We start from the raw sequence: 72,089 nt of genomic DNA, 5'->3' as shown, positions 1-72,089 counted from the left end.
TATCACCTCTTCATCTCATGCTTTTGATTTTAATAATTCTTCTGTTTGTGAATCTGACTTGCCCTTTGTTAGTGAAGAATTTCTCCACTATGTTTTTGCTTTGGGAGCATTGCAGCAGGTTACATCACTTAGTAATGAAGTGGGGAAGCTAGAGCCGGTGGTACCAAAGAGTGAAACTGAAAATGATAAAGAAAAGATGCAGAAAAATACTCCGGAGTTGAAGCAATTACCTGAGCATCTTCGCTATGCATTCTTGGGTGATAGTGATACATTTCCAGTGATTGTTGCTACATCACTCACACCCGAAGAAGAGGAAAAGTTGCTGCGTGTATTGAGGGAGCATAGAACAGCCTTGGGATGGACTATTTCTGACATAAAAGGAATAAGTCCCTCCATTTGCATGCACAAGATTTTAATGGAGGAGCTTTACAAGCCAACAATTGAGCACCAAAGAAGATTAAATCCAGCAATGAAGGAAGTAGTGAGAGCTGAAATTTTGAAACTCCTTAATGCTGGAATTTTATATGTTATTTCAGATAGTTCATGGGTAAGTCCAGTGCAAGTTGTAACAAAGAAGGGTGGAATGACGGTAGTGAAAAATGAAAATAATGAGTTCATTCCTACAAAAACGGTCACGAGATGGCGTGTATGCATGGATTACCGCAAGTTGAATAAAGCAACAAGGAAGGATCATTTTCCACTTCCATTCATTGATCAGATGTTGAATCGATTGGCTGGGTACTCCTACTATTGCTTTTTGGATGGTTATTCGGGGTATAATCAGATTGTTATAGCTCCTGAAGATCAAGAGAAGACTACATTCACATGCCCCTATGGGACGTTTGCTTTTAGGAGGATGCCCTTTGGATTGTGCAACGCCCCTACAACATTTCAACGTTGCATGATGGCTATCTTTTCTGACATGGTGGAAGATATAATGGAAGTATTCATGGATGACTTTTCAGTTTTTGGTACATCTTTTGATCATTGTTTGCATAACTTAGCTCTTGTTTTGCAGAGATGTGAAGATAAAAATCTAGTCCTAAACTGAGAGAAGTGTCATTTCATGGTTCAAGAAGGGATCGTGCTGGGCCATAGAGTGTCATCCAAAGGAATTGAGGTGGATCGAGCCAAAATTGCAACCATAGAGAAACTACCACCTCCAAAGAATGTGAAGGGAATCAGAAGTTTTCTGGGACATGCGGGATTTTATAGAAGATTTATCAAGGATTTTTCTAAACTCTCTAAACCTTTATGTAATCTTCTTGAGAAAAATTCAGCATTTGACTTTGATGTTATTTGTTTGCAGGCCTTTAATGCACTCAAGGAGAAGCTAATTTCAGCACCAATTGTGATTGTGCCTGATTGGAGTCAACCTTTTGAAGTTATGTGCGATGCAAGTGACTTTGCAATTGGAGCAGTGTTGGGGCAAAGGCGAGACAAGCTGTTTAGAGCCATCTATTATGCAAGCCGGACATTGAATGAAGCTCAGTTGAATTATACGACAACTGAGAAGGAGATGCTTGCTGTGGTGTTTGCTTGTGACAAATTTTGACCTTACCTCATTGGGACAAAGGTGATAGTGTTCACTGATCATGCAGCACTTCGCTATTTGTTTGGCAAGAAGGATGCTAAGCCAAGGCTAATTCGTTGGATCCTCCTTCTTCAAGAATTTGATTTGGAGATTCGAGACAAGAAAGGAAGTGAAAATTTAGTGGCTGACCATCTCTCTTGGTTAGAGCAAGAGGAAGAAAGACCAGATTCAGTGGTCCAATAGGCATTCCCTGATGAACAGTTGTTTGCATGTGAGATCAAGCTTCCGTGGTATGCTGATATTGTTAATTATCTAGCTTGTAAAGTTTTACCACCTGATCTTACTTACCATCAACATAAGAAATTTTTGCATGATGTGAATCATTATCTTTGGGATGAGCCTTTGTTGTTCAAAAGATGCCCTAATCAAATCATTAGAAGATGTGTGCCGGAAGAAGAGATTCAAGACATCCTCCATCATTGCCATTCCTCATCATATGGAGGACACTTTGGAGCCACCCGTACAGCAGCTAAGGTACTTCAAAGTGGGTTCTTTTGGCCTTCCATTTTTCGTGATAGTTACACTTTGGTGAAAACTTGTGACCGGTGCCAACGTATGGGAAATATTTCAAGGCGTCATGAGTTACCATTGAAAGGTATCTTAGAAGTTGAGTTGTTTGATGTTTGGGGAATAGATTTTATGGGGCCTTTTCCTCCTTCTTTTGGTTTTGCTTATATCTTGCTAGCAGTTGACTGTGTCAAAATGGGTGGAAGCAATTGCTACAACAACAAATGATGCAAAGGTAGTGCTCAAATTTCTGCACAAGAGCATATTCATAAGATTTGGCACTCCACGAGCTATTATTAGTGATGAAGGGACTCACTTTTGCAACAAGTTATTTGAGAATCTTTTGTCTAAATATGGTGTGAAGCACAAGATAGCACTTGCTTACCATCCTCAAACTAATGGTCAAGCTGAAATTTCAAATAGAGAGATCAAGAACATCCTTGAGAAGACGGTCAAAATCAATAGAAAGGATTGGGCGAAGAAGCTTGATGATGCTTTGTGGGCATACCATACAGCCTTTAAAACACCTATCGGGATGTCTCCATACCGATTAGTGTTTGGAAAGGCATGTCATCTTCCTGTAGAGTTGGAACATAGAGCTTATTGGGCTGTAAAAAAGTTTAATTTTGATTTGAATGCAGCAGGTGAAAAGCGACTTCTTCAATTGAATGAGATGGAAGAGTTCCGGAATGATGCATATGAGAATGCAAAGATCTATAAAGAAAGGACGAAGAAGTGGCATGACAAACAGATTCTTAGGCGAGAGTTTGCTCCAGGACAACAAGTTTTACTCTTCAATTCACGACTCAAGCTCTTCCCAGGAAAGTTAAAATCAAGATAGACGGGTCCTTATACAATTCATGAGGTTTTTTCTTTTGGAGCAGTAGATTTGAAGGACAAGACTGGGAATATTTTCAGAGTTAATGGTCAGAGATTGAAGCACTACTATGGAGAGCAAATGGAGAGGAACTATGCATTTATTCCTCTTGGAGATCCTAATTGATGATCATTGAAAAGTCTGGCTGTAGACTTTAAAACAAGCGCTTATGGGAGGCAACCCATAGATCTATCTTTCTTTCTTTCATTTATTTTATTATCTTTATTTATTTAAGTTTTAATAAATTGGTTTTTGATGCAGGTTTATTTAGCAAGAATAAAGAGCTGAAAAATTCTAATCTACGGAAGAATCATGATGCAACCAGGGAAGTTCCTTTTATTTCTTCAATCCTTTTTACTTTTGCATTACAATGAGGACATTATTTAGTTTAAGTTTGGGGGTGTAAACTCCTATAATCATTTGATCCTCTTGTTTTCTAAGTCTTGGGTTGTTGATGGGTTGTTTGATTCTCTTACCAAGCATGCATTGGAGTAAGATTGAATTCTCTATGACTCTGAAATTTGTGATTGAAGATGGTTTTGAGAAAAATTTTCAAAAACTTCTTTTATGTCAAGTGAAGTTTTGTGGGTACTTTGGTTTAAATCTTTGACCTTGAACACAATTGAGCACATAGTCGTTTTTCTCTTATTCCATTTTGCTTATGAAGAGAAGAAGTTGAATTAATTGAAAGAGGGAGGTTCGATTTTGCTCTGCTCTAGAATCCGTTGATGGGTCCTTGAGGCGAAATCCTAGTTAAGACCAAATATCAGAGAAATGATCTAGGCATTTCTTTGGCATAACTAAAAAACTTTCCTAGCCGTCCTAAATGTCATGCCATCATTACATGGTGTGTTTCCATAGTCAACCCCCTTGAGCCTTCATGAGCCTTTATTGATTCTTTGAACTACATAAACCATGCCCGCTCTAAGCCTGAAAAACAATGAATCTACCGTTGATAGTTTGAGAAAATACTTTGGTGGAGAGTTACATTTAAAAGAGAAAATTGGTTTCATGATGAACCGTATTATGTTTGCTCTGTTTGATCAAAGAAAAAGAAGAAGAAGAAAGGAAGTGACTGTTTAAAAAAAAAAAAAAAGAAAGAAAAGAAAAGAAAAAGAAGTCGCCAAGCGGAATGTGAATTACCTCAAATTTTGTCAAGGGAATTGTTAGTATTGCATCAGTGATTACAGCAATAATAATGCCACAAGTATGAGCATATTGCCAAGAAAGAGTTCTGATTTGAATCATGTGAGTTTCTCTTTTAATGTTCTTTTCACTAAGTATTTTCCCAGTTTGATTTAATTTTCCATATCCAGTTCTTTCTTAACTCTCACCCTGTGGCCTATCATTACAACCTTAATAAAGACCTTTTGATCTTTGATTTTGGTGTTGACTACATTAGTGGAGAGGATTTATGAAAATTGGACTTATGGGGTTAAGTTTTAAGAGAATTCTTTTGATTTTGGTTGTTCTACTTTTATCTGAGTTTGCAGGTGGTTTGAGGTTAAATTGACTATATCACACACACACTTAAGGTCTTAGCTTTAGGTTGAAGTAAACGCCTAACTCTTGCTTGACAAATTGCAAAATTTTTTATTGATTTTCCTGCCATCTTTAATGTTAAAAGAGTAAGATACTAGAGATGAAATCTAAATTCATAAAAGCTTGGTGAGTGATGATACTTCTCTTTCGGGTCGAGTCGATATTCCCTAAACTATCATTTATTTTTCTTTTTGTTTGAGGACAAACAAAGTTGTAAGTTTGGGGGTATTTGATGACTTGCAAAAATTTCATATTGCAGATTTTACAAGTTCGCTCGAGTGGAGGCTTTTGGCCGCTCGAGCGAATTCAAGCAGATTCAAACGCTCGACTGCCGCTCGACAGGGAGCTCGAGCGGGTTGCTGAAAAACAAAGATCGCTCAAGCGGAGACATTGGCAGCTCGAGCGAAATCAGGCAGAGTCGAACGCTCGACGTGCGCTCGATAGGATGCTCGAGCGAAATCAGACAGAGTCGGACGCTCGACGCGCGCTCGACACCCCGCTCAAGCGAACATTGTATTTTGACAGATTTTAGGTTTTCCGCCGTGAGACCATATAAAAGCAATTTTTCACTCTAGGGCCGCGAGTTTTTGACTGGAGAACACTCTTTGGGACAGAAAAACACAGCTAGAAGGATTCAATTCATTTGTTTTGGAGACGGAATTCCAATTATTGCACGTAAGTTGGAATCATACACGAGCACGGACGAGAGAAAAGCGTTGAATCGTTCCCTTGAGCTTTTGACGACGAGTTGAGGCTACAAGTAGGATTTTTCAGTGTTTATTTTCTTCTTCCCATCTTCTCAGAACAATTATGGTGAATTCGTTTATGTTGAATTCCATTTCTAGCATGAGCTAAATTTTCTTCATTCTAGGAAAATGATGTAACCTATTTCCGAACTATGCTTGATTGTCTATACTAATTTAATGCAATTCTCTCTTTGTTTATCTGATTTATTCTGAATTTATTGCTTCTAATTAACTGGCCATTGATTAGATGATAAGTAATCTTGTGATTTGCTATCGAAAGAGGGAATCATAGGGTAGATCTTGGATATTTCAGCATAGGTAAGTATAGAGATCGAAAAACTTGTATGAACCTATGTAGTCATTAAATATTTGATCTTATTGCGTTCTTGGTTATTGAATTTGCATATTCTTGTGTGAATTGCTAACCAAGAGTCAATTCTAATTGACTATCGAAAGAGGCTTTTGGATAAATTAGAGATTTGCTAATAGACAAAAGAGGTTTAAGTTAAATTAGCTGGATGAGAAAAGCATAGTGAAGAATTAGGTGAAATCGATTTCCTAGAAGTTTTCTTCTCTATTGAATTTGATCTTTGAAAGTCAGTTTTATTTTCTTTGCTTATTTCTCTTTGAGTTGATCTAGTTTTATTTGCAACTACAAAAACCTTAGCGATTCCTCTAGATAAAATTGAGATTAGTATAATTTTGGTATTTGGCAAGAGTAAGGTACTAATCCCTGAGGACGATACTCTTCTTATTACTTTACTATAAAACTACGATACTGTGCACTTGCAGTTTTTGCATCGGTCAGTTAGAGATTTAGAAAGAACGTTTGAAGTATGTAGTTGCACTGGGGCGCAACAAGTACTTTATGCCAGTTATCTGTTGCAAGACACGGCTTCTGAATGGTGGGATACAAAAAGAGTAATGTTGGAGTCAGAATTGGGGTCTTTTGCCGCTGTGTCCTGGCAGCGCTTTAAGAAAGAATTTAATGACCAATTCTTTCCCGATTCCGTGAGGTGGCAAAAAGTAAGAGAGTTCACAAGTTTGGTCCAAGGGAGTATGACCGTGGAACAGTACGCTCGAAGATTTATAGAGCTTGGGCGATTTGCTCCCCACCTTATCGCCACAGAGGAGATGCAGGTCAAGCGTTTTCAGGAAGGTTTGCAACCAGATATACGCAAAATGGTAGTTTGCTACCGGATTACAACTTTTCAGGAATTAGTTGATTTGGCCACTCTAGCAGAGCGTGAGGTTAGTTTGAATGTGGGCTCCCCTCTAGGTCAGAAGAGGCTGAACATTGATGGTTAAGGAAGCAGTTCTGGATCACCACAAAAGTTTATGCAGAGGACAGGTATCCGATCGTTGGCAACCCCTGGTGTGCGTATGGGAGGCCGAGTTCCAGTTTGTGGCAAATGTAATAGAGCTCATGGAGGCGAGTGTCGTCTGGGTAGTAACCAATGTTTTGAATGCGGTCAGACGGGGCATTTTGCTCGTAAGTGCCCTAGTCGAGTTCAAGAAAGTCGTGGAGCTTGTCGCAGTGGTAGAACTAACCAGAGGCAATTAGCTCGGGCTCGAATGTACGCAGTGACTCTTGGTACCGTTGGAGGCGAGGTTACGAAGACTTAGAATGCTGGAGTCATGGCAAGTATGGGTCTAATCTAATCTTTCGTGATGAACGCTTTGTGTGGTTTGTTTTTTTATATTATCGAGGCTTGGAGAGAATGGCATGATCTGGGTGATCTTTAAGAAAAGTAGAATAATTGAGTTCTTTGGTTCTATGGAGTTTATGAAATGGTCTATAACGTAGTAGGTTGTAAGTTCAACAAATTTCAAGGATAGATTTTATGAGGTTTCAGCAAAGTTTTAAGATTTTGCAGATTTTAGGAAATGATTGGTTATTATTTAAGATTTTAGATTTTGAAAGTTTTGGGAGTCGATTGTTTTATTATTATATATAAGTTCATTGACCTGACGGATTTTGGGGGAAGGAGTTTTGCATAATTTAAGGTTGTAGGGTCACAAATTTGAAGGACTGATTTTTAATGAGATTGAAGTTTTTAGTTTCGCATGATTGGTGTGCTAGTATGATTTATTTTGGAGATTGATTAGGCTGTAACATTAAAATGAGGTTACCATTGGGATGATGGCTTGAAACAACTGTTGTGTTTATCTTGAGAATTAATTCCGACTTGAAGTCATAAGAATTTAAATTTGTGAGGCTATACTTTTCTTTGGAGATCAAGTATCCAGTTGGGAGAATTAGGGATATTGTTAAATTAACTTGAAAAGAGATTGTTAGGTCACCATGTGTGTTGTATGAAAAAAAAAAAAAAAAAAAATCTTGGAAGTTGAAACTTATGCATCAACGGTGGGTAGCATAATCATATGTATGAAGTAATAAAGCATTAGGATCCATGAGTGCTGTTTAATAGTTTTTGATGGATTGAAGATTTAAACAGTATGGCCTGTCTTGAGAGTTATTTGTGAAGTGCTATCGAAGGAATTAGTTGTACTAAAACTAGAGTTTTTGAGAGTATAAGTAGGTGGGTGAGTCACCAAGAGCGTTTCGATTATGTCTAGGTGAAGTCAATGGTAGTTTATAGTGAGTTATTTATTGCAAGATTAGATGTTATTCAAAATATAGGTAATGAGCTTGAAGTGTGGGATATCAGATAGAGGTTATAGGCGATCTCGTTGGTTGGCCAAAAAGGACTTGGGCCTTTTGGATATATTCCTTATCTTTAGAAGAGACAGGTGTATTTTGGGATGATGTTATGTGTTTTCAATTTGGGGCCTGGAGGTTGATTAGTACTGATTTCTGTCATCAATCAATTGATGTATTTTTACGAAATGTTGATTTTTGATTAGGGCAGCAATGGCCAACTGAGGAATGAGTGGAGATTTGTGATTTTTGGAGGTATATTATTTTCTATGGAAATGTGGTAAAGGTTTTCTTGTGATTAGGTGTGGATTGAGCTTGTACTTGATGATGTTAATTTATGAGGATATAACATTTATGTATTTTGACGAGCTATCAGAGTACGCGCGAAAGCATGATTTTTGGAGATACTTAGAAATTCAAATTTTGTATTGATTTTGAGAAATTAGTAGTGATTCAAAATTTTAATGGGAGATTAATCTTTTGGTCGTGCAAATTTTGTTTATTGATGGTTAACTTTGGAAGTGGCTATTAGGTTACCAAATTAGAATAGAATGAAAGTTTGGAAAGTAAAGCAGAGACGTCGTTGATATTAGCAATTTATGGTGTGAATATTATAACTATTGGAATTTGTTGGGAGTTGTCGATGATATGTATCTCTCAATTATGTTCGGAGTTGTATCCTATATCTTATTTTTGGCGCTGATGTTTGACCTCATAATTTCAAGGACGAAATTTCTTTTTAAGGGGGAGGATATGACATCCCGTTTTTACATGTATTTTCACTGAAGGAGTATTTTAATTTAATTAATATATTGGTTCTTTTATTTTAAATTATTGTATTTTAATTGGTTTTATTTTAGTTTGATGTGGTATTTAATTTATTTTAGTTGTTTTATGGTTTTTAAAATTGTTTTCATCGAATCAGTTTTTGGACTCCGGAGGTGAGGACTGAACCTCATTTTCTTTTTCCATCTTTTCTTTTCTCTTTTACTTTTTCCCTTTTTCCTTTTTTCTTTTTCCTTTTCTTCTTTTCTTCTTTTTTTCTTTTCTTCTTCTTCTTTTTCCTTTTTCTCCCGCGCGAGCTGCTCTCTCTCTCTTTCTCTCTGCCGCTGGTTGCTTGTGCTACCCAGACCCGCCGCTCGCCAACAACGTGGCCGGCACCACCCACCCAGAAAAATCCCCCTCCGGCCGGCGTACCATCCCACCAAAAACTAGCCCCTTCCGTGCCGCCGTTAGCCCCTACAGCTCATCTAAGTCGCACGGCTTTAGGCCATTTCCGGCGCCGTCGCTCCACCTCCGGCCACCACCTCTTCACCACTTCATCCCCTACCTTTTGCCGTCCTAACCCACCCATTTCCGGCCCCGATCCGTTGCTGGAGCAACTCCCACAAGCTCAACTCCGATCTCCCCCTTTTTGCACTTCCACCGTCATTTCCACCTTCACCCACGGCCAAAACTCACTTCTTTTAGCTTCATAAACATCTCTAGGACATTCTCTATCAATTTCGTGTCTTGGTTTGTCCCCGTTCGAAACTAGGTAATTTACAACCCACGGCCACAGTGTAAAATACACTGTTACGTTGCTTTTTCTCCGCCGTTTAGAACGTCATAATCCTTCGAAAAATACCTTATAGAACTGTAAGTATTTTTCAAACTTTATTTTAGATTTAAATATATTTTTTCTCTTACAATAAATTATTTGACTGGTTGGTTGATTCCGGACTGAGTCCAAGGAGTTCGAGGGTCGGATGGATTGAGGACGGAGTTGCTTGGTTTTGTTGTTTTTGTGATTGGTTGGATGTTTTGTATCTTGAGGTGTGCATTGCATGTATGTACATGTGTTGGAACTTGAAAACTATGCTTTCAAGCGAGAAATGTTTTTGGTATATGTGAACGATTGGATTGACTGGTTTGAGTCAGAGGCACGTGTAGAGATGGTGGTAAACAGGGACGGTGGTAGAATCTCGCCTACGGTGCACGCAGCGTAGGGATGGTGGTAAGCAGGAACGGTGGTAGAATCCCGCCTGTGATTCCCACATACGATGCACGCGTAGGGACGGTGGTGAGCAGGGATGGTGGTAGAGTCCCGCCTGCGATTCCCGCCTACAGTGCTCTAATGGTTTGGTTTTTGGGCCATTATCGGGGATAATGGTGAGGTTATGTTTAAAAAATATGTTTTGGGTCAAAATGAAATTTTGGCGTGCGTGGAAAAATATGGTTTTATGGGATATGTGCATTTGCATTCTTTCATGCATATTGTTTGGGTTTAATATGTTTTTATATTGTAGCGTTTGGATCTTTACTTACCTGCGGCACCATTTTGGTACCGTAGATTTTAATGCAGAGGTCAAGGAGGAGGAGGAGGCTGAGCCAGAGGAGGCGGCTCTGCCGGAGTATTGATTTGGAGTTTATGCTTTGTAGTTTGGTTTGAAACTATATTTGTAGCTTCTAATATTTTATTATGTATGTTTTGAACGGGTTTGTATTAAATATAGAAAAATTGTGGTACTTAGTTATATGACTTTATTTATCCACTGTGTGTTTTCTTTTGCACACTTGTTGCATGTACACACACTTGGCACTTGGCGATAAGGTGGTGACCCGTGTTGTCATCATCCCGACGTCTCGATTTTTCCGTTTCCGTAAGTGGAATTTGAGGGCGTCACAGGAATGCTACTAGTACTTGCACCGGCAGTCGATGCATATGATAGGTACACTTTGTCGATGTACCTATCATTTTTCAAGTTGTAACGATTAGATATAATTATTAGATGAAAAAGTAGAAATTTTAAAATTACAAAATATTTTTGTTTGAGCGATGTTTGGAAAGAAAATTCTAAGAAATTTGGAGATGAGATATGTTTTCTAAACAAGCTAGCCCTAAGTCCTAAAGATGCATTTTATCGTGGTTTCCACACTCCTTGAGTTTCCAATTATGTGTTTTCACATTAGAGAGGAATTAAGTTGTCATTTGGATTTGTTGAATGAGAGGAATTAAGAAGACTTATGCGTGTCATCCAACCTAAGTGGATAGGAATCTCATCTTGTATAACAATCGTGAATATTGCCTTAAAATGAATACATCTACATCTATGCAAAATGTAACCTACATTTGTCTCTCTGCATATTTAATTGGCAGTAATCAGAAACTATACAAAAGTATCCTAAACTTTTATTTAGTTGAAAATCATAAAGGCTAGACAGCCTGTTTGGTTACACAATTTAGATAAGATGAGATGAGATGTTTTATTAAATTATATATGTAAAATTATAAATATAAATAACATTTTTCATTTTAGTAAATTAGTTTGACAAATTTTTACTCTAAATGCAAAAGTCATCTCAACTGATTTCATCTAATCATTTTACTTTTTCAAATTTTTACAAAAAATATAATAAATAATTCAATTTTTTAAAATTTAAAAATAAAAATAATATTATAAAATAATATTTTATTTAACTTTTAACTTTTATCTCAACTCATAATCCAAACCTCATTGCCTAAAAATTGTCGATAAAACTATGCGGGGATCATAACTTCTATTATTCGTAACCATAGATGCAATTAAATTTAACTCTAAATTTCAAATAAAAATTTAATTAAATTTAACTCGAAAAAAGAAGAAGAAGAAGAAGAAGATCATCGAAGATCGAAGGACTTGTGAATGGACTATAAACAATTTTATCATGGCTCGTGAGGTTCAAATTCATATTCAAGATAAAGGAACAACATAGAATGAATGAGAGCTTAGGTTTTAATTAATTAAATCTGTCACGATGATTGGCTCGTGAGACTCACGTGTTAGTAATTTTTTTTTTTTGAAGTAAACAAATATGTATTCATCAATGAACGTTATCAGAATTACATCTTTTATCCCTCTCTATGCTCTCAGCTATACATGATGGTGACTCTTCCATCCATATAATCTCTGTATCTATGTGTAAGGCTTCCTTAGCTAACCTGTGTGCCACACCATTTGAGCTTCTTTGTGCATACTGAATCTTCCATCCCTTCTGATACTTAAGCGTTTCCTTCACATCCATCACAATGCTGCCATATAAAGGATAGTCTGAGTTTTCCCCATTAACAGCTTTGATTATTACCTGAGCATCACCCTCAAATAAGACTCGGCAGAAGCCAAGATCTCTGCATAATTCCAAAGCTTTCCAGAGTGCTAAACATTCGGCCATGGCTGGAAGTTGAACATGTAGTCTCTGATCACAACAGGCAGTGAGAACCTCTCCCATTTCATCCCTTATTACTATCCCTAGACCAGCTATCCCTCTTTTTTGATCAAGGGCTGCATCCCAATTGACTTTCACACTCCCTGCTGTGGGCTTCTTCCATCCTTCTAGTGTTATGAGCCTTCTGTTGGAATTTGTATGTACTGTTGTTAATTTGGCCCTCTGGAATTCTCTGAGCTGCTCCCTCGCTGAGTTGATAAGTTGCCTAGGTGGAATAAATTTGTTGTCAAACACCAGTTGATTCCTCCTTAGCCAAATGCTTCTCATAACCATAGCTACTTCTTCCATTTCTTCTTTGGACAGAATCTGATCCATCTTCTCTATCAATTCCAGAAAGTTATCTTCAGATATCCTCCACTTCTGAATTCTAACACTGGATTCAATCCAAACATCAGATGATGCCACACACTGCCATAGGACATGCATAACTGACTCCTTGTGTAATTTGCAAATTGGGCATAGATCATTACCCGTTACTTTTTTTGCCATCAAATTGCTCTTAGTAGCTATGTAATTATTTCCAGCTTTCCATAGAAAGAGTTTTACTTTTTCTGGAACATTCAGCTTCCAAATGTTATCCCATCTCGCATCTCTGTTAAGTTCTGTTGAAGACTCCCCTTTATTCCTCCTCCTTCTTTCCATCTCTAAATAATAAGCACTTCTCACAAAGAAGAGCCCTTTTCGTGAAGGACCCCATACCATTTTATCATCACCACCTGTCTTGCTCACTGGAAGACTGAGAATCTGCTCCACTTCAGCTTCCACAAAAATCTCACGGATTAGAGCCTCATTCCAGTTCCTCTCCTCTTCTATAATCAGTTCTTTCACCAATGCCTCTCTGTGTAGCCTCGAGACTAGAGACTGGACACTGAAACTAGAAGGGACAGATAGCCATTTATCCTTCCATATCTTTATGTTTTTCCCATTCCCAACTCTCCATCTCATCCCTTCCTTGATTAACTCAGACGCCTGCTTTATACTTTTCCAGATATGAGAGGGTCTTTTTCCCAATTTTGCTTCCAAAAAAGATGACTTTCTGAAATACTTTTCCTTAAAAATCTGGGCCACCAGACTTGTGGAATTTGAAAGAATTCTCCATCCTTGTTTAGCAAGTAAGGCCAAATTGAAAAACTCCACATTTCTGAATCCAAGACCCCCTTTTCCTTTTTGCTGTCCCAATCTGTCCCAGCTACCCCAATGCAAACCTTTATTAGTTTTCTGATTGCCCCACCAGAATTTAGCCATCAAACCATTAAGTTCATGACATAGCTTTTTTGGGAACAAGAATACACTCATGGTGTATGTGGGAACTGCTTGAAGAACTGCTTTAATGAGAACTTCCTTTCCTGCTGCTGAAAGGAAAGAGTTTTTCCAATTGGTTACTTTTTTCCACACTCTTTCCTTGATGCCCCTGAAAGTAAGGTACTTGGATCTTCCAACTACTGAAGGTAGCCCCAAATATTTTTCATAAGACCCTACCATAATTGATCCCCCAGCAGTTTGTATGCGGGATTGCTCAATTAACTGTGTGTTTGAGCTGAAAAAGATGGCAGATTTTTCTTTATTAAGAACCTGACCTGAGCCCCTTTCATATACCTGGAGAAGATCTTGAATCTTGTGCCACTCCTCCACTGTTGCCCTTCCAAATAGAACACAATCATCTGCAAACAAAAGATGATTGATTCTAACTCCTCCCCTTACCACATTCACCCCCCTTGTTACCCCTTTCAAATCTGAATAATTCAAAAGAGTTGAGAGTCCTTCAGCACACAGCAAGAAGAGATAAGGAGATAAAGGGTCTCCTTGTCTCAATCCTCTGGAAGGATAAAAGACAGGTCCTGGTTGTCCATTAACTAATACTGAGTAGGACACTGATTTCACACAGCCCATGATAAGCTGGATCCAATTAGCACCAAAACCCAGTTTTTTCATGACTGCTTCCAGGAAACCCCACTCCACTCGATCGTAAGCTTTTGACATATCTAGCTTGATGGCCATAGCTCCCATTCTTCCCTTCTTTCTAGCTTTCATAGAATGCAAAAGCTCATATGCTATCATTACATTATCAGTTATCAATCTCCCTGGTATAAAAGCACTTTGATTTTGAGAGATTATTACATTCAGAAACTTTTTCATCCTATTGGCTAAGACTTTAGACATGATCTTATAAACCACATTACAGAGGCTGATTGGCCTATAATCACTAACTTTTACAGGACACTTAACCTTAGGAATGAGTGCTATAAAAGTATGATTAATAGAAGGGGCAAGAGAATTATCATTCAGCCAGGAAAGGATGATTCTGCTGACCTCATCTCCAATGATAGACCAATGCTCTTGATAGAAGCAAGCTCCAAAGCCATCTGGTCCCGGGGACTTTAAAGGTGCCATCTGATGAAGAGCCTCCTCAATCTCCACTCTTGTAAAGACCTTTGACAGTCCCTCATTCATGTGGTTGGTGACTTTAGGTTCCATCTGAGCAATACAATTCTCAAAGTCTTCTGAACTCGGGTTTGAGGTGGTGAATAGCTTCCCAAAATAGTCATTGAATGCCATCTCAATTTCTTCTTGTCTGGACCAACATCTTCCATCTTCATCTCTCACTTCTAAAATTTTGTTCTTACTTCTTCTTTGAGTAGCACAACTATGAAAGAACTTAGTGTTTTTATCCCCTAGCTGGTACCAGTTTTGCTTGGCTCGCTGTCTCCACTTCAAATCCTTTTGTTCTAGCATTTTTTCTAATTCCCTTTGCAGTGTCTTGATTGCTTGCTGGCTCTCTTCACACTCATCTCCTTGCAACCTTTTCAACTCTGATGTTTTCTCTCTTATTTCCTTCTCGGAGTTAAGCCCTTTATGTCTGCTCCACCTTAATAAAGCAGACTTGCTCCTTTCCATATATGAGTGCAGATTGTGAGTGCCTTCTTTTTTCCACACTTGCTTTAGTACCTCAGAGCATTCTTCCTCCATAGCCCAGCTGGCTTCATATCGAAACACCCTTCTCTTCCACTCCCCCTCTCTTCTTTCTTGATTTATAATCCATAGTAATGGCCTGTGATCTGAACATCTGCCCACCATCACCTCTGTCCAGCTCTCCTTAAACCAGTTTTTCCATTTTGCATTAACCAAAGTTCTATCTAATCTTTCTTTGGTAAAAGTATCATCCTCATGTTTATTGCTCCAGGTAAACTTATCTCCTCTCCAACCCAAGTCAAACAATCCACAGTCTCCTAGCACATTTCTGAACATTGCCATTTGACTCTCCTTCCTTGGCCTACCACCCATTTTCTCATCGTGTGCAACTATTTCATTAAAATCACCAATAACTCCCCAACCTGTGTTCATGTCTGGTTTGAGTGATGAAAAGAACCTCCAAGAGGCCCCTCTTTTGCTAACCTCAGGTTCTCCATAATACCCTGTGAGTAACCACTTTTCATGTCTGTTTCCATTCTTAATCCAAAGACTAATATGTCTTTGTGAGTAGTTGGCCACCTCAGCAGTAATAGTATGGTCCCATAGCATGATCAGACCCCCCTTCCTTCCCACAGGTTCCACTACCATAAACCCATCACATCTCAGCCTTCTTTTTATTACTTCAGCCTTTCTACTAATCATCTTAGTTTCCATTAAGAAAACTACATTGGGTCTCTTCTCCTCCACCATCTGGTAGAGGTCTTGAACTGTCCAAGGGTTCCCAAGCCCTTGACAGTTCCAACTTAGTGTTTTCATTGGGATAGGTGGGGCTGCTTAACAGCCTCCACCTCTTCTTTTCTTGTTTCTTCCATCTCCTCCCCTTCTGCCCTTGTCTCATTTTTTCTCTGTTTTTTCCTATTATTCCCCTTCTCATATTTACATTTCCTTTTTCTCTCATGTATACTATCTGTATTACTGACATCATTTTCTGTTACCTTCCCCCTTACTTTCCTTCTCCACCTTCCACTTCCTTCTTCATCTGCCTCAACAGAATTAGCCTTAAGAACCTCCTCCTCTATTCTATGTTCTGCCAGAACTAGCATTTCAGCCTCTTTAACTATCACTTCTGTTAGTCCTTCTTCGTGGCCCTCACTTCCTATTATAGATTCAGATTCATTTGTTTTCTCTTCTCCTGTCAGTGGCTTATCAGTTGATTCTCCCCTTTCCTCCCTCTCCTTGTTATTGTTACTGCCTGAGTCTATCCCCTTCAGGCTGTCCTCCTTCCTTGAATAGCCTTTGAAATATTTTGCCCCACCTGCCCTCATATCAGCTCTCAACCAGACCCCAAACTGAGCATCCTTAACACCTACTTTTTCCTCACATTTACCCTCCTTATGAACAATACGCCCACATTCAAAGCAGAGGTGAGGAAGTTTTTCATACCTGAGGGGAATCCAGTATTTGATACCTTTGACTGAAATGGTCCTGCCTCTTGCTAAAGGTTTTGACAGATCCATTAGTAATAGGACCCTCAGGTAACTGCCCCATCCACTCCCATCGACCTGTGTTTCTACCTCTATAACATCACCAATAGTATTACCAATTCTTCTTCCTTCTTCTTCATTCATGCATACTAATGGCAGCTCTTGCATTTGGACCCACATTCTTTCTTTCGAGAAATCCATTTTCTGAGGTGGAATGAATCCATTAAATGGCATTATAACAAACATGTGGCTGTCAAACAGCCAAGGTCTGCCATCCATTACTCTCATCTTATCAGCTTCATTAGCAAACTGGATGGCAAAGATGTTTGCTCCCACTTCTTGAAATTTTGCTCTTCGACTGATACGCCAGACTTTTCCCATTGTATTTTCTACTACCATGGCACTCAATTTTCGCTCCATCCATATTTTACCAACAACACTGCATTCAACTTTGCTCTGCAGTTCCTCCGAAGCTTCATCTCCAATCACGATATCACTGGCCTCATCCTCTGTTAGTCTAAGTTTCCCCCACCTTTCCTCTATTTCATTCATTCTCTACACCTCAAACCGCCGTGACTCCTCCTGTTTTTCCTGGAAAAAAAAACTCTTCCCCCTCCCTGCAACCGTATTTTGTGTATCAGGCCACCCCTCTCCACTCACACTTCCCACCCCACTACTCGATTCTGTTAGAATCTTGAGTGGACCCCACACACCACCCCTTTTTCCTTAGAGAGAAAAAGAGAGGAGACTTAGAACCTAGCAGCCCTACGTGTTAGTAATTAATGCCGTTGGGTGGGACATATATCGGAGACCTAAGTGCCAAATGTCGAGTGGTGCGTGAATATAATGGCGCGGCACGTGTACTGTAAGATGAAGGTAGTCAAAAGGTAGTAAAGAAGCCTAATTCTGTCTGCAAATGCATAAATTTATAATTAAAAATTTTATTTACAGTAATTTTTACACACTCTTTTACATATTCTAGTAATATAATTAATTATATATTAAAAAAATTAATCCAGTCAATCATATTAATAAAGTGCATAAAAAATACGTAAAAATAATTGTATATAATATTACTCATTTATAAATAGACTAGATTGGAAGATAGAATTATCTCTGACCCAAAATTTGGACATTGATATGGTATTTTTTGTGTGTATTTATGATAATAAATAATAAATAAATTAAAATTAATAAAAAGAGACAAAATTTTACGTAATTCAACATAATACGTACGTTTACAGATTGTTTGGTGGCGAATTTCATCATGACAGATGATTTTACATATCTCTTATAACCTCATATATCTTTTAATATAATTGAGAATTTGGATTTCGAGAGATAGAAGATTATGCCTCCCTTAAAAGAAGATCATTTAGGGTCACTATGTATGGTGGACTTTATGCCTAGAGAATCTTGGATTTGTATAGATATCCTCCTTTTACAATAGTCTTTTTCTTTCCTTCTGATTGAGTCATACTTGCCTTATGAAATCCTATTCTTGTAAGCGTATGAGTCTATTTGTTTAATCTCTTCTTGATCTTATTACTTAGCTTTATCTTTTTCTTTATTATTAGTGAGAGATTTTCAATAGGGCTGCCAAACCCAATGAACTTTATCCCTAACACGATCTAAACTTTTCATTTATTTTCATGGATGAGATGAGATGAGTTGAGATAAGTTGAATAAAATATTATTAGAATATATTATTTTTTTATTAGAATTTAAAAAAAATTATATTGGAATTTACAAAGGTTAAATTATTTATTTTATTTTATATTAAAATTTAAAAAAATTATAATGATTAAAATGAGATAAAATAAAATAGAAGTTTTGTAAAAGTAAACTAGGCGAATTTCACAAGCAAAGAGAAAAAAAGCTAATGAATATTAAACTCTAACTTGGGAGGGGAAGTAGAAGGTGTCATCTACACGAAAATAGACAAATGGAAGATTGTGATATTCAGATTCATATTTATAAAAAAAGGTGGAAAGTTCTTACATAATTACATTTTATAATAATTACTGAAAAGCCAATGTTGACTAACTTTTAAATTTATAACCTTAAGGCACAAGCCAATTGTGACATTATCAACAACAGATAAGCACTGATTTCAACAAAGAAAAAGTTGGAAAAATTGGCATTCCCATCTGTATTTTCTTATGGAAAAGAACAAAGATATCAAACCAATAGGGGAAGAAAGTCAGATCAAAAGAAGTAAAGGAGAACCCCAATTAAATAAGTTTAAAACCTTCCAATCGCAAAGAAATACATAAAGCAAAAGCTCTATGACTCATACTGCATTTAGCATGTGACGTATTAAGGCCAACTGCACCAATAATGGTAGTTGCAATTATAAAATACGTAAGCATAGTATAATTATTTAAAAATAAAATAAAATTTATTATTAAAAAATTATTTTTTTATGTAAAGCCTATATTTATTAATTTTTTTAAAATAATTACACAATACTGTCACATTCACATTCATAAGTTATAACTATAAATATCATTTCTTTTCAAACTAATTATTTATTAAACTCATCACTTTTTCAACTTTTTATCAAAAATATAAACTCATCTCAATTTTTTTTATATATTCAAATACATATCAACTTATTTATATTCAAAAACATCTCAATTAAGATTATAAAACAAAATTATTCATAAATAAACTCAAATTGTCTAAGATCACCTTAATATTCAAACACAACCTTAATATCTTAAAAGTATCTATCTCTAGATTCTCACGCTAGATTGACCGTATGATTCGTTTGTGTTTTTGCTAATCAGAATCCATCTTTAAAAATTCCATCTTTCTTCTTATTTTTGTTTAGAAAAAAGCTATTATGCTGCCCATTGGCATTGGTTACCGTTCCATTTAACTACTCGGAAATTTTTTTATTTAATAATTAAGAAATTAATTTTTAATATATTGATGTATTTTTTATATTTTAAAAAATATTAAAAAATATTTATAAAATAAAAAAATTAAATAAAAAAAAGAACCAAAAATATAAAAATGTCTAAATGTGGCGCGGCTAAGTAGCACCGCTATTTTGTTTAGTCCCTGTCTCGTTATTCCTTACTCTCGTTATTCATTTTATTACAAAACTCATATTAAAACATTCTTCTTCTTCTTCTTTTTTAATCTTTTTACTTCACATTTCCGGGTTTTTTTTTATTTTTTTCACATTTCTGGTCCTATAATCTACCCTTCATTCCAGGTGGCCACATGAATTACGGGCTGCAATGAGGTTAAGGAAAAATATTAGTTAGAAAACAATAATTTAAATAAAAATTAAATGATTCATTAACATGTAATTAGTGTAGTTGCAAAATATTAAAAAAATTAAAAATATTATTATGAAAAAATAATATTATATTAACTAAGCCAATATAGGGTTATGGCTTTAATGGTTTTCACTTTATGCAAAACATGTATTTTTAACTAAATTTTGAAGATAATTTTGATAAAACTAATGTCAATGCTCTTACCAAAAATGTAAACAGCTCTTAAATTGTAGAGCTTTATAGCAAGCTCTATAATTAAAAGCACTAGCATGAAAAACCCTATTTCCTGCTGCATAGTTATTTGTTGCATCCTACTTTTGCTTCACGACAATTCAATTTTAGATCATGACTCATGCTACAAAGAGGCAAGCATTGAGAGTAATGTTACGTTAAGTCGTGAAATATGTAAATGTCTTATAATTATTTTAAAAGAATGAAATCTACTATTAAAAATTAATTTTTTTCATAAAAATCTCGTATTTATTTACTTCTTTTAAAGTGATTGCACAGTACTTGAACATTCACGACTGCAACTATCATTTCTCTTTTTTTTTTTTTTTAAGTTATTAACCTTTTACTATCATTTAGTTTAATTTTATGTTCATATTGTACAACAAAAATTTTAAAAACAAACAAAAATGCAACAAGGCTGTGTCACGGTCACCAAACCCACTCCACCCCCAGCCACTACAAGCTCGATTTAAATGGGGTCAGTGGAAGGAAGGGCTGGGGGAGTGTGGGTAGATGGAGAATACAGCTGCTGCTGCTAGCAGCACTCAAAAATGATGAAATACCGTTGCCCTTGCTGCCACTAGTTGCAGATAATGCTTTGCTTGCCAAAACAACTCCCAACTTTGGCCCACACTTTCTCCCGTACAACCTCGAGTATGTTTTCTAAAGAATAGATCCCTCGGCAGTCGGCCATACAACAACTTTACAGCTCTTAAATCAATGCCAAAATGTCCCAACTTCACTATTTTTTTCACTCCCACATAAAGAGAAAAGCAGCTAAAGAAGAGAACGAGGATTTACCCCGGGAATCAAGATCACTGAACAAGCAGCATTTAGCTTTCATCCCAACAGAAAGAGATCCAATTCAAAATTAGCTTTCATCCCAACAACACCTAAGAATATGGCATGAGGTTTTTGCTTTTTTTCAACTGACAGATTCAGTTGAATAACAAAAGATAATCAGTCTGCACAAAGATTAGGTTCCAAGACACAGCAAATAGAAGAGCACAAAGGAAGGCCATAGAACATATTTAAAGATGCAAATCACTTAAACTTCGTTTCATATTATAATTCATACTCTCTCAGCCAAATTTTCGGACTCATCAACAGGAAAATCTCTCTCGAGGACAGTTTTGAGAACCCTCTGGACTGCTCTTAAGGCACAGGAAAACCCAAAGGACTCTTCTCAGCACAATGTTGGCTCATCTCTTTCCCATCTCTCACTCTCAGCAACAAAATTAAAATATACTATAAAGCAGTAACAAAGGCACTCTCTCAAGGAACATATATATCTGTTCCACACAACTTCAACATTTTTCAAACTAAACAAAACCGCTAATAGTAATAATACTGCCATAGATAAATCCTAGGCTGCAAAACTTATTGGCAGGGTATATTGAGGGGTTCATTCGTCCAGCCCATGTCATCGCCAATATCAGCAAAATCCCAGTTAGGAAGCTCACTGCCTCCATTTTCCTCAGTCCCACAAACTTCAAATTCATCAAAAAACTGCCCGTTACAGAGAGAGTCGAACTCTGTTTGGCCGAATGGAATATCACCAAATAGATCTCCGATGAGACCCAAATCTTCAGGCAAGGCCAGTGCAGCCCAATCAAACTCAGAATTAGTTTCAACACCTTCTTTGACAGAAGAACTGGCATTTTTCGCATTGGTGTTGGACGCCGAGGTCTCCAACTCTGGAACGGAAGATGGAGAAGTGTGAGACAGCACACTCTCGGAGTCCCCGGATGATCCCAGGTTATGATCGTTCTGTGACTGAAACAATGCTGCTGAAGACGCTGCCGCTTTGTTCTTGCTCTTCTCAGAGTTGGCATTGGCAGCCATGGCGGATTCAAACTCGAGCCGTTTTTTTTCGTAAGCCTCGGAAGCCTCCTCAGGAGTATTGAAAGTACCCAACCAAATCCTGGCTCCTTTAAACGGATCTCGAATCTCAGCGGCCCATTTTCCCCATTTCCTTTGCCTAACGCCTCTGTACTTGGAAGAAGAGGGTCTTCTGCTGCTCGATGGGGTTTTAGCCAAAACCCTTTTCGTCCCGGATTTAATGGTATTGGTGGTTCTGCCGCCATTGCTACTGTCCTGACAAGAACTCTCAGTCTGGAGAGACTTCAGTGACGGTTGTAAAACCATGGGAATATGAATTTCATGTACGATTTGTTTAGCCTTGTTTGCACGCTTATTACATTTGACGGACTCATCTTCGCTCGAAGATGAATCTGTGGCATAAGGATCTGAACAGATTACACGGACTTTCCTCATCATCATGCCGGACTCCATTTCAGGAGCTTTGGCATTATTAGACTTCCTGCAGATCTTTTGATTCGGAAGTCGTCTGCGGGACTGAGTCATTTTTTACGAGGGAAAAATCACTCGCAAACCCCTCTAGATACTCCAGAAATTTCTCAAGAAAAACGCAAACAAAATCGCAGAAAACAAAAATTGGGGGCAAAATCTCTCTCAAAATCACAAGGGTGTCAAGTTAGGCCCCCTCTCAGGAACAAGAAGAGAGAAAAAAATCGTTTTATGTGAAAAGCCCCAAAACACTTCACTCCAGAACAAGTCCTGCAAAAGCGAAAAATCCACAAACGAATCTGAGATCCCAAAGGGAAACAAACCATAAACCCCAAAATTAAGAGGAGGGTTTAGTACATAATTAACAAAGGAACAAAAAAGTTTATACCTTTTTGGCCTCAAACGCATCGAAACGGAACAGTACACTAGATTCAACCTCTGCCGGAAAAAGCAGAGAAGCATGCAGCAGAAGAAGATAGCAAATAACGCAGAAAAAGTAGCAGCAGAGAATAGCCAGAGCTTCAACAGAGCCCCGATCAGAACCAAATCAAACCCAGCCGACATAAATCCGCTAACACAACCTCGCTTGTTCTCTCCCGCGATACCCCAAAAGACCTCTCCCTCTCTCTCTCTCTCTCTCTCTCTCTCTCTCTCTGTTTCCGTTGTCCTTACAGAGAGATTAAAAACCAAGCGAGGAAATCGCAGAACGAGTTGCAGATAAAAAGAGAACCAACAAACACCAATAAAAGATTCAAGAGGATTAGAAATCTATGGCCGACGTTTTCTTCGCCCATACAAATCGACAAGATCGGTAAAAAGTTCTGGACAAATTGCAGGAACAGTGGTACTGACTGACTCGGATACCAAACAAGAGGCATATAGAGTAAAAGACCCACAACTAGTATACCCCAACATTGAACGACGGCGCAAATCTCTATAAAACCCTACTCGGAAATAAAATAATCTAAAATAATAGCGAGAAACTATCGCTAATTTATCCAAAAAAAAAACCCTATTTTATTTCTAAACTAATATACGACTCAAAGTCTCGTTCCGAAATTCAAAAGCAACTCAATATTTCCTTCTTGATTTCCATCCCTAACACTAAATAAGAGAAATATTTTGGAATATAATTATAACAGTTTTATTTTATCAATATCTTATTTTTTAATTTAATTTTAAATATTAAGAATTTTTTTATCTTTAATAATTAACATTAACAAATATTATGATTAAATAATATTACTTACAATCAAAGAGTACAAAAGTAACGTACAGTTATTATAAAAAAGATAGAGACTTATAATAAAAATTAATTTTTTTATATAAATTACGTATTTTTTTTAAATAATTACGTTTATGCATTTACAACTATAACTATAATTTCTAATTAAATAAATCATATTTTTCATTTAATCACAAATTTTTTTAATAAATTAACGTGATTTAAAAAAATAACAGTATTTAAAACGTGTAAGTCAGAAATATAAATATAAAAATAAATCGAAAAAAAAAAAACTGTAATCTTTCTAAAAGAAAAAAAAATTTTGTGATGAGCTGTCATTGCCCTTATGGGTATGCACATTCACGGAGCATGCCCATCCATCCGGTGTCATGCAATGTATCATCAATAGCAGTGGAGCCCAGTTGAGCATGAACCCTATCTCATATTCAAGCTTAGCACGTGATTACCAATCTCCAAATCGAATGGTTGTTGATGGCTTTCATGGAAGCTTGTTTTACACGCGCCTATTGTTGGAGCTTGGGGTTATCCTATGTTTTTGGGTTGCCGCGATTCGATTCAGCGGACGTGTCGTCGGGCAGAGACTCAGAGTATGTCCGGTTGTTAGTATTATTCAGATTCTCGGGGCCAAAGTTAGCGATATTCACGGAAATGCCACTGAGCTACCTAGCCTTGCTGACGTTACTTGCTTCCCAAGTTGGCCCCCCGAATCACGACGGGTTCCATAAAAATAAATAAATAACGGAGAAATGAAATTTCTGCTCAATTAATTATTTAATTTCTTTTTTTAAGGAGATTTCTTTCTTCTTCTTTTTTTTGACAAAAGATTACCTAATATGGATTTTTTTTTTTAATTTAGTATACAGAATCAATGTCGATTCTTTTGAATTTATTAATTAGGTCTAAAATTAGAAGGTACGGAAAAAGATAAAAGGAAAACAAGAATAATATGTGAAAAAAAGGAGGATAATTTAATGAACAAAGAAGGTTGGGTTGTGCTGTTTTTTGTTTTTGATGAGAAATAAAGAATTTTTTTTTTCAAATTAGGGAAATTCTTTTGTTATTTTTTTTTTTAAAGAAAAGTGCATTATTCATTTATAAAAAACCTTACATCTATGATCGGATATATTTTGAGATATCTTCATATTAAATATGACATTATAAATTAAAATAATATATTTAAAGCTTTACCAGTACACTATTTTTTTATGACTTAAAAACTAGTGAATTAGTAAACCAAACCGAGCCTGTGGGTTGGATCCGGTATCGAGTTTAGTTTAGTACGGTACCAATTTTATTTTTCTTAAAACCAATCCAAATTGGTCATATTTCAATTTTTCTTTTTCTAAAGCCAGACTGGTTCATATATATATTTTAATTTTTATATTATATATAACTTTTATATATAATATATAATTATATATAAAATAATTTTATATTGTATGATAAATTACTAATTAATGTAATATTAAATTTTAAAATCTTATATCACTATAATTTATTATATTAATAGTTATACTAATATTATATAATGCATATTAATAGTTATACTAATACTATATCACTATATATTATAATATAATATCATATATCACTATATTATATAGTATAATATATCATTATCTTCTATATATAAAAAGTGTGTATGAAACGGAAAATCTTGTTTTAACGGTTTTTCTTGTTTTTCCGTTAAAGTTAACACCGTTTGTTCTAACGGTTTGGCACATAAAATGAAGACATAAATGTTGAGAGAGATAGCATTCAATGTTGTTATATGATTTATTAATCTCAATAATTATAATACTTAATAGTTTATATAATAATAAGTAATTAAAGATTAGTTATTATATTTTTCTCTTTCTCCTTAACATATACACGTGTATTAGGTGCATAAGACGTGAATCCCTAAGTATAATATATGTGTATTATACGTTTCATTAATTCAGATTATTGAGTATTCCAAATTTAAAAATCTCATATAATAGATAATATAAGTGTGTTTAATCAAAGTGTTTTTTTTCCATAGTAGTAGGACGTAGCTTCCGCTAAGTCATATTCCATACGCGGGCTTGCTATGATAGGCACGTGACAAAGGCCGTGATCCTTGAACTGATCAAGAAAAAGTAAATTCGGCCAACAATTTCAAAATATATTTTATGATTTATATATATGCTATATATAGAAAATATTATACCACAAATTTTATAAAAAGATTATATTTTAACTTTATGTTGTCCCTGATCGACTCATCCAACGGCAAAATAAGAATTTCAATGTTGTCTCTATTGATTGTCTACAAGATGACATAAATTGATGAATTATAATACAAACATTAAACGACACATATTTTGAACTACCGTTTGTGTTAGACTTTTATTAAATTTTTCGTATATATCTTTGCTAAAATTATAGATGTTATAAACATGTATTGGATTATATGATACTTTGAACTAATTTTTTTATTTTCTCCAATATGCCTTAAATTATTAAGTGACATCAATAATTTTTATAAAATATATATTATTTTTTACAAATAATCATTTCATAAAATTAGACAAACGTGCTTTGCACGTTACTCCCACCTAGTAATCTATAATACAATTATAATATACTATAATATATTTAATATATAATATATTATATTAAAACTAGAAAACTGGACAAAACCAAACCAGAACTAGTAAAATCGAAAGAACTAGTTTAGGAATAACGGGTGCATAATCAGTTCTTAAAAATGCAAAACTGGTTCATACCGATTCAGTTCCAAATTTTATCCAAAATCTGACCAAACTGGATCGGTTACATCCCTATTTTTCACTATTATTGATACTCTTTACAAACAATTATCCAAGAGACAACATTCTACCTAGCCAAAGACTCAACCTCGCATTTTATTAGGACTAAGGTATTGAATTAATGACCCATATTTCCATCATTTGCTATATACATCAATTACTTCACATTCACAAGAGGTTAATGCCCTGATGGCATATAGTTTGATACTTCAAATGGAAACTCTGGATACCCCTACCTCTCTTATTAAAAAAAAAAATTAATTAATTTGCACATTCATTTACACGCCAAATAAAATGCATAAACAAATTCCTGACAACAAGAGATTAGTAAGAAAAACCAAAACTAAAACTTTAGAAAAATTAATATTGATAATATCATTATATATTTTTCATTTGTACCAAAATTATTTATCATCTTTTTAACTTTTGGTTTTCATTTTTTTTAATGTTATTTCACTTTATTGATGATATATAATAAATCAATTTTCAGTTAATTCACGCCATATCATAGTTTAAAAAAAATAATCACCAAGAAAATTTGAAAAAATGACTAATTTATAGCCTCATAGCTACTTCAAAATTTCAAGTAGCACTCTGTCCACTATAACAGCATTCTTAGGTAAACTCAAATCTAAGTTTTAACTAATATAAAATAAATTTATATTTGCATATTCCATGCACATCTAATCCACACATTAAATTATACATATATTCTTTATATAATAATAAAATAATATTAATTTAATCGTAATATTAGATATAATCGTAACGTGCGTATGTATTGTATAATTATTTTAAAAAAAATAATATCCATTATTAAAAATTATTATTTTTATGTAAATTTTGTATTTATTTTTTATTTTTTAAAAGAAATTATCGATGCTTATATACTCTATAATTACAAATATCATTTCTTTTAAAGATATATAATAGGCCCTTTTTAGACTATTCTTGATATAATTGATTATTAATCTATTGATATTATTCTTTAATAACCATCACATTGATTAGTAGTCTATTAATATTTTTGAATTTAACTTTATAAATTATAGACTTTTATATGTATGATTAATATATAAATAATATATACTCTTATTAAAGTCATAGTCAGAATTGGAGAGGAGCCATTCATACACAAAACCGATTCCGACTTAAAAGAAGAAAAAAAAAAAAAAAAAAAACTCAGATTCTAATTTCATTTTATCATAAATTCAATTCAACATTCTAAATCGAAACGGAGTAAGAGCTGAAATCGGAGTCGGATTTTCAATATTGTAATAGATTAACGTTGCTGAGGTTTCCATAACCCAGTCAATTAGCACATGTCTAAAACTGACAATAATGTCTCTTAAAGTCGTTGGAGAAACAAATATTTCATTTTATTTATAGGCAAATCTGCCACTTCTTCAAAGGGCAGGTTCAAGGTTAAAAGACTATGACTTTCAAAAAAGACAGCTAAGTCGTTGATCCTGCGGTCCATATGGTGCCAGCACAATGAAATAGTGGTGGGTCCCAATACTCTGCTTTAACCCCACCCTAAAGTAGGTAGACCAAACACTTAAAATGGACAAAAAGTCCACTTATTGTTTTCTCATTTTTGGACATTAAAAAAAAAAAAAAAAGTTAAAAAAAAAAGTCCGCTTGCGTGTGCTGTCTGTGGCCATGCTTCCTTAAATTTTGTCTTGGTCTTGTCCTCATGATATGTTACACTCGCTACCAGCCTAGCAGTAGTCACGTGACTACATCCTTGTGCATAAATAATATGGAATTATCTATAATCTCACGATGCGTGTCTGTATATAATTAATATATATATATTATTGGTAGGGAGTATTTGAGGAGAGTGTTCCGGCTAATCTTTAAGGTGAACAGACTTTCAGTAAGAAATTTTTTGTAAGTATAGGTGCACAAGCTTTTTATAATGAGTTAACTGTAAGTATGTCTCAAATAATTTAAATTAAACTCCTTCTATTTGATGAACTTTAAGAATTATTTGCATTTAAGAAAATTCGAGCTTTAGATTTAAATAGAGCATACCACAAGATCCAAACATTTATCACGAGCCAAGTCCTAGACATTTCATGACTTATATATATATATATTAATATTTAAACAGAAGTTACATGTAGTTTTAGAATGTACAAATTTTTCATATTTATTTTAAATAAATACAGAAAATCTATGAGCCACATCAAAATATATATATATATATATATATTAATTTTTTCAAAACAAACGCATGAGACTTGCACCCATCTAAAACTTTATGTTATATTTATCTTTTAAGGAATTATTTGAATAATGAGGGAGTTCAAGTCTAGCCTACTCTAGTCTCTAACCTTGTATTTTGTATTATTCAAATTTAAATAAATTTATTATCTTTGCATATTATCTGGAAAAAAATAAATGATAAAAACAAATGTGCTTGCAATTTAACTTTATTTTTTTACACTAAAAAAATTTTTAAAATAAAATTATAAAAGCCTTTTTTAAAAGAAGAAAAAAAAAAAGACTCAATGGCAAAAGAAGAAAAATACTATAGATACTAAAAAATTCCAAGTACACTACTACAAATGTGTCACTTCTCCCTCTTATTTTTTTTTTTCTCTTTCGTTCTACAGCTCCCCTCGTGCCTGCCACCCTTGCCCTCTCCTCATGTCCTTTCTGTGTGTCAGTCATGGTGGTTGGGGACTATCTCAAGATCAGTCATGGTGGTTGGGGACTATCTCAAGATAGGCAAAAGACATTGGCAATCCGATTAGCATTGTCAGTGTGGAGCTCACGGCAGCTCGTTGTGCATGTTGGTTCACATTTTACACATTATATGCATGGTCGACCGCTGCGTGGCTGAGGTGGTCGAGATATGAGTTTACAACTTGTGTACTGGATGGTTGCCATCCTTTGGCTGTTTGTGGTGGTCGAGAAACACCTTGAGAGAGAGAAGAAAAAAAAAAATAGATACGTGGTATACTAACAGTGAGCTATATCTATACAGAATCTCTTTATATCTCTATCAGTCATTGCAAAGGAATGTCTCAAATCTTAATCACCACTCTCCTTATGTATATTTGTTAAAGAACAAATATAGAGAGAGTTTGTGTGATTTGTTGTTAATTATTTCAATATATCACATACTATACTTATATTTATTTTTTTAAAATTTTTAATTATTTATGTTTTATTTTTTTAAATTAATTAATTTGTTTTTTATTTATCATCTATATATTATATATTTAATAAGAAAAAAAATAAAAAATTTTATGCGTGGGATTAAGAATGACGAAGAATTTACTTTTTAATTTAAAACTCTTTGTAACCGAGAATAGGTGGGTGGCAAAAGGGAAGACAAGTGGGTTACGCAAATGAAGATGAGTGGACCGATCGCAGGCTTTTGCTCGCGTTTCCCGCCATATCCGACGACGTGGGATACCACACCCCCTTGGTTCCCGCGAAAACAGCCCATTTTCCGGGTCTCCCTACGAAGGAGAGCGTGACACGTGTGTTCCTTGGTTACAGGTGTTTGCCACCTGTTGGGACTTGATAGTGACGAGGTCCATGCAATCGAATGTGTTTATTTACTGTAATTGCGCGGAAGGTTCAGCTAAGCTTCACACCCAATTTTTGTTGACCTTTTTCTTCCTTTTCTTTGTTTTTTTGTTTTGTTTTCCTTGCTTCGTGGGTCCGGGTGACATAGTGTAAAACTGCTTTGATACATCAATTTATTGACAGTAAATTGTTAATGAGACATGCTACTGTATTCGTGAAGTATCTAACTATCACGTAGGTATTAAAATTTATTATTAAAAAGTTATTTTTTATATGACTTTCCTATTTATTAACTTTGTTTTAAAATAATTATATAATATTTACATATTTACGATTATAAATATCATATTTCATTATTAATTATTTAAGCAGTTTTATTAGTTAACTTTAAAGGCTACTTTATATATTTAAAATATTTCAATATCTCTGTAAATAAATAATAAAATAATTTAAATTTTGATATTTTATTATGTTTTGAAAAATTAGAGAGAAAATGTTGAAAAAAATAAAGAAAATATATTTATAATTATTAATTGTGTAATCGTCACGTAATTTGAAAAAAATAAATAAAATATTAAACCCACATAAAAAAGTGAATTTTTAATAGTAGTCTTTACTTTTTTTTTAAAGAAATTACACAGAATTTATGCACTCATTATAAAAATATAATAAAGTTAAAAAAAATTATACGAATATAATGTTTATTTGGAAATTAGAAAAATTAAAGTAATATTATTTTTTATATTTTATTTGAAAGTTTAAAAAAATTGTAATAATTAAATAATAATTATATAAAAAAGTTAAAGATTTAAAATTAAAAATATTTTATGTTTGAAAGATATTTAAAAAATATATATATGAGAATATCTGAAAACATGTATCAAACTAAGAAACACCGTTATTCGTTATGGATTTTATCATCTACAATCATATAAGTTGATATATGATATTTTAAGTGATTCTTTTAACGTGATATGTGATCAGTAAATATATTCTTTGAGAAAAAAAAAAATATTCTCCATTCTCAATTGTTTCAATTTCAGTCATAACAGTCAATATAGCGTATTTTTAAGTGACTTTTTTATTCAAATTGTTTATTCATGAAATTACTTAAATTGTGAAAAAACAAGTGGCATAATTAAAAAATATAAAATTAAAAATGAAACGTAGCATTGCTCATTTATTTTCTCCCGTTTTATTTATCATTTTCTTGTTGAAAAATCAAATTTGGAACACTATGGTCGAAGATGCAAGGAAGCTTCTATAAAGCTTGGGAAGTTTTCCATGTTAAAGAATCAAGCAAGTGTTGCTGCTCATAACTTGGCTGGGGATGCCCTGAATGCTGTCCAAGATATTATTGATAGGAAAATACTTTACTAACAAAAATAATTTTATTAACTAACATGTTTTGATATGATACATCATATTGTTAAGATATTTTTATTATAAAATAGATATAATAGATTTCATAAAATTACGTTCGTTTGTGAATTTACTTTTATATAGTTTTTTTATGTTCGTAACAGTTCTTTTACTGATGTTATGGAATTATGATCTTGTTTATAGCAACAACAAAAAATCTCCCAAAAAATAAATATTAGTTTCTTAGGAGGATTTAAATTTAATAAGGAAAATGCTTGTATGTCTCTTTCATTTGTCTCCTCAAAGTGACCGCTGGTCACCAAAAAAAAAAAAAATTAATTTTTTTTACTTAATGATTAAGTAAATGATTTTATGTGTATTTGTATTTTTTTATTTTTTTTAAAATATTTAAATATATTAAAAAAATATGAAATAAAAAAAAAAAAAAATAGCAAGCCCAACGGTAAACACTGGGCTGTATGGTAGCATCGTCCATTCAATAATTAGTTTAGACTTGCATAGTTGCTGATATTTTTTTATTAGTATCGAGTGTTCAAAAATAGCGTCTTGATTAATTTTTCAGGGTACACAGATTTTTAATAAAAACTTTCTTGCAGGTGCTCTTCAAATAATTTAAGAAAAAAAAATTTCACAATCTGATAATATTTAAAAATTATTTATATTAAAAAGATTTAAATCTTAGATACGAGAGAATATACCCTGAAATCCATTACCTTTAATCACTCGAGCCAACCTCTAGACTCATAGATGCTGTTATTGCCACAAATGCGACAAATTAGTTTGCTGTTTTTTCGTACAGAACATTTAAAATGGGAGTTGGACTGCCAACACAGAAAGTTATGAAAAACAGGCTATACATCGTACTCCTGTGGATGCTGTGGTTGGATTGCCATCACTCAGTTTTTGGCAAACAGTATTATTGCATGTTATATATAGGTGGAGAGCATGAGTTGTGTGACTATCTTATTTAGGTATTTAAAACATGAAAAAGGGTTTGATTAATTGACTAAGCTGGGTTGTAGAGTTATTAAATACTATCAAAATAAAGCTTAGTTACTCATCATCTCCATACATTATATATCATATATATTTTTAAAAAAAAATTTATTTTAATTTATTTTATTTTTTTAAATTAATTAAATTTTTTTACTCATTATCTATATACTAAATATTTAATAAAAGAAAAAAAATAAAAAAATATAAATAAAATATAAATTTTTCTTCAAAATATGAATGCTGCAATATTCATTTCACACCGTGCCATAAAATTAAAATTAGTTATATAAATATATATATATATATATATTTTAATTGATATAACATTTTATAATACAATGAAAATATTATGTATTCGTGTTTCCAAAATACATTATAATTATTCCTAAGAGTTTGACTTCGTTAGTTGGGATTTTCAAGATCATTTCTGGGACATTTGGATTAGAAAATCTAATGCTTTTTCTTCAGCATCCACGTTTACGGACATTCAGAAGAGTGTCATGTCTAGAATTCTATATTTTGAATGCAATTAAATCTATGTTTGACAATTGTGACTCCGTGTTCTTCGATGGAGGATATGGCTGACATATGTGGTAGTAAGGGTGCCAGCCAATCTGCAACACCCAAAGTTTAAATTGGTAGTAAGTATGCAATTTTTAAATGGAAGTGTACGGATAAGTAAAAAGCCTTTCTATATCGCAACATAAAGTAAAAGCTTATTCATGTGACTAAAATTCTATTCACCAACGACACCTGCTACCCGATTGACAGCTTGGCTAAATAATAATAGCATGCTATTATTGGAGACAGGCATCCGTGGCTATTCCTCGAGCGAAGTTTGGTCCTTCTTTCCAATTATCTTCCCTCGGCTGAACTCTTTATTAAAATCTACTACTTCAATATATGAAACTATAGGCAAGTTAAACAGCTATTACAAGAATGCTAATGAAAGACAATACACGTACAGATGTAATGCATAGCTTTATGTAAAAACTTGTGAACATGTGCATTTGTGCATGGCAAGAATTTACCCTGTAAGCTAAACAGGTGCATTCATAATTATAGCAAGGAATCACCCTTTGCGAGGAGTGGTAATATTTGACACGATTTGTTAACCCAACACGAACACGACATGATAATAGCTAATTTGAATTAAGTCTTAATGGATTCGAGTAAAAAAGGATTGATCTGTTAAGACACAATTGTTTAACGAGTTGATAACAGGTCAATCCGTTTTGATACGTTATAACTCATTAAGAAAGTTAAAATTATAATTATACTCTTATACCTAAAATTAACATTTTTAGAATTTTAATTTCGATATTTTTATTATATTGATTGTAATTTTAGACTTATAGTTAGTTTTATAATTTTTATAGATATTATAATTTTAACATTTATATAAAATTATACTAAATTTAATAAGATAAAATGAGTTAATTTTGGGTTTATTCAATCTATTTACATAAATAGGTTGACACGATACAATTTGTTATGTTAATAAGTCGTGTTAGAGTTTAATATTTTGACATGATAAGCTTAAGGGGTCGGGTTCGGATTTACCCATATGGTATAATATATATGACCCGTTAATACGATTTGACACCCCTACCTTTAAGTAAAACATAAGTATATAAGCGTGACGAGGAATCACCCTCTATGCAAAACTCAAGTATATGTATGTGTATGTGTGTGTGTATATATATATATATATATGTATCATCAAGGTAAGGAATCACCATCTCCTCAAGTATGAAAAACTCATCATATCACACCGAGATTCTCATTGCATAAAGTCTTATTGCATAAAGTGCCAAACAGGAAAAATCATTTTACCATTCAGCTCGAGGACTCACTCTCACCCGACCAACGTGCAAGCTAATTTGCCTATTTCAAATCATCTATAATGCCAAGCAGATGAAACCACTCCCATTTGATCAACATGCAAGCTAATTCGCCTGTTTCAAATAATCCAATACACACGCCAAAATGTACACATTGCATCGGGGACACATTTGACCCAGTCAACTAACTCGAAGACACCACACATCAGACGCCTAGGGAATCTCTTGACCCATCTATCAAGTGAGACCAGTATAAAAGTGTTCCACCCCGATCATCATAGGGACACACTCTCTATCAATATGAAACTTGTGGTAATATTTCGTACGAATGGCCTAGGGAATCCTCAATCTATCCATGATGATTAACAGTCGGTAAGACTCACACATACTTGAATTCACCACATCACAAATCCTAACCATTCAAATGTTATGATCTCAAAATCACAATGTAAAAATATTTATAAACATAGTGTATGAAAATATTTATTAATTCATGAACAAAAAGGGGAAAGATACAAAATATGCAATGATATAATTCATAACATACCCACGACATTTACCTCACATTTCCTAGTACTATCTTAGAAACTAACTTATCTCATAGTATTAGAAACACTACGATTACATTGGCAATTTGGCACTGCTCCTTTCGCGGCTCCATCCGAAGTTATGTGTTTCCTTCAAACACTCCAACTTCAAAAAGACTCGAACACTTATTATCTCAAAAGTGAGATTTTGACTTTTACCTTCTGCCATTTTTAGGGTAGGATCATCAGGTGTCCTTCTGACTAATTGATGTGCCTGAATATGAGCCATTTAGTCCCAGTTGTTCATTTGTAAGATGATAGAGACAGATTGACAAGACAAGGCACACACGTTCTTGTGGCTTGTCTTTAGTCCAATCCATAGTACCTCCTCGAATGTGGATCTCCCATGTGGTACTAGACCATATTTCTGGGCTCAAATGATATGATCTGTAGGTCGTGACCTTTCTTCTGCAAACGCACTCCAAATGTAAGCTTTCAGGTGAAGTATGGGTCTTTATGTACAATATTTCTACCTTTTGAGCATTTCCGTATTATCCAAAAAGCTTTGATGTCTATATCAGTCTTATCCTTGACGTTGCTAGCCTTATGCTCGTATCTTGCCCTTCGTCTAGTTAGTTGTATGAATGACACCTTTTTTTTATAACTACTAGCTTCTTTAGCTCCTTTCATTCTTCGCATTGGTACTTGCTTGCCCGGCATGGGATGAAAAGTCATTTGTTACATCATGTGCTAAGATGTGTCTGCTAGGTTTTCTACATTGTGTTGCTTGCTCTATTGGATTATATGCACTTTGCAAACTACCTCTACCTCATCTTTCATCTTTCAAAGGAAATGCTATCTTCTTTACCTTTCACTTGACTTTAGAAAATGTTCTTTCTCCTTGTACTTGCACGATTCTCACAATAATGATTAGAAATCTGATAAGATTCTTAAAAGTGTAAGGTTTTCATGTAGACTTAATTTTTGACATTATATAATAATTATTAATAATTTTACAAAGAGTAATGCTACGTATCATCTTACTATGTAAAATATAACAATTATATTAATCTTAGATCATCCATTATTATTTTAAATAAAATGTTAAAAGTTATTAGACAATGCCACCTCATCATAGTAGGATGAAAATTGGATGAGAATGTGATATGTAAAGTTTTCCTTAAAATTGTATTACTTTTTCAATAAGATTTAAAATTTAGGAAAATCAGAAGGAATGAAAATTACCTTAAACCGTATTTTTCTTTCCATTTACAGAACAAAAACTATATATAATGCTTGAAATATTTTCTTTATTCTTTTGTTACTAATAATTTAGAACACGTTCATTTACTTTCTTTCCCATAAAAAGAAGAAGTCATATATGTCCGTTTGAAATAAAAACACATTCCCATATGAAGAGAGTGAAATCCATTTCATCTATAATGGGATGAGAGAGAGTTTGGATACCTAAGTCTACGTCAAAAAAATCTATTCATCATCTATTTTTCATCATTCTCACATCATTTTATGATGTGATATTAAATGATAATTTTACAAATAAAATATAATAAATAGTCTCAAATCATCAAATGTCACATCATAAGATGATGAGAAGATAATAAGAATTGAAATGATAAATAACATTACTCTTCTACGCCATAGTTCCTTTCACTTAAAAAGATCTAAGCATAATAATCTTCAAGGATCTAATCTCTATCCAAATATCCCATTTTTGTTTCAAAAAATTATAATAATCTTCCCATACCATATAGAGAACATTATTGCTAAAAGGGGAAAAAAAGGTTGTCATGTCACGTCGCGGGACAGGTTACAAACCTCATGCCTCTCTTAAGCCAAAGTTTTTCTTTTAAAGAGTAAAAGAGGTGGGAGATGAAAGAGAATTACATGAGTTCAACATGGTCATCAATCCCAATAGAGTCCTTGAAACACAATGGGATAAAAGAGGGATTATATTATAGGCAGCCCATATGGTGAGGTTGGGTACTACATAATTGGCATGGACTTTCTTAGCCTCATTTGAATAGTTTTTTTTTTTTTTTGAAGGCATAACAACCTTTTGATCCTTTCATTCCAAAGAGCGTAAAATACATAGACGGTATTCCTCCATAGTAGTAATATAATCTAAAATGGAAAGAGCATTCTTTGCAAGAAGGTGAGCTATAATATTCCCGTCTCTCCTAACATGAGAGACTTCCCACCTTGCAAACTTTGAAAGACCTAATTTAGCTTTAAAGAGGAACATGCTAGAGCTGCACCATGCTTCCTGGTCCTTCTTCAGTGCTTGTACAACTTGAAGTGAATCCCCTTCCAGTATAATATTTGCTAGCCCCAAGTCCCATGCAAAATTGACAGCAATTAGAGCTCCATAGGATTCGGCCAAAAGAGGCTCTGTGAAGAGGGATTTCCTTTGTCTTTGAGTTGCAATGACCATGCCTTGACTGTCCCTTATGACCACCCCAACCCCAACTGTACCTTGTGCCTTATTTATAGCCCCATCCCAGTTAACTTTAAACCAGTCCTGAGGTGGTTGCCTCCAGTCAGTCCCACTAGTAGCTGTGGTGGCCTTCATGTTCTCCTGCTTGTTAACCTCTCCTGGTTCCCCTTGTTCCAGTTGTGCTCTGTCACCCACTCTCTAAGGATTTTCTTTGGCGGCTAGAACTCTTGGTTGAAAATGTATGCATTTCTCCTAAGCCACAACATCCGTGCAACTATAGAGAATTCTTTGAGTTCTTCTTCATTGAGATTCTGAAACAGCTTTTCTAGAAGATATATCATGGGAATGTGAGTTAGTGAGCACTTTTGTAGTCTTCTTGAGCATTGTCCCCACACATCCCTGGCAGCTTCACACGACCATAGGACATGTGCTGAGCTTTCTTCCTCTCTCTGGCATATAGGACACAAAGGGTTTGACACCACTTTCCTTTTGTAGAGGTTGGATTGGGTTGGGAGGGCTTCTTGGCATGCACGCCAGAGGAACATTCTCTCATTTGGGGTGATTTCAAGTTTCCAGAGTTTCTTCTATATAAAGTTGGCATTGGTGCTCAATGATGCTTGACCCTTGGTTGCTTTCTCCTTTGATTTTTCCAGGTGATAAGCACTTCGAACAGAGAAAAGTCCTTTTGAGCCCTTCCATATTAGCTTGTCTTCTATTCTGAGAGTACTTATTGGTGTTTTAAGAATTATGGTAGCTTCCTCTTTGTCAAAAATATCCTTGACTAGCTCAGATTTCCAACACTTGTTTTGAGGGTCAATAAGTTCTGAAACAGTGGCATTTGGTCCAAGTATTTTCTAGGTGCTCGAAGGCTTGGTGGGTGCAGGCTTGAGGATCCATTTGTCTTGCCATATTTGAGTTTTCTCCCCTGTGCCAATTCTCCAATAGGACTCCTTTTCAACCACATGTCTGGCAGCTAGTAGACTCCTCCACACATAGGATGGTTTTGATCCCACCTTGGCTAGTAGAAAAGAGGATTTAGGGAAATAATTTGCTTTAATCACCTGTGCTGCCAGTGAATTGGGATCCTGAAGAATTCTCCAACATTGCTTTGAGAGAAGAGCTTTGTTGAAAATTTCTAGATCTCTAAAACCTAGTCCACCATCACTCTTCGAATGCCCCATCTTCTTCCAAGATATCCAGTGGATTTTGTTTCCTTTTTCTTGTTGACCCCACCAAAAATTGGCCATAGCACTGTTGATTGCTTGTAGTACGCTTAGGGGCAGTTTGAACACACTCATTGTGAAGGTTGGCAGTGCTTGTACAACTACTTTGAGGTAAATCTCTTTCCCTGCCAAAGTGAGAGGTTTGGTAAACTTGCTATTCAATTTCTGTTTAATATTGTCAAGAATGGCCTTGAATGTTTTGACCTTGTGTTGACCCACCACTGAGGGTAATCCCAAGTATCTCTCATATGGCATTGCTGTTCTCACCCCTGCAATTGAAGTGATATAATCCGGAGTAATTCTTGCTGTATTTTTGCTAAACATAGTTGATGTTTTCTCAATATTCAGCCTTTGCCCCGAGGCCATCTCATAGCATTTCAACAATCTAATCAACCTAACCCATTCTTCAGCTTGTGCTTTGCAAAAAACCAGACTATCATCCGCAAAGAAGAGGTGAGAAACTTTTAGCTTACCTCTGGCTACTGGGATACCATGTAAATGCCTGTTTTCCTCAGCTTTAGTAAGTAAGTTGCTCAAAGCCTCTGCGCATATGATGAAAAGGTAGGGTGATAGAGGGTCACCCTGCCTTATACCTCGGGATGGAGAGAATTGAGGTTGAGCTGTTCCATTCACAATGAGGGAGTACTTGACTGTCTCTACACAATTCATCACCATTTCAACCCATTTATTGCAAAAACCCATTTTGTAGAGAATTGCTCTGAGAAAGCTCCACTCTACTCGATCATACGCCTTGCTCATGTCAAGTTTGAGTGCCATGTAACCTTCTTTTCCTATCATTTTACACTTCATAGTATGTAGAGCCTCAAAGGCCATCACTATGTTATCAGAAATTAGTCTAGAAGGAATGAAGGCTGATTGGAAGGTGAAATAATACAGGGCAGAACTTTCTTTAATCTATTTGTAACCATCTTGGAGATGATCTTATAGATTACATTGCATAGTGATATAGGTCTAAAGTCTGTTACCCTTGAAGCCTCCTTCTTCTTTGGTATTAAGGTAATGAGGGTATTGTTGATCCCTTCCAGGCTACCTTCAGAGTTCAGTACATTGAGAACAGCTTCTGTGACTTAATCCCCCACAATACTCCAGTGTTTTTGATAGAAAATGGCAGGGAAGCCATCGGGTCCTTGTGAGCTCAGTCCCTCTATGTGAAAAATTGCCTCTTCTACCTGTCTAGTATAAGCTTTGGTTAGTTGCACATTATGTAAATCTGTAACTTTAGCTTCCAAAGAAAAAAACACATTCAGATTCTAAGTTGGGCCTCGAAGAGGTGAAAAGCTCAGTGTAGTAGGCTTGAAAGAGACCATTGATCCCTTCTGTTGAGTCTATCAGTTGGTCCTAGTTGTCAAGAATTCCTCTAATGAGGTTTGTTCTCCTTCTATGTGTGGCTGCTTGGTGGAAGAACTTGGTGTTTCTGTCTCCCTCCTTCAACCATTTTTTCTTGGCTCTTTACTTCCACTTGATGTTTTCCTCCTCTAGGCCTGCATTTATATCTCTCTGAAGGTGTCTTATTTGCTCATTTAATTCCCCTTAGTTTCTGTTTTGGAGCTGAGCTAGTGCTTCCATCTTGCCTTTTATCTCTTTTCTAGTGTTTCCAAACCTTTTGCCACTCCACTTGATCAGTTGTTCCTTACATAGCTGAAGCCTTGCTATCACGTATTCCATCTTGCCTCTGGTAAATCTGGGAGTTTTCCATGAGGGTTCTACTTGTTGGTGGCACTCTTCATCAAGTAACTACTTTGCTTCAAATCTGAAGGGCTTATTGGCTGAGGGGGCTGGACTTGGAAGTTGATCATAGGTGGTCCATAATGGACTATGGTCAGAGTTAAGGGTTGGGAGTATGTGAACCCTTGCATCAGTGTAAAGATCTGACCATCTTCCATTACAAAAGGCCCTGTCCAGCCTTTCCTTTATGAAAGCTGGTCCTTGTCTCCCATTGTTCCACGTGAATTTGTTACCAATGTACCCCATATCAAAAAGACCACAATTATCAATTGCATTTTGGAAGCTTTCTATTTGTTTTTGTGGTCTTACAGGGCCTCCTTTTTTCTCAGCAAAATGAAGAATTTCATTAAAATGTCCAACACAAAGCCAACCTAAAATTGCACCAGGATTCAAGATTTCCAAAAGGGCCCAGCTGCCCCTTCTGGCTTCTGTGACAGGATTTCCATAGAAGCTAGTTAGAATCCATGCAGGTGCATGCCCATTGGACACTTTTAAAGAAATGTGTGAATCTGTTTAGGAGATCACCTCTGCCGTTGTTGCTTGCTTCCAAAGAAAGGCTAGGCCACCTTTAGACCCCTTTGCCTCAACTACAAAACTGTTTTCAAACTGTAAGAGTCTTTTAACTGTTTCAACTCTAGATCTGCTGCTCTTTGTTTTCATTAAGAAAATAAAAGTGGGGGACTTTGATTGCACTAAAAAGTGCAGGTTGTTCACTGTCCGAGGGTTCCCAAGCCCTCGGCAGTTCCAGCTTAAACAACTCATAGCTTCTGGTGGGGCTGGGTTCCAGCCACCACCATTTCTTCATCCTCTTTCTTCTCTGGTTCCACTCTCTCTTGTTTAATTTTTTTTCCCGTGTAACATGACAGTATTTGGATCATTCTGGTTTAGTCTTTTCCTTGAGCCTTGTTGGATGCTTTCTTTATTGCTAGTTGCATCAGCAAGAGGGGTGTCCAACCTTCTGTCACGGGCCTTTCTCTTCCAAGTAGCCTTCTTCTTTAGTTCATGCAGTGCTTGCACCTGATCTGACACAAAGGTAGCTAGGGAGGAGACCTGGTCTTTAAGCCCATTAGTGTGGCCTTGGTCCATTAGGGCAGACTGAGACTTGAGTTTTGAATAGGTTGGCATGTCATTTTTTGGTTGGCCTAACTTGTTACTATTTCCCATCAGGCACGGTTCAGATTGATTAATATACTCAGTAGTAATATTATTCATAGGTAGCCTCACTGTTTCCTTAACAGGAGAGTTTGTACCTTTTGCAGGTGATGGAGTGAAAAGGGGCTTCTTGTTTCCTCCTCGAGCACCTGGGGTGTCTGCATCAGTCTGGTTAGGTGTCTGCATGGTTGGTGAGTTGTCAGAGTCCTTGGTAAGAGAGTCATCCCTAACCTTCTTTTTTGTCTTCCATGGCTGTTCACTGTGGTCCTGCCTGTTGCTATTTGTACCATACTTTTTCTTCTCACCATCTGCAGACCTGGTTGCTGGAGCTCTTAACCATGCTCCATATTGTATCTTGTCACTTCTTGTTTTGGCAGCAGAACAGCCTTGAGCATTGTGTTTTATGCAACCACACCTAAAACATAGATTAGGTACTCTTTCATATTTTAAATCAATCCATGATTTCTTTCCATCAATGGTAAGGAACAATCCCCTTTGTATAGGCTTTGTGATATCCAGCTCCACCTTCATACGTATGAATTCTCCCCAGCATATCCCTCTGTCATCAGCTTGTACTTCTAAACATTTTCCAATGCCATTACCTATCTGTTGGGCCACATCTGAGTTCATGCTTGTAAGGGGTGTATTATGTGCCTGCACCCAAAAAATCTCCATGGAGAAAGGGATCTCCTTTACTGACTTCTCTCCATCAAAGACATGCAGACAAACCAGCCATCTATTGAAGGACCATGGTCTTCCATGTAGCACCTGTTCCAGATCTTGTTCTAGATGGAATTCTACCAGATATTGGTTGCTCCCTACCTCAGAAAATTGCATCCAGCTTGTCCATTTCCATACTTTTGACATAGTATTTTTGAAGGCCTCCTTGTTAACAGGCCTCTCAGCAATGATCATTGCCACCAGGCAGTGTTGTCCTTGTTGCACCATTCTTTCCTTTGAGTTTTGTGAGATCACAACCACTCCTTGCTCCTTCTCAGTGAGGCTGAGTGCTTCCCATTTCGTTGCTAGCTCCTCCTCCATATCCTCTTCAAACTAGCTTTCTAGATTAAGAGACCAGACTCTTCAAGAGAGAAAAAACCTCACCCTGCTGCTAGGAGAGGACCCCTCTTTGATTGAGTTATTTTGTTTTTGCCTCATTTGAATAGTTAGATGAGATGAAATGATTTGTGAATAATAATAAAATTGTTTATGAATAGTAATGAAATTGTTTGAGTTGAAATGTTTTATGAAGTTTTGGAAAATGAGAGATAAAAAGTTAAATAAAATATTATAAAGTTAAAATATTTTTAGAATATAATTTTTATTTTAAAATTTGAAAAAATTGAATTATTTTGTATAGATGTTTGCGAAAGTTGTAATGATTATACGAAAAAAAATTGAAGATTTGAAATTTAAAAGTGTTTGTGTTTATTGTGTTTGAATATTAAGATAAGATAGGATTGGATATGATGAAATGAGATGGAAGGCTCTTGCTATCCAAACAAGGCCTTAACATTCCAATGGGAGATGGAACAAAGGGTGAAGGATGTCTTCAATATATGACTGATCTTCCAACCAATTTTGAGGTGAGGATTTTCATGATGAAGTTAGAAGTCCCTATTACGTTGCACTTGAGAATACTAAGGGAAAAGCTTTTCATAATGAAGTTGCAGGGCTTGATGTTTCCTACAACATTATTTCCAATTTTTCAGAGATAGAGTTCCTTGTGTGCCTTCCATTTCTAGGAAGCTTCTGGTTGGAAGGAAATCCATTATGTTGTGGCCAATGGTATAGAGCTCAAGTATTCAGCTATTTTATTCATCTAGATAAAGTGAAATTAGATGACAAGCACATCAGCAACAGAGAGTTCTGGAAAAGGCAAGTTATTATTGCCAGCAGGCAGAAGTGACCTACCACATTTGGCTTTAATTCTCCTGCAAAAGATGTAGCTAAAGAAAAAAGGGGGGGGGGGGGGGAGGAGGAGGAAGTGTCAAACTCAAGAAGGAAGACTCTTTCCAGCATGAAATCTGACTCAAGAAGCTCCAATTTTGTCTTCATGCAGGGTGCTTTTAGGGCAACTAGTTATGAAAAGCAACTGGAAAGTCAATGGATTATCAGCAATGTTTCACATTTGGCCCTCCTCAGGGAATGCATTTTATTGGCGAGCTTTGGAAACAATCAGAACGTTACAATAATGAAGAAATTTCTTTGTTTTTAGTGGCATGTATATCTTGGGATGAAAAGAAAATCTTTGTTTTTGACCCCGGTGGATGAACATTTGATAGCATTTGCGTTGTAGAACTAGGGACTACATCAGATTGAGGAAGAAAAGGCATGGCAAATTTATTGAGTTTGCTGATATCATGGAAAATTTCAATGGAACTAATATGGAAGTTTTCTAGGAAACCGACTAGAAAACTGAATATAATTTCACTTGAAAATGTCATTTCAGAAAGCCTCATTTAACTGTTCTAGTCCCCTCAAAATGAAACACCCAAAGGAAATGACGTAGCAATCAAGAAGATCCCATGTGTTTATGTGGTAGGGCAGGGGAAGAATCATCATCCATGTTAGAGATATTAAGAAAGAAAAAATGTGAAGATCAAATCGTCATCTGCATTAAGGCTTTTTAAGCTACAACATGATTGAAGGAGGGCCTTTAGCAGGCAATGCTAATATAAACCCCACTCTCTGGGGCTTTTATGCCTGAAAATGGATGAACATGTTTTTAGCTCATCTCCTCTCCAGCATGAACCCGGTGAGAAAATAAAAAAAACTTCAAACACTCAGAAGGAGGAAAATCCGAAATAGGAAGTCGATCAGGGGTGTCATTAACCTCATATCAACCAACTCCTTAACCTTTGATCCCCATTTTCCAGGAAATGGCAAAGTTCTTTCCTACAGAGAGTGACAAACCTTTGATCTCTACCATCACGGTCTCCGTCTTACCATCACCATCTTCCAGCTCCTCATGGAACTTCTGCTCTGTTGTGTTCATCTCTATGTTGGAAGCTCCCATTACAGGGTTTCCATCAATCTCAACTGAAGATGCCTCTCCACTTCCATTTAATCCCAGCACTGTGATCTTCTCAATATGCCAACCCTTATCCAAGGCAAACTTGCTCTCCTGGACTTCTGACCAAACCTTCACGGTTCCTTTAGTCATGGTTCCATAGAAATCAATATAAGTGGAACGTCCGTTTCCAAGTTTCATGTCTGGAAGCTCATCGTCATCAAGGAAAAGCTTCCCTTTGGCTTCTCCTTCAGTAGCCCCTGCTGGGAAGGTAACAATCAAGCTAAAAGGTGTCATTCTAGCTTCCTTTGAAATCATGCCACCTTGCTGCATTGGAAGAATGGTATTCTGATACAAATGCACATTAACCACGTGCAAAGGTGCATCCAGTGTAACATAGCGCCCCCCTTTTGATGCAATGGTTTGTGTCATATCAAATAAACTGTACCAACTACCAGGGGGAAACAGTGCTTTAACGTTTGACTTCCCTTGCTCAAGAACTGGGGATACCATGAGACTGCTCCCCAGCAAGAACTGGGTGCTCAACCCATAACATTCAGTGTAACTTGGGAATGAAAAGAAAAGTGGCCTGGCAATCGGTGCTCCGCTAATATGAGCCTCGTAGTTCAAGGTATACAGGTAAGGCAGGAGTTTATACCTCATGCCAAGAGCATTTCGAGCAGACTCAGCAACTGACTCCCATTGATAAAGCTCCTGTCGTGGGGAATAGTAGTTTGCATGATCCCTTGAGAAGGGGTAGAAAGCACCAACTTCAATCCAGCGGTTGCAAAGCTCTTCTGTAGGCGCTGGATAGAACCCACATATATCTGAACCAACCATTGGCACCCCAAATATTCCAAAATTGAGCATAGTGGAAATTGAGTACTTCAAATCTTCCCAAGTTCCCTTATTATCACCGGTCCAATGGGCAGCATATTTGCCTGAACCCACAAAAGTGGAGCGAGATAATATGAACGGCCGCTTGCCCTCAAGTCCTTGAAGGGCTTTGTGAGTTGCAATGGATTGAGAGAAGCCATAGAGACTGTGAGCATCATATTCCAAAACGCCATTATAATGAACTGCACTAGTGGCTATGGTTTTGAACCCTATAGGCACCTGCAAACCTGAAGCATTTATCTTGTAAGGAGGATCATCCCATCTAGTGTTTGTAATGTTCTTGCAATCCAAGCAGCATATCCAACCAGGTCCAGTGCCAGATGGACATTGCTTGCCCTTAGGGATTGTGCACTTTCCAGAACAGAAATTTGAAGCTTCGTTCATGTCAATCCATAGACCATCAACGGGGACAAGTTCATGAAAGCGGCGGACTTCATCACCCCACCATGAAACAGTTTTTGGGTTAAGGAAGTCAGGGAAGTGTACAGCCCCTGGCCAAACTTGAGCTAGGTAGGGTTCGCCCTCATACTTAATGAAAACATCATTGGCCATGCCCCTTTGATATACGCCATAACTGGAATTAACGCCAATTCCAGGATCAATAATGACAATGTATTTCATACCCATGCTATGTATTTTGTCCAGGAAAGCCAAAAGCTTTGGACGAGGGTAGTTGGTTGGGTTGAGGGTGAAGTCCTTGTGTCCATCCATATGGTCATCATCATTCCAAATCACATCAAGTGGGATTCTAGCCTTTTTGTAGTTCTCGACAACATCTTCAACTACAGATAGATTATGGTAACCCCATCTGCATTGGTGGAATCCTGTAGCATAAATAATATGAGTGAGAAATTAATATGAGTAATCACCCTCAATTTCTTAATATAAGCAGTCCAAACGAATAGTCTAAATATCATTGAGCCATTTGATAAATTAATTGGTGGGAAGAGAGAACAATAGGGCACAATGCAAAACTCTTGCAGTTTGGAGAAACTAGATATGGGTGGCAGGGCCAGAATTTTACTTCATGGAAAGGCAAGATAGGAATGCAAAGAATAACAAAATTCCTACCAATCTGACAATTAGGAATTTGTTGAGGCAAAAAACCAGTTCAGGTTGGTTTTGAATAGCTTTTGAAAAGCATATCAACTCAATTCTGAAGTAATTCGAGTTTATATGGAAAAAAGAATGTATAAAAATTGTACAACACATTACATGCAATATGTTAAAAACAGAAAAAACAATGATGTGCATGATATAGAAGAGGGTTCCACAATGTTTATCGTGGTGTTTTGGAGGGGGAGGAATGAAAGAACTTTTTAGGGGAATATAAAATTTTCCCAAAACACCCAACCGTTTACTAGATGTTTTTTCATTCAAATTACAGAAGCATATACTTCCTTTTTTTAATTAGTAAATAAGAATTTTATTAAAATAGGCGAAGCCAAGTACTACAAAGCATAAACTTCCACAAGTAGTAGATTTTGAACACAAGAAGTTATGAACATCATCATTCAAAAGTCTAGTACTCATGGAAGTATATGCTCTGTAATTTGAATGAAAAAAAATCTAGTAAATGTTTGGGTGTTTTGGGAGAATTCTTGATAAATAAATATGCTTAATTTGATATACCTGAGATTCAAGTCCTATCGCACCTTAATTATTATTAGCAAGTCCAATATCAAAATGATATAGAAGTAGAACAAACAAATTAGTGAATAACTTTGAATAAACTAGGTAGGAGGACAGCTGAACAAGTCCAATAACACTAATTGAAAAGCTAGGTACTAGTCAAAGTAAAAGCAAAAGCTACACAGAAACTGATTATAATGAACCTTTTTAGTACATCTTCCTTAATATAATAAGCTTTACCTCCATATTTTCTATAGAGTGAAGAAGCCACAGAGACTTACATGCCATAATCTTGTAGCTTAAAAATGAACTTTTAGAATTATCTAGTGAACTAGAAACATTTTGTTTTTTATCAGTAACTTTTAGTAATGTTTTTCTATCAGAAACATTATCTAGTGAACTAGAAACATTAATATGCACAGAAGTAGGTTTTCAAAGATACATGGATGGAAAATGTAACCAACTTATCCAATCTGCAAGATTGGCCCATTTATTGCCATTGGATTTTTAACAACCGACCTCTGACAGGATGCAGCACACTAGCATCCATGAACCAATGCCAAGTTGCAAACACTAATTCAGCTCAACTACAAGAAAATATCAACTAACCACAAAGACTAACATGGGCTTATAAAAAACAACCAAGGCTTACTCAAGGTATGGGGCAATGGAAGAATTAGATTTATCATAAATGCCTTTTTTAACCTATCAAGGTACTGAGGGGTAACTTAGGTCCCCACGCATTATGGCTGGTGTCCCCCACCACCGACAACAAACTACTTAATGGGAGGGGACAACAACTACAGTTGTACACTTCCACAATCTAAGGCAGTATCCCCTCACGATACAAGAATTGATGCGTTGTATTAGCATCAAATCAAATGATGCCCTACCGTGCAAGCATTGGGGGCTTGTGATAGAGGCTTTACAGCAATAATTCAATTTCCACCTCATGTAGGGAAGATAAATTTAGAAGGATAGGAAAGTATGCAAAGATTTAAGCAATTATAGAGCCTTTTGGGGGTCCACCAGTTACTTTGTACATATTTAAGAAAAAAAGTTGAAGATTTTTGGCTCGAAAAGTTTAGGCAAAAAGCAAAGAAATACTAAAGTGAGATAATTTAACATATATCTGGCCTTACGTTTTTCACCTCAAAGCTGTTTCTAAAGAACAGCAGAATAAATAATTAGAAGCAAGCCTTGAGAATTACAATAAAGTAAAATAGGAAACGAGACCAACCCACCAACCTAAATTAATATATCATGAGACATTTCTACCCTACAGAATCGTGCATATGGTAAACGTGCAAACACCCTACTAATCAACCATCAATCAGCATTCGCCAACACACCAAACCAATCAGGTGGTCCTAATTCCTTAAATTTCTCACTCATTGCTCTCATCATATGAAAGCTAAGTCCAATGGTCATCAACAAGGGACAAAACATAATATTATGTTGTCTGTAGCATGATTTTACAGGACATAGTTTATACAGACCCGAGGATTATTAAAACCGACTAATTAAAGAATGAGATTCCATCATTTTCTAAATTTTCTCAACACGAGGAATATTAAAACTCGCTGATTAAAAAATATTATCATTTTTCTGACCAGGTAGATTCCATCATTTTCTAAATTTCTCAAATTGGATTAAGCACCCTAATCACAAAACGCTGAAGTTAAACAATGCCACAAGTCACAGACCCAGAAGCCCTTGGATGTACAAAAGAACAACTATTCCCACAAAAAGAAATCTTTAGTGAGAAATTAAAAGAAGGGTGAGAAGTTCATCATACCAAGAGACCAGTAAGGCATTGGAGCTGGTCTGCCAATAAGGGAAGTGTATTGATCAACCACACTCAAAGGAGTAGGCCCAGCAAAGAAGTAAAAGTCGAAGACACCGCCAATAACCTTGTACGTCAACGAATTCCCTCGGTAAAACACATCCATCCCATTGCTGTTTAGCAGCAGAACCGCGTGTGCAGAGGGCTCTCCACCATTGTTCCTAAGATCCATGTACACCGGATGCGAGCCATACAGATCAGCGTTAAGATTGATGGCCGATATATCGGTGGTGTACAAAGTGTAAGGGTCGTTTGGATACAGCTTGATCCCGTGTGGCTGAGTGTTCTCTCCCAGGCCGTACAGAGAGGCATCTTTGGGTAACTTGGTGGAAATCTCAAGGTACTGGTCCTTAAACACCAAGTTCCCAAATGGATCTAATGCATCAGAGCTTGAGTTGAAAAGGGTTTGCCCATTTGATTTCCTCTTCACCGCGAACCCAAATGGATCAGTGGTGAAGCTGACAATGAGCTCGGATCCCGAGTACTCCGATACAGTTATCGGGCTTTTACTTGACCTCGCAATGGTCTGCATCAGCTTCGGAGGTTGTTCTCTCGGCAAGAGATTGTACGGTACCTCCCATCTCTGCTTCTCTGCGTCAGTGATGTGGATCCTTAATCTGTCCTGAGTCTCATGCCTGTACAGAATCACGAAGCAGAAAGATCAATAAAGGGTTCTTTATTCAGAGCGAGGCGGAGTTGAACTTGAAAACAACATCCTACGCAAGCAACACATGGAAATCATTTAGAACAAGAAAAGAAGAAAAAAACCACATACTTAACAAAGAGCTGCAAATGAGGGATATCAGGGCCGTAGATTTTGTTCTTCTGGATGACTTGGAGATGGCCCACAATGCCACCATCAGGTATCTCTTCAATGGAGATCAGACGGTAGCCTTTCCCAATCTTGGCAGGAGGTGTAGACGAAGCAGAGGAGTTTCCTCCGGCAGCACATAGGAGCAAGAACAGCAGATAAAAAGGAAGACTTGAAAACGAGGAAAACTGTGAAAGAGAAACCATCGGTTACAACAGTATGGCAGTCTCCAAGGTGTATTTAAAGTCAGTGGTTTGATGTCATCTATATATAGAGGAAGAAGTCATGAGACGCATGTGTAGTAGATGGGGAAGCATTTGTAAAAGCATGTGGATTGATGGAGGTGAGTGGGCCACGGAGGCAGTGTCCCTACAGAAAGGTCCCATACTTTGCAAATCGTTTTTCTTCTTCTTCTAGGTGGGGCCTCAGATTCATCATTTTGGAGAGAGATATCAAAGAGAGAGTATCTTTAGGGTATATCTTTGGTGGCACCAACGTTTGTAGTGTCTGATCAGATGACCACACGGAAGGAAAATGGGTAGTTTTGGGGCACCGACACAACTGCGAATCATAACAAGAGATAAAAAAATATATATATATATATATATATATAATTACAGTTGTGAGAACACTTTTAATGAATTTTTATTCTATTTTTTAAAATATATTATTAAAATATATTTTTTATTTTACAAACTTATTTTTACCATATATTATATATTAACTTATTTATCTTTTCTTTGTATCATTTAAATATTATACTTTTTAATACTTTTTTTTAATAAAAAATAAAAACAAGAGAAAAAAATTAATTTAAAATATTTATAATAATCAATAGTTTCCTCTATATTTAATAAGTTTCTATAACAAAATGTAAAATAAAAAATAAAATGCAAGATTTATTAAAGAGTACTTTTAGAAGAATTTCTTTATATTTTAAAAGAAATTATATTATAAAATATCTATTAGGATCTAATATTCTGAATGTGTAAGTATTGTATAATTATTTAAAAAAAAAGTAAATAAATATAAATTTATATAAAAAATTAATTTTTAATAATATATATATATTTTTAAAATAAATATATGATATTTATATCATTCACGACTATATCAATTAAGAAAATTAAAAAAAATAAAAAAGAATTGTCATTTCTTCGTTTGGCTAGATTGCTTTCTTTTTCGTTTTCGTTTTGGTCTGGTTTGGGTGTATGGAATAAGCTTCTCGCCGGCTTGATTGATTTTGTCTCCGGCCTCTAGTCTAGCCGAAGTGGTGGAAGGATGGATTCGGTGGTTATGGGCTGGCGATGGTTTCGGTTTGGCCGGGACAAAGGAGTTTGCCGATCTGGTTTTGGTGAGCGGTTTTGGCTGCTTACCCACGGATGCCGTGATTTCACCTGGGTCGGTGGTGCTCTCCATGCATCGTGGTGGAGAGGCTGACTCGGGCAGAATGGTTAACGGGGGTGGCGGCCGGGGATGCAGGCGATGCAACCCTAACGGGTTGGCTTGGGCTGGGCCCCCACGGGCACTTAAGCTGGGTTGGGCTTGGGCTGGGCCCACGGGCATACAAGCTGATATCAGTTTTTTGCTTTTGTTTTTTTAATTGTTGTTTTGTTTTAGTTTGCTAATAATAAATAGGTTGGAGTCCCACTCCTTTTTTGGAGGATTGTGGGTTTTTGTCCTACTCCTCTTTGGAGGATGGTAGGTGTTGGTACTCTTCCTCTTTGGAGAGGAGAGAGTGTGGATGTACTCCTCCTCTTTAGGAGGATGGAGTGTGGGTGTATCTTTCTTCTTTGAAAGAAAGATTGTTTAGCTCTGTTTTGACAGAGCGCTTTCTCTGTTGACTATTGTTAGGAGAGAAGGTATAGAAGTTTAGACAATGTCCGTCACAAAGTAATTTGTTGACGGGGAAGCTCCTGAGCAGATGCGGTAGTTGACTTATAGTCTGGTTTTCCTGTATTGATAAGTCACAGTTGTAACTTCGAATATGAATGAATGCAATGTAGCATTTTCCATAAAAAAAAAACTCCAAGTTCTAAGTTCGATCCAAATCCGCGGTGTCGCTTCCAGTTCCTGATCTTCGCGCTTCTATCTTGGCTTCACACGAGAACAGGGTCCGAGATTTCTACATCATCTTTGTTTCTATCTGAGCTCAATTACTTTTATATTTTGTTATTTAAAATATATTATCAATTTATTTTTAACTAATGACTTTTATAAATACACTATACATCAAATTATTATTTTTCTATATTATTCAAAAAATATTTCTTTTTTATTTATTCATTTTAAATACTTTTTAAACTACTATTAAGTTTGTAATATTCTTAGATCTTTTGATATTTCTCATATATTAATGCAAACACAATATCTCTTGTTATCTAAATGACATTACTAAGCCAGTAAAACAGTTAAAAAGAAAATAACAATGAAAACACTCATCCATCCTATTTTTTGTGAACTTTTTATCTATTTTCAAACACTTTTAACACTAAAATTTTTCATTTTATTAAAATAAAATTTTCTAATAATATTATAACTTTTTTATATTTTATAAATAATAGTGTAAATATGAGAAATATAAAAAATAATAGGAAAAAAGAAAGAAATATTAAAAAATATTTACATAGATAAATAGTACATGTTAAATGTAGGGAAGATAAAAGGCAGATGCAATATTATTGTTCATTTTGGATAGATGTTTTCTTTTTTGCATTATTGTTGAAAGCTGAAGCTAAAATATGAGTGGAAACTCAAGTCTAGAAATAGTTTAGAGAGAATAAGTATTGCTCTAAATGTAAATTAAAAAAAATTGGTTAAAAAAATCTTTGAAAATATCATTTATTTTCTTTTTCTTTTTTAATTTTTTATTTTATAAAGGGATTGGGGCTCGAATTCAAGTTTTTCATTTAGAAAATCGGGCTATATGTCATCAGACTATCAAACTCTTAACACCATCGTTTACTTCCTCATTCTGCATCTTGAGGCATGAATCTTGGATTTTCGTATTAGTAAAAGATAAGCTATATATATATATATAATAAAATTAATGATGTTATTATTCCCATTCCATCATCAAGTTCTGGCATTGTTACTGGTTTGCTCCTTGCTCTCTTCTTAGTATCTAAAGCTAAAAAGGTGGCATATGACTCAATTCTCTAAATGAAAAATTTAGGTTTGAAACTTCCCACTTCTTTATCAAAAGGACAATGGTAGGGAAACTACCAAATGTACATATTAAATGAGCACAATAATACAAATGAGGTTTTTTTTTAGTCATTTTTTAAACGTCCTTAACCAGTAAGAAAAAATAAAAAAATATATAAATTCACTAATAGTCGTTTTCTTAATTATTAAAAAATATAAAGATATAAAATAAAAATAAAAATATATGAGTGGACACATTTAGTAGATATGGTTATGAATTATTTATGAGCAATCTCTTTACCTAATTTCCTTACACAAAAAATAAAGATGATTTCAATCAAGTCATTGCTTAATACATTATTGAAATTTAAACTGTTCTATTGGAATGTAATAGAAAAGAGAACATTTAGGTTCATAAATTCCTTTTATCCAGAATTTCATATTATTTATTCGGTTTAACAATCGGAAATGTTAGTATGCTAACTGAGTTTGCCTCTTTATTTTGACTACTCATATATTTATTTATTTATTATTTAATGATTAAGGAAGTGACTTTTAATGTATTGATATCTTTTCTTTAAAAGAAAAATATTTAAAAATTTTAAAAAATATAAAAATAAAATGCCAAATTTGCAATAAGTAGGATGCCCAACAGTCATTGCTGGGCGACAACCTAGCATCACTCTTAACAATTATCTATACTTGAGTGACATGCAGATCATGTAGATTCATGTAGTCTACGGTTCCCTTTATATTAGTATGGACGCATTACTAAAAATCTAGTAACAACTCACAAGTTAAAAATCATTACTAAACTCGTTAAAATTGATTTAGGCTAGGTTTGAATAATGAAATTATCTCAATTTATTTAATCTAATTAATATAATTTTTCTAAATTTCTAAATAAAATAAAATAAAGAATTCAATTGACTTTTTCAAATTTTAAAATAAAAATAATATTTTAATAATATTTTATTTAATTTTCAACTTTTATCTCATCTCAACTTATTATTCAAACCAGGCCTTAGCAATCTAGGTGGCACTCAGTAGCTCAATGACTATAATCACAAGAACAATCAATAAAAATTAATTAATTCTTGTTAACTAAAAATGATTAAACAACCAAAAATAGAAAAGATTTAAAAAATCATCTTTGCAAGTTGTGTTTGGTTGCCAAAGTGAGTTCAACTCATCTCAAACTAATTAAAACTTACTACTTTTTAACTTTTCATAAAAAAATCAAGCACATATTAATTTATATCATACATTCAAACATATATTTCAATTTATTTACATTCAATAAGACCTATAAAATATTATTATTCACATTTCAACTTAAATAATTTTAAATTACCTCACTATCGAAACGCACCCACAAGAAAACCTTGCATAGAGGATGTTTTGATAGAGTTTTTAAACAAGAAAATCTTGCATGGATGATGTTTTGGTAGAGTTTTGAGATGATATAATAAAGCAATTCAGTAGCCACAAGACACCATGGCTCATGGAAGACAGGTTAGGGTGGCTGCTGCCTGATTTCTTTATTTTAAAAAAAAAAAAAGATTGTTAGAATCAGCTTAATGGCAAAATCAAATATATGGTAGTGTTTTAAGGTAGTGTTGTGACGCTCCCAAATTCTGTTTGAGATCGGATGGACATCTGAAGCATCGAGACATGTAACACAAGGTTACCTGCCCCCGTTCATGACATATAAGATGCAATGTTCTTAACATGCATCTAACAATATGCAATATTCGCAGCGGATAATTTTTTTAGTACCAAATTGAAAATATCCCAAATGCTTAAAACATACTTCATACATAAAAACTCATTGAACAACTAAGATCACAACATTAATCCAAAATGGTTATGATCCAAAAAGTACTAGAGATGCAACTCCATCGTACAAGTAGTAATTTACGTTAACTGCTATATTAACATTGATGTCGCACCGTCGCTTAGTCAACTGTGTCTAGTTAGTCAGCTCTTGATCCTCCTTCAGGTCCTGTAACAAGATTTACCATTCGGGAGGAATGGTAGTTGGAACTACCACAATGAGATTTGATTACAAATCTCAGTAAGTTAACAAGAACTTCCACACAGGCTAATGATGCATGGATGACAGTAAAAGCATGAATGTATAATCAAATTCATAAATAATTAAAGCATAACTTGACGTATAACATAGCATAAGTGACATAACTTAAATTGAAACGTGAACTGAACTTAACTTGACATGAACTTGATCTGAAACTTGTCTTAACATGAACTTGTTCTGAAACTTGACTTAACATGAAAAATACATACTTCACAGTTGTTGTGGCCCCATGTACATAGCATTGACATAACTTAAATTGAAACATGAACTGAACTTGACTTGACATGAACTTGATCTGAAACTTGACTTATCATGAACTTGTTTTGAAACTTGACTTAACATGAAAAATACATACTCCACAGTTGTTGTGGTCTCATGTATTCTACACATCACAATGCAGTTAAATACATACTCTACAGTTGTTGTGGCCCCATGTATTCTACGTGTAAATACATACTCCACAGTTGTTGTGGCCCCATATATTCTACACGTCACAATGCAGTTAAATACATACTCCACAGTTGTTGTCATGTATTCTACGCATCACAATGCAGTTAAATACATACTCCACAGTTGTTGTGACCTCATATATTCTATGTGTCACAATTGCTGTGTTTCACCTAGTGTATGCATCACAATTGTTGTAATCCCATACTTCGTGTGCCACAGTTGTTGTGGATCCCACGAAACTGAATGTAACTCAAGATGAAACGTGATTGGAATACGAAAGGACTGAAATCCTGACGTAACATAACGTGACTTGAACATAACTTGAAATACATGACCAACTTGAGATAGAAACATTTCGTAACATGGTATAACATATAATAGACAACATATTTAACATGACATACTTGCAACAGTGAATATTACATGACTTGACATACATATAATAGATGGCATACTTAGCATAACGTACTTGTAATGTACAGCAATACATGACAGAATATATTATGTAACAGATAAAAATTGATGACAGAATAAATTCTGTATAACAGACAATTACGTGATGACTTGGTATGGCATGACATATATGATAACACACATACATATACTGTAGTTCCTTTACTTAGCACACATACACAGTAGACTGCTAATAAGTAAAAAGCTAACTTACCTCGATTTTTACGTTTCTTATAAAACCTTAAGCGCGATAATGAGGAATTGTAGTTAGTGATTCTAAAAGTTAGTACTAAATCACTAATAATTTGAAATATGGAAAATACTAACTCAAAGAGTAAAATTTCCATTTTACTCTTTGCATGTAGGAAAATGACCGTTTAACCCATAACTTAAGGATTTTGTATACTAATTCCAAAAGTCACCAAAATTTACATGCTTCATGTAAATTTTATCCTCAACTCAAATGTCAATGTAGAAAAATTTAAAACTAATCACAACTATTAAAACTCCATAGAGCCAAAATTCTCATATGTTATTTCCATTGATTTTTGTTTCTAACTTGTTTTGATTAACCTTTTGATCTATAACTTATAAAGATGTGATCTTCAAATCAAACCATCACATGATTTAAAAAGATGTCCTAAAACATATATTAGCTTCTAATTCAAGATCACATGGTTAGAAATTAACCAAAACATAAATTTAGCTAAGAACATCCACACTTTGGCTTATCTGAATATCTCTTTGCATAAAATTTCATATCTTTAAAACTAATATCAAATATTTTCAAAATAATAATATAACATGTATATAAGATGCTTAGGATGCTCCAATAAAATTATCAAAGTCATTGGAATAGGTTTAGACCACCAAAGAATTAAACTTTCTCAAAACAGAAACTGTTTTTCCTCTTCCAGTTTCTAAGTTTCTAAATCTAAGAAAATGTTTCATCAAAACCTTTAATCATGCAAAAATTCTCAACCAATAGTCATATATACATGTTAACAATACTCCATAAAAATTTCGGACCAATATCTATCCATTAGTTTGGTCAAAAACTTCAAACTATAACATATTCTCCAGTTTATCTCCCAGAATGACCTTTCTATAGTTTACATAATATTTGATTGACCAAATAATCTTCAAATATGACAAATAAGATATCCACATAAACTAAACTAAAAAAAGAATAACTTATATGAAGGAAACTTTATGATAAAACACTTACAAAATCTTCGAAATGGGCGTGCAAAAGAACACCTAAAAGCTATCCGAGAGAGAGTGTTTGGTATTCTTTCAATGGAAAGTGTAAATGAAGATAATTTTGTGGGGAGGGGTAGCTGGAGATACTTATGGATGAGATATGGAAGAGATGAGGCTGGAGTGAGAGTTGAGTGTAGGTCTCTCTTACCTAAAGTGAGAGTTAAGTGTAGGACTCTCTTACTTGATAATATCTACAAAAATCATCTCAAGATATTTTTTACCCAATAATATCCACAAAATTAACTTAAGATATTTTTATCCAATAATATCCACAATTTTGAACCGAAGTTTCATCCGAAAATATGAAAAAGTGTTATTGCGCCATAAGACCTTAAATGACCTTCCGAATCTAATGGCACAAATCATAATACATGTTGACACTTCTAACTATCTCCAATAATCAAAAACACACTTCTGATACCATAGTAAATAATAACACTAACTATGTAGTTAGACTAAAACTTATATGATTAATGGATTCGTGAAAACTTATAGAATCTTCGTGAGATTCTTAAAGTCAATAGAAATTTTACAATTGAATTTCTAGCGAGCTGTTACAAGTGTAGCCAAGCTTATTGTAGACTTGACACATAGGTCAAGAGCCATTTGAGTTGGATGCTTGATTATATGGTTGACCATATCCACGTTCCCTTCCTCGTGAACAGTAATTATTGTGATTGTTAGAGAGAGAGTTACTGGACTGCTTAGAACGGCCACGATGAGTGGAGTCTCGAGAGATTGTATTTGCCGTTAGATTTGTTATATTAAAAAAAAGTTGAAGCTGTTGAAGTCAAATCTCATAGTGTAGGAGATGTCCGTAAACCTCTTGGGTAGACATTGGATCAAACCATGTAGTGAGAGAAGTTATCATAGAATCATATTCTGACCTAAGGCCAACCATGATGTAGCTAATGAATTCACAATCCAAGAGAGGTTGTTTGATGGCAGTAAGTGCATCAGCAAAGCGTTTCATATTCTAAAAAGAGAACCGCTATAGACACTAAGAGATTATATAAAATAAACTTATAAACTGATGTGATTTCATAAAATCTGTTAAATCTACTTTATAATAAAGAAATTTTATAATCTGACGTATCACATTAAGTCATATCAATTTGTGAGTTTACTTTTGTGTTTTCCCTTTGTAGCTAAAGTATTTTCCTTCTACAAATACTCATAAATGGTGTGAGTTCCTTTCTTGATCTTTTATTTTCACAACCCATGTCAACTTATCTCATTTTATCTAATCTAATCATTACAATTTTTTTAAATTTTCACTCAAAATAAAATAAATAATTCAATTTTTTCAAATCTCAAAACAAAGATAATATTAAAAAATATATTCTAATAATATTTTATTCAATTTTTAACTTTAATCTCAACTCATCTTATCTTATTTATGAAAATAAACGAGACACGAATTGATAATGGGTGTTTGAAAAGTGAGAGAGAACATGCTCTGCAAAGCTTACCAGACCTCTTTGGACATATGAAGCCTGACAATCTTGGCAAGAACATCATCAGTCAAAGATGAGATGATGGCCTTAGCAAGAGCTAGTTTTGTTGTTGTTAGTGCAAATATTCTTGATTGGAAATAGCTATTGAGGTGCTGCTATTTGGTAGCGTTAAAGGTGGTGTGTTCATGTGTAAATTGCACAATAGACTGAAATGGAGGAAATAATGATTCCCAGCCCACGTTGGTGATTCGGACGTTAATATGGTACTCTTCGTGTTCATCCATGAAATAAATAATAAATTAGTAAATAAAAATAAATAAAAGAGAGACACAGAGATTTACATGGTTCGGCATAAAAGCCTATGTTCATGGTTTGTTTGGGGGTAAAATTCACTATAATTAGGGATTGTAGAATCTCTCATGGCTTCACATGTCGCTTAATATTATAGAAGAATTTAGTTTAGGCGTAGAAAATTCGTACGCAAAGAGCTTGTTGAGAGATCCCCCTCATTTGTTGAGATTTCCTCCTTTTATAGAAATCTGTTTCCTTCCTTAGAGTGCTAGAATCTCACTTGCCTTGTGAAATATTTTCCTTTTAGGAGTCTGAGTCATCTTCTTTTGGTTTATCTTTTCATTACCTTATTTCTTTCCTACCTTATCTCTTTCCTTATTATTAGTGATAGTTTTCAACAGACCCAATCAATTTAGTTCCTAACAGATGCCTGCGATTCTTAAGGTCGACTTGTTTAAGAAGGTCTTGAGAATTTTCAAGTCAATCATGATGGAGGTAACATGTAAAAACTGCAGAAAAAGCAATTATAGGAACTGGTCTATAGTATGTCATTGTTATGCAATGGAATGGTGATCTCCATAAGTGGTCCTCAAGAAGAACTCGTGAAATTTGTAATAAGGGCCTTCGAGAATGGGTCTCTATACAGTTTGTTTGTAACAAAGTTTGCGTGATAATTGAGTGTACTGGTGATTTCATGTGATTGTTTATCATTAGTAAAGTGTGCGTATTTCTGTGTTTGGTGATCCTTTTTGGTCTTCGATGGCATAAGTGGATTTTGCCCCGTGTTGCGACTTTCTATTAGTGTTTACTGTTTCCGTTTTGATGTAGATATAAAAATTTGTTTGTAGTAACCCACACTTAGGTAGTCAAGGAGCTCGTCGACCTCCTAAATCCATCTTAGGTGGTTGTTGAGCTCGTCGACTCATTCTCGAAGGACACCCGTGGCTGGTGACATATGGGCAATGTCTATTGACAACCATGCTTTGGCAATGATGAGGACACAAGATGCCCGCGATACTGAGCAGTTTATTCTGATGACAACAAATTAAGATGACAAGCAATGCTTTAGAGGCAGCTGTGTTCCAAATCGCACGGGTGATTTTCAATTAACTATATTTTCAAAGCTTGTAGCCACTGGGATTCTTGTTGCACCTCGAGGAGTTTTGTTGAGAAAATATTTGAAAATCGAATTTGTTAGTGAAAATAAAATAGCAAGTTTGAAAGAGACAAACCAGAGTAATTTAGTTGCTGCTTTCAATTCCTCTCTAATTGAGATTGTTTGCTACTAAACAATTTTTGCCTAGGAAAATTGTCTGTTCACTGATCTCTTGAAGCCGAGGCAAGTCCAATCCCGAGTCAAGTAGCTTGACTCTTTCTTCTTCTTTTTAAAACTTTTTGTTTGACTGTATTGCCGAGCAAACTCCATGTGTATGACTCTGAAAATATTATGTATGGCGAGGGGCACTCTGCGTGGTGAGCAACTGGCAAGGAATACGTCTTGTGGTGAGAAACTGGTGAGCAGCACTTTGTGGGGGAGCAATTGGCAAGCAGCACCATGTGGGAGAGCAATTGACGAGGGACACTTCATGTGGTAAGCGAACCTTGTGCATTGAGTAACTAGCAAGCAACACTTTGTGTGATTAGTAACCGTCGAGAAACACCCTCTGGGTGAGCAATCATGGTGAGAAACTAGTGGAACTCAAGTGTGACGATTGAACCATGCGTGGACTAAAGTCACAGTGGTGAGTAGCCATGTAATGGGCATCAATGCGTGATGGCGAGAACCGCTGGCAAGGAGCTTCAGTGGAATTATGGCGGCAAGTATTGTTGGTGAGGGAACTCACTATGGCGAGGAAACATATAATGTGCAACAACTCGTAACGACGAGAACCATTAGCGATGAGCTTTAATAGAGTTTTGGTGGAGAGGAACATTGTTGTGGTCGGGAACCACCACTCCAACGACAAAAAATCATTGTGAGTTATACAGTGGTCGTTGATTGGACCTTTGCGACGAGCTACAGTCAAGCAAGCTTCTTGTGGTGTGCACTAGTGAGAATGGAGAGGGACTTTGGCCAGTAGCACTGTGTGGGTGATGATCTCCTTACTAGTGACAAAAATCTTGTAAAGCTTGGGTGGGGGCTGGTGGCGATCTTGTCGGCGCACAAACATCGAGTTTTTATGGATCTTTGGCAGCGTCAGTCCTCTACTTGCACTATGCCCAACATGAATTGCTTTAGTGGTGGAGGACTACTTTGCCAGTGACAGAGAGCTTCGACGGTGTAAATAGTGGCTAGTGGTGGTAGAGGTTCACTTTGTTAGTGACAAAGGCTACCGGTGAGCCCTATGGTGGTTGTAGACTGGCTCGTCGGGTAGCGAGTGGGATGACGATGCTTGCAGCTTATTGCTCGCTTTTGTTCAAAGGATCCGGCCATGCCACTGGGTGAGAAGCACTTCTCCAATGATAGACAATGCCAACAGGCTCAGTTGTGGCCACCGATGGTCTCAAAAGTCCCTGGGCGACTGATGGGTGGTTTCCCTCATGCTCCTAGGCTCCTGGCGGCGAGATACCGAGACTATGCTGGCTCTATTCTGGTGATTAGCCTAGTGGTTGAGACTGTGCCGTGCCAGTCACAAATGTTGTGGGCAACAAGCTCGCCATGCACGGTTAGCCCCTCTAGGGGTTGTGTCGTGTCTTTCTCAAGCTAGCACATGGGGCCTTCTATATATATATATAACATCTGTTAATGTGTAATTGCACAATAGATTGGAAGGGAGAAAAGAATGATTTTCGTCCCATATTGGTGATTTGGACGTCGATATGATGCTCTTCACGCTCATTTATAAAATAAATAAAAATAAATAAATGAGCAATGCAGAGATGTACATGGTTTGGCATAAAAGTTATGTCTATGGGTTGTTTGAGGGTAAAATCTACTATAATTAATTATTTTACAATCTTTCATGACATCATAGGTTGCTCATATAATGGTAGAATTTAGTCTAGACATAAAAAAGTCGTACGTAAAGAACTTGTCAAGAGATCCGCTCATTTGTAAAAATCTATTCATTTTATAGAGATCTATTTCATTCTTTAAAGTGATAGATTTTTACTTATCTTGTAAAGTCTTTTTTTTTAAGAATTTGTTAATTTCTTTTAATTTATTTTTTTATTTTTATCTTATCTTTTAATTTTATTGTTTTCTTTATTATTAATTATAAGTTTTTCAACAGTTGGACTTAATCAATTTAGTCCTTGACATGGTGGTTGTCGAGAACAATCAACAGAAGAAGAGATGTTTTTTTTAAGATTAACCGAAGAGATGTTGATCTTTGAGATAGGTTGTCAACTGTTCTTTTCAAAGCATATAATTCTGTCGGTTGAGTTTAATCATAACAAGGTGTGAAATGTTGGAGGGAATAAACGAGGTCGAAGACAGCGAGGTAGAGGACGGGTCGGTGGTTGCTCACGTAGACGCCATTGGTGTAAGAGATTGCCAAAAAAAGAAAAAATAGATAAATAAAATAAGAAAGAAAGGATGAAGAGACGTGAGTCATGATAGTCTCACACCATAAAGAGGATTGAAAAATGATTCTATATTTTCCCGCACATGATTACATGATATACATGGGTTGTCTTATATACACGTGTAAGCCTAATTTACAATAATTATGGAGGACAGTGATACGGGACCGATACATAACTTACGATGTCAACGATTAGGTGTAAATGTACTTTTTTTAAAAAATTATTTTTTACACAATTTTAAATATTTTTAACATATAAAAAAATCAATTCATTAATATTTATTTTTTAATTATTGAATAAAAATAAAATAAATAAATAAAACATTCAATCAATCACTTTTATCGATTTAACTAATCTGGTCTTTTTTAATCATTTTCATCATTCTCATACGTCATACATTATATTTATTTTTAAAATTTTTTATTTTATTATTTTTAAATTAATTGAATTTTTTATTTATTATATATATATATCACATATTTATTAAAAAATATAAATAAAAATTAAAAATTATGTATAAACTTTTAATATGAAAATGATGAGTAGAAAAACTATTATAGGAACCGTGCATATCCCATGTATTCATGTGCGCAATTGTTTTTTCAATCATATTTAGAGAGAGATCTCTAATCAAAGGTCATCCACATACATCTTCAATGAAATATAGCAGCGGAGCGTCGCCGATGCCACCGTTCATTACCTTTGTCGACACTCTGCAGAGAAGAGAATCTCGTACGGAACGAAGCAATTATCTTTTAAGAATATTATAATAAAACATCGATTATTTATATTACCTATGGAGATTAGAGATAGAAGAGTAATTAAGATTTAGGCTTTGTTCGGGAATATAAATATTTTCAACTATTCTCATATATATATATATATATATACATATTTTAAATATATTTTTCATCTACTCATTATTTAATTAGAGTAATGCTACGTACACTTGTAGAGTATGTAAATGACGTGTAATCGTTTTAAAAAGAGTGGAGCTTACGATTGAAAAGTTATTTTTTTTTATGTGAATCTTGTATTAATTCACTTTTTTCAAAAAGAATATGCGACACTTGCACAATTACGACTGCAAATATTATTTTTCATTTTATTATTACAATTTTTTCGTATTCTCAAACAAAATATAAAAAATAATATAATTTTTTCAAATTTTAAAACAAACATCTTAAGTTGTTGCGCTTCAAAAAACTCTAACTCACAAGAAGAGTTCAATAATATTACAAAATTATATTTAAATAATTATTTAACTTTATAATATTTTTATTTAATTTTTTTTAAAAATTAATAAAATATTTTAACGCAAACTCTTTCGTTACTATTTACAAGCTATTTTATTAATATTTATAAATATTTTAAAATAATCCAAACGAGCCCAATTATTTTAGAGAGAGGAGAGAATCTTTTAGATCAAACCTAGAAACCAAGAAACATCGATCATATATATGTATGGTCCCATATATGATCCCCATAATTTATGTTGATATTGGACAGAGGAATGACAAAAAAGCAGGAAAATGCATGCATGGATTATATACAAAAAGCCGAAGTCTGATTTTGTCTGATATCGTACGCATGGCCACGTGACCCTTCTCATGCATGTCCTCACAAAATAGTTCGTCTTTCTCTTTCATTTTTTGCATATATAATATAAATGCATTTGACAGTATATATAATCTACGTTACGTTATCTGATCGGATTAAAAACATATATAATATATTTTGAATCGACTTCGATTATCGCTTCTGTGCCTGCATGCATTCAGATCTCTAGACCCCATAACTTGGTATTAATTAGACCTCTTTTGTATTGAAAATAATTAGATAGATATTGGGATTCAATATTTTGTACTCTTATGCCGCTCTCTCTCTCTCTCTCTCTCTCTAATAGTGCCACTGACTTTTCTCCTTTATGAGTCGATACCACAAAAAACGTACTTATTTGAGGTCAATCCATTATTGTTATAATTAATAATTATTTTCGTTACAAAATAGTTCATCACAAATAATCATTTTTCTTGTAATAGTTGTTACTCCTCTCATTTGAGTTCACATCGTCACTTCAAATGCATACTTCAAATGCATCTCTCCCCCCACTTTGGATGCATTTGAAGTTTAGGTTTGTAAAATTTTGTTGTTGGTTGATTTCTTAATTGGATTTGAGTTTTTATTTTGATTTTGGTTTTGAAGATTAATATTATGGTTTTGGGTATGTAAAATACAACATCAATCAATATATATTATTGGAAAGGGCGTTTTATGCCTAGCCAGGCTCGACCAGGCCACCCCACTAAAGCCCATTATTGATGGCTTGGCAAGCTAGGCAGTGATAGAGAAGAGGGCCTAGACAAGCTCGAGAATGGAGAAAGAGACGACAGTTCCCCCTGACTCAACATATTAATGAGGGAAATACCAGTCGAGATCTTATCTCCCACAAGATTAGTTGCATTAAATGTCATGCCGAGTGGCCAACCTCGAGGTCAATTCCCTGTTGCTAACAGGAGTAGTCGCATTAAATGCAACACCATGCCATTCGTAATAAGGGTGATCATTGCAGCGATAAAATAGTCTTACGAGGGATTTGATATAAATGAAAAAGGGCCATTATTCATTTGCTCAGTGTAACCCTAGCTCTCTTCTACTTGTCTCTCCCTCTGCTTTGTCATAAATATTCTGACTTCGGTATCGGAGGCTACATAATCGCACCCAGCCACCACTTCCTCCACTCTTGCAAGTACTGGAGCACTGTTGCAGTTGTAAGCTACAAAACACGCTTTAACAACTATATATATATAATATTGTACATATATATATATGGGCATAATAAAATAAATCTATACATACGTAATAAGTGAAAATATGTAATGTATTTTTGTGCATGTGGTATGAAATTTTTTGAAAAAGTTGAAAACCTAATGCTTCTAGTAACCATCAATATCAAGAAAATTTTAATTTATAGTGAAATATGTCTTGGATAGTGAGAAGCATATATTTAATATATTATATGATAAGAAAGCAATAAAGAAATTAAAGGAAAATTAGAAGTAAAGTAAGTAACAAACCAAGATCAACATTAAATATTAGCATATCTAAGTTTGTGTACATGTATCATTATTTTCAAGTGCATGAAGTTTGCACGAGGGGACAAAATTCTCTTTGGTTTTACGCAATGCAATTGTAGTGACCACATGTGATCAGTGTATTGTAATACATAATTTTCGAATAATACGTTAATATTAGTGTTTTGTGGATGAAAGAGAAGGAATTCATAATTATATTAATCTGAGGAAATATTGATTATTAGGTACTCTTAGCAATATCATTGATCGGAATCATACAACGAAAACTATTTAAATAACTACAACTTTATAATTGATATGATCTCATATGATATATCATGAATATACTTTGTACACGTGCATTGAAAGTACTTAATAATTACTTCAAATAACATTTGATCTTTTTTCTTCAATAAAAAAAACATAGTTGCGCTCTCGATTTCTCTCCCCAGCCATTACTCACTCTTCATCCATAAATCACATATAGAAATAGTAGTAAGATAGTTTGAGGAGTGAGATGAGACGTGAATTTTGTAAATAATAGTAAAATAGGTTGTGAATAGTAATAAAATAATTTGAATTATGTATTTTTTAGATTTTGAAAAATGAAAAAAAAATTGAATAAAAAATATTATAAAGTTAAAATATTGTAAATATATAGTTTTATAATGTTATTTTTATTTGGAGATTTGAAAAAATTAGAATTATTTTTTTATATTTTATTTGAAAGTTTGAAAAACTATAATAATTAATTTGAAAATTTTGTAATTAAATTATATCTATAAATAAGATGAGATGAGATAAAATAAAATCAAATAAGAATTTTGTGGCTTATCTGAAACCCCAGACCTGCCGCATGCTTGAAATCTCATGGATCTTGACTCAAGCTCACCCATGTACCTTCTAGTGATGCAAAACATGAATAAAAATGCACCCACTAGAAAATTTGTGGGAACAATAATAAGAAGAGCGCTCCTTTTTTATATTTGTCATCATAAAAGCTAGATATGAGATTAATTCCGAGATCCTATTTAAAATCTCAGCCATTAATAATTTTGTTCTTTCTCAAAACAAAAGTTCATTGGTTGACTTAAAAGTAACCCAATTTCAATTGTACTAACAATCCACCATGATTCATAAAAATCCTTACAAAAAATCCTTACATTACCAATGGATTTATCAGCTTCCTCATGGAAAAAAAAAAATACTCTTAATTTATTATTTAAACAATATTGTTTAGTATTTACTCGATCAATTTTACTAGTAACGTTCGAATAGGTTTTGGGTGTACAAGTTTCCTACAATTCTTTTGAAAATTAAATTCGTAAAATTAAAGTGGATTATATCAAGGAATCCCGGTTCCTATTTAGTAGAATCGGTTAAAAACTTATCCCGATCTGATGTTGGTTTCTAGAATACCGGTTCAAAGAGGACCAGTATATATATATATATAAATTTTTATATTATAATATATGATAAATTGTTATTTAATTTATCATAAAATTTTAAAATATTATTATTCATATCTATTAATCTTATAATATATAATTAATATAATATTTAATATAACGTAAACTAAACTTTCAAAAGCGATATATTGATTTGAATTTTAAAAATAGAGTATACCCTAAACTATCATTACTGATGGAATAAAATTCCGAGTCAATGACGAAAGCGTACACGTTTTAATTTTATGCAAATGTTACGGGATGGACCAAATTTTCTATCAAGCAGTGCCCCCAACGTATCGAAAGGGAGGTCCAGTCCCTTGGAGTCTATGCATAAAACAAGGGGGAATCAAGCCGCAAAAGGCGGGCAACCTGACAAATATTTGCCGGCCGAAACATCTCGAAGACCACATTTTGGACACACTTTTCTCTACTCCCAAGCAATTAATTACAGGCAAGCAACAGCAAGTTCTCCAACTTATCCCCATTATAATATTTTTCTAGATTTTTATTTTCTTTCGTTTTTTAAATGGGATGATTATCAAATGTGTACATTAAATATATATTAATACAAATGCATGAATTTTTTCTTTTAAGGAAAATAATATTTACAGTTATAAGTTTACAAATGCAGTACAATTATTTAAAAATAAATAAATAAATATAAGATCCACATAAAAAGAAATTAATATTATAATAGTGGATTTTATTTTTTTTAAAGTAATTATATACATTTACGTACTTCACAATTGTATGTATTATTATTCTTTCTTTAATCATTTTTTAAACATTCTTAACCATTAAAAATAAATATATAAATTCACTAATAGTCACTTTCTTAACCATTAAATATATAAAGTGTGCATATTTGATAGACATATTTAATAGTCTTACTATCATTTTCTTTTATAAATATCATGCATTCTACTTGTCACACTCCCACCCTGCTAAATTAATATATTTATTAACTATCAATTATTAAAATTATTTATTTAAAAAATTAAAACTGGTTTAAGAATTGAGTGTAAAACCACCACTTATTTCATAAGTTAAAACTTATAGGAAGTTCTAAATTTTAATATTTATATCATATATTAACACTCTTTAATAAATAAGCTCAAACCATGAAATATTTAACAAATGGGATAAAGTATGACTCTAGTTCAGAATACGTGCTTTGATATTATGTAAACTTTAATGTTTATATTCAATATGGAAAAATCTGGTTGTAAGCGATTCTGGGTATCAATACGTGCACCCATTCAATTAGGGCTGTACGCCGACCCGACCCAATCAGAAATACCAGATTCTGACCCGCCTCGAAAAACGATTCATACCGATTACCCGTTAACCGATTACCCGGTTTCAAATCACAATAACCAATTCAGGCTTTTTGTTCAGCCATTGATGCCGTTCGTCTTCCTCTTGCATTGTTCTTCTCCTTGTACGACATTAATTTCCTCGTGCCCCCCCCCCTGAGATCAATTAGCATTAAATTAGGGAGAAGGTCTTCGCAAGGTTTAAGGACAACGATGGCGCCGGAGAGGCTGGACAGGGCGGCCTGTGTGAGGAAATCTTCGGTGCGGCCGGTGAGGTTGCCGTCAGAGTATTTATCAGTCATTTGGAGGTACTCAACCACGCAACGAAGAGCCGCCACGTTCTGGACTGTGATCTCGAAGTTGACATCGTAACAAAACTTGGCAGTTTTCAGACCTTATGCAAAGAGAAATTTGCTTCATAAACCACAACTACGACATCAGTTGGAATTTCTTGGGAAAAAACCCTGCAACAGAGTAGCAAATCATATTAATTTCTTTTCAATACAAAGAAAACCCAGATAAAAAAGAGTATGCAGCATCTTCTCCGTCACGGCATCTTCTCCGGCCTGCTCGTCCTCTAGGAAACGACGCCGTCATCCAACTTCCTTCTCTTCTCAATACCCACCAGTAACAGTCAGTCTCTCTCTCTCTCTCTCTCTCTCTCTCTCTCTCTCTCTCTCTCTCTCTCTCTTTGTGAGCAAACGAGGAAGGCAGAGGAAGAGAATCGCCTCTCTCTATGGTACCACACGGGGCTAAAAGCCTGAAAATCGTAATGGGTTAAAATCGGGTAATGGGTAATACCCATTTTCGATTTTAACTTAAACGGGTCGATTTTTCGGATCGGGCAAAAGTAGGTTTTCGGGCCGGGTCGGTATTTCGGGCTTTTTCTTCAGCCCTACATTCAATATGATTGGTTAGAAGTTAGACTTAAATAAAAATTATGCTAATTTAAATTTTAAATATGAAGACAACATTATTAGTATACAGATTAGTACGTAAATTCACTTGTACTTAACAAAACTCATATATTATACCTTAATATTGATGAAAAAATAAAATTAATAAAGTAAGAGATAACAGCTCATAGATAACATCGAATAGTTTGAAGTTCATGAGTTATCTATTAAACCAAGACAGACTTGGTCCCTTCCAAAGCAATAAATTGCTTTAGAACAAAACCAAGCGACCACAAATTAAATGGTACCAGAAGTGGCCTTGGGCTTACAGTTACTGGAGGGGGCATTTCTTATGGCCTGGCTCACTTGTCTTTCGTTAGAACTAGAAAAGACCATATGATGGGTCAGTTTTATAAGCCTTTTTTTTTCCCTCTTTTGTTTAGCCCATTTTGGACTTTATTTTAATTTTGGACTCGGCCCACCACTTTGCTTTTGGGTAGCTGAAAGGTTCACAATTCTCCACTCCATGTAATTCTTAGTAAAAATAAATTACCCCAAAAAAAAAAAAAATGATGGATAAGATAGAATGATGCATTTTAGAGAGGAAAATGATACACTTAGGCATGTTTGGTAAATAATATGAGAATTTTGAATCGAAATGAAAATTTAAAATATTATTTTTGGATATTATTATTATCTTGAAATTTTAAAAAGTTGAATTGAAATTTTAAAAAGTTAAATTATTTATTATATTTTGTGTGAAAATTTAAAAAAGTTGTAATGATGAGATGAGAATTTTGAGTTGAGATGTATCTTCCAAACTTGTCCGATCACAACTGTTTTACTATTTAGATGTTTTTTTTTTTTTTCCTTTTTGCTCTTTGAATCTGGAATAAAAATCTTAGAATATGTCCTTTTTGCAGTTGTCTCCTGTATTCCGTCTCCCTGGAGGTTGGAGGGGCCTTTTCGTCTCTAGTCATACTAAGCATTGACTCTCTCTTTTAAGAGATTTAGAAATTAAGATAATGTCTGTCACTTTGTGTACGGGGCAGCTCCTGAGCAGTTGCGTTAGTTGACTTATAGTCTGGTTTTCTTATTTTGATAAGTTACAATTGTAACTTCGTTTTCTGAATAAAAAGTAGTTTGTGTACTAATATGTGTATTAATTTATTATAATTAGTTAAAAAGTAGATTTTATTAAAAATAGTACTAATTTAAATTTTAAATATAAAAGAATTAATATTAATACACAGATTAATACGTGATTTTGTTTATATGAAACAAAACTCTAATATAAAATACATAAACTCAGAGCTAAAACTCAGCTGAGTGAGAAGGACACTGTTATTCCTACCAAGACTGTAGCACAAGAAAAGTCACCGAGAAGGCCATTTGGCTATTTTTTATGCATTTTTTTTAATCCCTTTAAACATTTAAAAACAATCACAAAATCATTAAGCTTTTCCGAGTGAGAAACTAAGGACACGGTTAGAAGACATTGACCAACGTTAATAGTTATCAACCATATATCTTTTTATATATTAAAAAACTGATCAACTTTCAAAAAAACGCTCAACGGCCAACAATAAATCCAACGTAATTCCCACATCAGTCGCTAAACGCATTTCAAAAATCACCATGAAAAGACATTAAACAAACGTTACAACCAATATTTATTGAAAAAGACCAACATTTGGATGCTGAGTGGCCGAGTTGGTGATGGTTGGAAGTTTGGGAATTTATGCTCAAACTGTGCGCCATTGCATTTAAGTTCAGGATCAAGAGTACTTTGGCGTTTATTACTTTTATACGTATTTAAATTTTAATACGTACGTGCAATTAAGCTTTCTTTTGTTGAGGAACATTTTTATAAAGTAATTTATAAAAATAACATCATTTTTTAAAAATAATCTTAAATAAAAATATTATTATAAAATATATTGTGAAATGTGACTTGTATGGATCATTATTCTTTATAAAAGCTCAAATTTGGCTCCATTTTTCCTCAAACTTAAAACTCATCGGATTCACCTCATGAGACAAGTTTGTTCTTTGGTGGGTCAAAGACTCCAACCTCTTTTTTTCCCTTCCATAGTTTGTATCAAGTTGAGATGAATACATGCCAATAGCTGTGTGTTGATATCGTGTTTCGAAACTTGAGCAATTCCACAAAAACCCAACTCGCACCAAGAGCTATGGAAAAATGGGAGCTTCATGATGGTAAGGGATACCTTCGATTCTTAAGTTAGAATAGGGTTTCCTATATTGGAATTATAGGAGCTTGAGTGTGAAAAGTGTCAGAGAGCCCTCCCCTTGCTGAGGGAAGGGATATATATACCTGGTTAGGGTGATCCTTGGAAAGGGGATCGTTGAGGCGTCACTCCATACTCAGGTTGCATCTCCCTGCCAGCTTTCAGCCGTGTAACAAGACCTAATCGTGGCGACCACTAACAACCCAGGAGGCACGTCATGGCGTACCCACCCCTAAACTTCATTAAATGCAGCATAGCTCCTTCATCGTGGTGTGCCCATCTCTGCACTCCATTAAATGTGGCATGACTTTGATTAGATGCGTCCACTTCTAAGGTTGGTCCAGCCGCTGCGGTCCAGGGACAAGGATTGTTCATGACCTTGCACGTTGGGGTTGTCGGTTAGTAGTGGTGTCAGACAATTCTCTTTCCAACCCCTGACTAGCTTGTATTGCCTAATTGCTTCTTCTTCGGGCCCCATGGGCTGGGCCTCTTTGGCTGGGCCTAGCCCTGGCCCCAGCCCAGGGAATAACTCCCCTCATAGCTTTGACTATATAATAATACTTGCTAAATCTAAAGTGCCATTGTTATATTGCATATTGAAAAAGGAATTAAGCTGAGAAAGGAAAAGAAGAAGCAGGTTATTTGGTTGATATTCATTCTTCTTTATTGGGATGCAGATATAAGTCCTCTTTTGGCCAATTTTGAAGCCCCAAAAATGGCAGTATACTATAGATTTAAAAAAAAAAAAAGGTTTGGATGATATTTTTTATAATGACAAGATTGATTTTTTTTTTTGTTTGAGGTAAAGATTGGTCTTATTGATTTTCATTTATCAAAGAATATATACAAGAAGGAATTTCCTGCAATAAAATTCTCTACTGAGAGAGTTCAAGTGCATTCTAT

The 72,089-nt window shown here is 34.8% G+C and overlaps 3 protein-coding genes across 3 annotated transcripts; all 3 read right to left on the bottom strand.

Moving 5' to 3' along the window:
* Positions 1 to 21,119: 21,119 nt before the first annotated feature.
* On the bottom strand, positions 21,120 to 23,328 carry LOC122299510 (ethylene-responsive transcription factor ERF118-like). Its single transcript, XM_043109866.1, has 2 exons — positions 22,790 to 23,328; positions 21,120 to 22,671 (listed from the first exon to the last, which is right to left on the bottom strand). The coding sequence occupies exon 2, from the start codon at positions 22,456 to 22,458 to the stop codon at positions 21,472 to 21,474; it is 987 nt and encodes a 328-aa protein (XP_042965800.1). The 5' UTR covers positions 22,459 to 22,671; positions 22,790 to 23,328; the 3' UTR covers positions 21,120 to 21,471.
* A 13,493-nt stretch (positions 23,329 to 36,821) lies between these two features.
* On the bottom strand, positions 36,822 to 37,325 carry LOC122298843. Its single transcript, XM_043108689.1, has one exon. It carries the CDS (start codon positions 37,323 to 37,325, stop codon positions 36,822 to 36,824), a length of 504 nt encoding a protein of 167 aa, XP_042964623.1.
* Positions 37,326 to 43,907: 6,582 nt separating this feature from the next.
* Positions 43,908 to 49,764, bottom strand: LOC122299211 (alpha-xylosidase 1-like). Its single transcript, XM_043109285.1, has 3 exons — positions 49,475 to 49,764; positions 48,652 to 49,334; positions 43,908 to 46,045 (listed from the first exon to the last, which is right to left on the bottom strand). The coding sequence occupies exons 1-3, from the start codon at positions 49,714 to 49,716 to the stop codon at positions 44,166 to 44,168; spliced, it is 2,805 nt and encodes a 934-aa protein (XP_042965219.1). The 5' UTR covers positions 49,717 to 49,764; the 3' UTR covers positions 43,908 to 44,165.
* Positions 49,765 to 72,089: the final 22,325 nt, after the last annotated feature.

This window comes from Carya illinoinensis, chromosome 16 (assembly GCF_018687715.1).
Source record: "Carya illinoinensis cultivar Pawnee chromosome 16, C.illinoinensisPawnee_v1, whole genome shotgun sequence".
NCBI lineage: Eukaryota > Viridiplantae > Streptophyta > Magnoliopsida > Fagales > Juglandaceae > Carya > Carya illinoinensis.
Note: the sequence above shows the minus strand (reverse complement) of the source record. Positions and strands in the feature narration are given on the sequence as shown.

Bases quoted from the DNA above. Each gene is read 5' to 3' on its own strand.
- LOC122299510 (XM_043109866.1), bottom strand. From the start codon at position 22,458: ATGACTCAGTCCCGCAGACGACTTCCGAATCAAAAGATCTGCAGGAAG.
- LOC122298843 (XM_043108689.1), bottom strand. From the start codon at position 37,325: ATGAAGGCCACCACAGCTACTAGTGGGACTGACTGGAGGCAACCACCT.
- LOC122299211 (XM_043109285.1), bottom strand. From the start codon at position 49,716: ATGGTTTCTCTTTCACAGTTTTCCTCGTTTTCAAGTCTTCCTTTTTAT. The intron at 49,335-49,474 runs GTATGTGGTTTT...GATTCTGTACAG, and splicing joins CATTTGCAGCTCTTTGTTAA to GCATGAGACTCAGGACAGAT. The intron at 46,046-48,651 runs GTATGATGAACT...TTTATGCTACAG, and splicing joins AATGCCTTACTGGTCTCTTG to GATTCCACCAATGCAGATGG.